This window comes from Hippopotamus amphibius, chromosome 8, assembly GCF_030028045.1.
Source record: "Hippopotamus amphibius kiboko isolate mHipAmp2 chromosome 8, mHipAmp2.hap2, whole genome shotgun sequence".
In the NCBI taxonomy this organism is placed as follows: domain Eukaryota; kingdom Metazoa; phylum Chordata; class Mammalia; order Artiodactyla; family Hippopotamidae; genus Hippopotamus; species Hippopotamus amphibius.
Genome location: NC_080193.1, coordinates 4,112,794 through 4,172,496, shown reverse-complemented (window position 1 = coordinate 4,172,496; position 59,703 = coordinate 4,112,794). Strand labels below are relative to the sequence as shown.

General features: G+C 53.0%; 3 protein-coding genes and 1 long non-coding RNA gene across 7 annotated transcripts; 3 read left to right on the top strand and 1 right to left on the bottom strand.

The window, feature by feature from the left end:
* The first annotated feature begins 5,492 nt into the window (after positions 1-5,492).
* SEC14L2 (SEC14 like lipid binding 2) lies at positions 5,493-23,993 on the top strand. Of its 2 annotated transcripts, XM_057745954.1 has the most exons (12): positions 5,493-5,630; positions 7,791-7,866; positions 12,429-12,472; positions 12,878-12,937; positions 13,167-13,355; positions 14,527-14,622; positions 14,771-14,831; positions 15,158-15,241; positions 18,331-18,437; positions 18,520-18,659; positions 18,808-18,977; positions 23,688-23,993. In XM_057745954.1, exons 1-12 carry the CDS (start codon positions 5,577-5,579, stop codon positions 23,816-23,818), a joined length of 1,212 nt encoding a protein of 403 aa, XP_057601937.1. In that variant the 5' UTR covers positions 5,493-5,576; the 3' UTR covers positions 23,819-23,993. The 2 variants fall into 2 exon arrangements, with proteins under 2 accessions (XP_057601937.1, XP_057601938.1); XM_057745955.1 differs by lacking the exon at positions 7,791-7,866 and having other exon boundaries at positions 5,508-5,630.
* A 2,660-nt stretch (positions 23,994-26,653) lies between these two features.
* On the top strand, positions 26,654-30,299 carry MTFP1 (mitochondrial fission process 1). Of its 2 annotated transcripts, none has more exons than XM_057746256.1 (4): positions 26,654-26,924; positions 27,946-28,073; positions 28,447-28,679; positions 29,668-30,299. In XM_057746256.1, exons 1-4 carry the CDS (start codon positions 26,768-26,770, stop codon positions 29,738-29,740), a joined length of 591 nt encoding a protein of 196 aa, XP_057602239.1. In that variant the 5' UTR covers positions 26,654-26,767; the 3' UTR covers positions 29,741-30,299. The 2 variants fall into 2 exon arrangements, with proteins under 2 accessions (XP_057602239.1, XP_057602240.1); XM_057746257.1 differs by lacking the exon at positions 26,654-26,924 and adding an exon at positions 26,950-27,198.
* Positions 30,300-37,722: 7,423 nt separating this feature from the next.
* On the top strand, positions 37,723-41,290 carry LOC130859028 (uncharacterized). The gene is made up of 3 exons (XR_009055152.1): positions 37,723-39,272; positions 39,545-39,591; positions 40,238-41,290. It is a non-coding gene; the product is annotated as an uncharacterized LOC130859028 (long non-coding RNA).
* A 951-nt stretch (positions 41,291-42,241) lies between these two features.
* On the bottom strand, positions 42,242-59,403 carry LOC130859026 (SEC14-like protein 3). 2 transcript variants are annotated; one of them, XM_057746254.1, is made up of 12 exons: positions 59,280-59,403; positions 51,376-51,451; positions 51,068-51,111; positions 50,869-50,928; positions 49,675-49,863; positions 48,436-48,531; positions 47,723-47,783; positions 46,457-46,540; positions 44,762-44,868; positions 44,233-44,372; positions 43,962-44,131; positions 42,242-43,128 (listed from the first exon to the last, which is right to left on the bottom strand). In XM_057746254.1, the coding sequence occupies exons 1-12, from the start codon at positions 59,361-59,363 to the stop codon at positions 43,007-43,009; spliced, it is 1,233 nt and encodes a 410-aa protein (XP_057602237.1). In that variant the 5' UTR covers positions 59,364-59,403; the 3' UTR covers positions 42,242-43,006. The 2 variants fall into 2 exon arrangements, with proteins under 2 accessions (XP_057602237.1, XP_057602238.1); XM_057746255.1 differs by lacking the exon at positions 59,280-59,403 and adding an exon at positions 52,390-52,529.
* Between the last annotated feature and the right edge of the window lie 300 nt (positions 59,404-59,703).

Here is a 59,703-nt window from a genome sequence, read left to right as displayed (position 1 = left end):
CGGACAGAAGTCCCTGAAGACGCTTGGCCTCCTTATTTGGGGGAGGAGGGGAGGGTCAGTAGGGAAAGCAGGAGGGAGCACAAACCATAAGGGAATAGATGGGTTCCCATCCTGTATTCCGGGCCGCCGGGCAGGGCCGCGGCTGGAACCCGAGAGGCCTGCAAAGAGGGCTCCTTATCCCGCCCCTCCCCTACGTAACCCCCTCCCCCCAAGGGAGATCCTCGTGTGGCCCTCCAGCCTACAAAGGCACTCTCATCCGCGGTCTGAACGTACCCCGGCGGATATTCTACTCTTGTTCCGTACCGAGGATGTCCAGGCCCGAGAAGGAGAGGACACCCCCCCCCCCCCCCCCGAGCTCAAGGATCTCAGAACAGCCCCTCCCCACGGCTCAAAGGTCCTTCCTGACACCTGGCCCTCCTACATCCATGTGCCCCCAAGCCCTGCCTCTATCTGGCCCCCACTCCCCCCTCCCTTCTCCACAGCCTGATCTCAGTCTGGGCATTGCCCCCCCAATACTGTAAACTCCCCGAGGGCATTTTTTTACTCTGTGATTAGCGCAGCGTTCAGGTAAATATATGCCGAACGAATGAATGAAGGCATGAATGAATGAATGAATGGTCTCCAGGGCTCCCGCTCCGTCCAGTCTGGCCGACTCCTGCTTAGCCATCGGGTCTCTGGGGAACCCAGGATGCCCCTGCCCCCTGACTGGACAGGGACCCTCCCCTCTGCACCCCCTGTGGCAGCACTGGCCGCTCCGTACTGGGTGGCCTGTTGCCTTGGCTGTCTCCCTGTGGACTGGGAACTCCTGGAGGGCAGGGCCTGGCCAGCCTCTTCCTCTGAGGTGGCCCCATGCCTGGCCCCATGCCTGCTGCATAAGTGCTGGTGGAGCAAAGGCATGAAAGGTGCTCTGGCTTTGAGCTCCACTCAGGAGTCAAAGCTTGTGCAGCGTGGATTGGGGCGGGGGGGGGGGGGGGGTCGGGCAGGCACAGGTATGAGTCCATCATTACAGCTTCCTCTTTCTGCTGTTGTCACCTCCACTGTCTGGGCCCTGTAGTCCCAGCCGGCGCAGAGTTCTTTATTTCTTCCCCACTTTGTCGGAAAAAGACCTGATGCAGCACGTGGCAGGGCCGGGAGGAGGCTCAGAGTCAGGGCCTTTCTTTACGGCCGCCCACAAGCACAAGGGCTTTCCAGAGAGTTCCAGCTGTCCTGGCCTCCTAGAAGTAGAGTGTTTCACAAATATTTGTTGAAGGGTTTAAAGGACTGCTCTCTCCGACTCTCAAATCCCCGTGCCAGTCTCTGTACCACCCCTTCCCTGTTGGCACCACAGAATCAGAGGGCAGGGCACCCTGGGGCCTCTGACCTCCTGGTCAATGCCTTTGTTTTAGAGAAAAGTCATTCAAGGCCCAGGTCGAGGGCAGATGGCCCCGAGGAGGCCCCCTGCTGAAGAGTCACCACAGCACATTCACTCAAGAATGTGGTCTGAAGCCCAGGCTCTGGACTCCCAGTCCCGTGTTCCTGCCTACGCCCAGAGCCGCCTCCCAGAGGAATCTCAAGCCCCGGGCACTACCTCCCAAGACTAGAACTGTTATCCCACATGCCCCCTAAATCTCTGGGTTCCAGCAGCCTTCTTTCAGCTGTCCACCTGCCATGCCAGGCAGGTATACTCAGAGCAGCACACCCATCACAGAGCTGGCAAATGGCAGGGCCTGGATCTCACCTCAGGCCTGCCTGACCTGCGAGGCTGGGCTCTTTCTGTTGGGCCAGGCTGTTGCCTAACAGTCACCACTACAACACAGAGCAGTCAGTGTCAAGGCCAGGAGAGAGGGGCTACTGGTTGGCAGAGGTCATGCTGGATTCTGTGGATCAGGGAGAGTTCCTGGAAGCAGCACTGGACCAGGTTTTGAAGGCCAGGGAGGATCTGGCAGGAGGAAACCAGAGAGGGAGGCAGTGCTGAAGAGGCAGGAGGACAGATGTGCATCTGAGGAACAGCAGGGAGCTTCTCTGACTGAAATGAAAGTGTGTGGTGGGGAGGAGCAGCGGTCAAGGCCACAGGGATGCCGAGGTGGGCCTTGAATGCAAGTCAGTGAGGTTGGACTGACTCCTGAAGGAACTAGGGAGCCATTGCAGGTTCTTGAGCAGGGGAGCAGCATACCTAGCAGGGAGGGAGAATAGCCAGACGGAGATTAGGGGATAGAGGAAAGGTGGGGTTGTGGAGGAGGGAATCTCTCTTAGTAACCAGCTTGGAGGAGTTTTATTATAGATAATAAATACATATAAATAAAAATAAATAAATAAATAAAATCCACTCTACTCAATGATCTGTAGTGACCTAATGGGAAGGAAATCTAAAAAAGAGTGAATATACGTATGTATAACTGATTCACTGATTCTTGTAGACTACAAAGTACTGAACCAACATCTGCTGTACAGCAGAAACTGACACAACATTGTAAAGCAACTATACTCCAATAAAAATTAATTAAAAAATTAAAAACAAACAAACAAAATATGTAACCTAGATTTTGATTCTAGGATTTATGTGGTCAGATTAGCTGTTGCATAGTGAGCTGGAGATAGGTAAGAAGGACCTGGGAAGGGCAGACTGGAGGAAGGGTACTTCATTTAGGCCTTTATGGTGGGTAAATCCAGATTCCTTGGGAGAAGGGGCCTGGTTGGGACTGGAGACAATTTCCTGCTGGGTGCATGTTTTCCTTGTGCTTTTCTGGGCAGCATCCCCAGGCAGCTCCCAGGCTGGTCTACACCCCATCCTGTGGGCACCTGGGAGCACTTGGCCCAGAAGCCGGAGACCTGGGTTCAAATCACACCTACAGGCACTCTTACGTGACCACCGCTCTCCCTCAGATTCCTCAAGAAGTCACCTGATCTACCTACCTTAGAGGGTCACCATAGGCTTAACTGACAAGCTGGTCTGAAAGAGTCTTGTAGACTACAAAGTACTGAACCAACATCAGCAGTTGTTCTATTTTCCTTTGAGTAGCTCTCACTGAAAAGAACATTTTGCCCATGGAAGGATCTTAAGGAAAGATCTCACCCAGGCCCGCAGCAAGGAAGGCAGCCGTGCTCTGCCCTGAGCCAAAGCCACCGATGGGTCTGTAATGAGGGCAGGACTGCTAGGACTGCCTGCAAACACTTTGCAGGGGTGGGCGTGGGGGCCTCTCAGCCACCAGGCTGGACCCAAGACCCTCACTCTCTGCTCGGCTGCAGACCTCCCCAGCCGAGGCCACGCCAGGTGCAGAGCAAAGTCCTCCCAAGCATCCTTAATGGGCCTGCTGTAGCCTGCCTCTGCCTTGTAACCCAGAGAGCCCGGGCAGCCTGCTTTCTACTCTCCTGGAAACCTGAGTGCCGACGTGGCAGGGGTGCCACTCTGGGAGGTGTGATGCTCACATGCTCCTGGGCCTCGCTTTGCGTGAATTCCAGGCAGCAAGGGGAGGGCGCGACTCAGTGCCTTCCGTGGGCCAGGCAGCAGGCAAAGCTCTCCACATCTGTCATGCCACTAACCACTTTGGGCAGGTCATCGCCTCTTTCGGCCTCAGTTTCCACGGCTGTTAAGTGAGGTGAGCTGCTTGACCCCTGAATGATCTATGTTTAAGTCTCCTTCCCAGAGCTTCCCCAGCACCCAGCTCTGTGCCTACAGGAGTGTTCCTTGCACTCATTCATTCAGCATTCATTTACTGAGCAGCCACTGTGTATGGGATGCTGTGCTGGGAGGAGGGGGCTTGTGGAGATTCAGGGGCGAGTAAAACAGGGTCTGTGCCCAAGGACCTCAAGGTCTAGCAGGGCAAGTGCTCCTAGGCAAGGCCATGTCAAGGTCCTGCAAGTCCTCCCGGCTCACTCCTTCTCTCCCCTCTCCCCTGGTTGCAGCCCCGCTTCCCACCTCCCACCAAAACTTTGCTTGTGCCATTATTCCAGCATGGAATGAATCTCCTTTCCGTTTCCTTCCCAGCCCAGATTTTTAGGGCCCAGTCCAACGCCACTCCCTCCATGAAGCCTTCTAGGATTCTTCCAACCCAAAGCGAATCCTTCCCCCTTTAAGCTCCCAGGCCCTTGCTGGCTCTCTTTGGGACATTTATCTCATCCTTGTATTCTAGTTGATGGTGCCTGTGTCTTACCTTTGGGAGTGCAGGATGGCATCTGACTCATTTCAGGATCCCCAGAACAGCGCCTGGGGCCTGGCATGCAGTAGGAGGAAAGAATGGCCAAGGCATGTGACCAGCTGCTACCCTGGAGGTAGGATTAGAGTTGGGGGAGGGGGGAACCCAGACAGAGGGGGAAGGCAGATGAGCTCGGAAAGTAGGAAATGGCTTCGTTGTATGGGGCAGGGGCACGGCAGGCACGACAGTCAGACAGCATCTGTCCCACAAGCCAGACTTGCAGCTACACGGGAACCCACAGCTCCCGCCCCTGGGTGCGAGCGGGGAAAGCAGATAAGCTGATAGCAGGCCCGCTTTCACTGGGCCACTGCTTTCACTGGGCCACTGCTTTCACTGTGGCTTCCTTCATGTCCACCCTGCATACCCAGCCCGAGGCCGAAGCCTGGGCAGGCAGGCAGCAAAGGGAGGCCGTGCAGAGTGGACTAGGGAGGGGTCACAGAGAGGAGCCCTGTGCGAGGCACTGCCCTGAGTGAATTACGTGCCTTGGCTTGCGTTATCCGCTCAAGCTGACTCAAGGTCCAGATCATCCCAATCCACTTTAGTGAGTGAAGAAGCTTGGATTCAGAGATGTGAATGTGCTCCCCGAAGTCTCATAAAATGAAGGGGAAGATTTAGGATCCAAACCCAGGTCTTCTGATTCCCAGAGAGGAAGCACTCCTCACTGCCCGCTGAGGGTGCCAGCACCCTAGGAGCCTCTCCGAGAGCTGAGAAGGTCAGAAGCAGAGGACATCTCTCCCCTGGGTGGGGAGATGGGGTCTGGGCTTCCTTACCCCCTCAGCCTGTCTGCCCTGCAGGTGGAGGGGAAAGGCTGTGAACACTGAAAGGCCCCAAGCTGGGTTGGCAGCAGTGGTCCAAAATCCATGGCAGAACCGGAGGAGGGCAGGGGCCCCAGAGAGAAAGGGCCAACGTCCCTGTCCTGGAGGCAGGGCGATGGCTAGACTTAGGGGACCTGGCCCCCTACAGAGGCATCAGTCAAGCTCCCACCCGTGTTGGAGGGAGAGGTTCTGCACCGTGGCGACCCGATCTTAGAAGAGCTCATTAGATAGCACCTGGATGGGGACGCTAAGGCCCAGAGAGCTCAGGTGTCTCCTCCAAGGTCACACTGTGAGCTAAGGGTAAATTGGGGACTGGAACCCAGACTTCCTGTCCTCCTGATGTCCACCGACCTCGGCCAGGGGTCGCCTCCTGCCCAGGTCCCCGCTTCAGGAGGGCGGAGAGGGCCCGCGTCAGATGCTCCTGCGCCCAGCGCATCTCTCCCTACTCCGCCCCTTGGGATCCTTTAAGAGGCGGGGCTTCGCTGCCACCCGCGGCCCGGGCAAAAGGCTGGGACTTCACTCCGGCAGCGGAGAACGTGTCGGTGCTCCATCTGCTGCCGCAGCCGCCGCGCCCCGAGCCTGAGCCGCGATGAGCGGCAGAGTCGGAGATCTGAGCCCCAAGCAGAAGGAGGCACTGGCCAAGGTGAGCGCTCATCCCGGCCCGGCCCGGCCCGGCCTCGGGGCGCTGGCCCCCATCCTCCGGCGGCAGCGGGCTGGGCAGGGGCTGGCTGGGGTGCGAGCGCGGGTCCGCGGCGGGCGGCGCAGGCAGCGGCAGCCGCCGCACGGGGCAGCCCGCGGCCGCCCCCTCCCTCTCTCCTTCCGCCTGCCGAGGGGACCCCGGGGGAAGTTCGGCCGCCCCGGCCCCAGCCCCGAGCGAGCCCTTGGCGCTGCCGCCTGGGAAGAAGTGGTTGCTTGGAAGCCCACGGAGGCAGCAGAGGGCACAAAGGCAACGTTCATTCCCGGCACTGGCAGCCGGGCCCTGGGGGCAGAGGCAGGGCCCCAGGCTTCCTCCCATTTCCGGGAGGTTTTCCTCGTGCAGGGGCAGTGGCACGATGCAAAGGGCCGGAGGGTTCCGGGAGACTTGGAGGGCTCCTGCTCTGGCACCAAGTCTCTCTGCGACCTTGGGCAAAATCGGTCCTTCTCTGTTGGCTCTTTGAGGAAAGGAATTGAGGAGGTTGGACCAGATGATGTGGAAGGGAGCACCTTCAAGTGCAAAGCCTAGGATCCTACCGGTGAATGACTGGGTTGGGGTTAGTTTGAGCTGAGACCACCCCCTCCACCCTGTCGTGCAACCCAGGCCCCCCGGGCTGGGGACTTGGGCTGATGCTCTTCAGGAGGCAAGGAGGTAAGCCTGGCTTTGCCTTGGTGCCTGGGCACAGGAAGGGGCAACAGTTCCAGAGCTGGACCCTCTCCCACCAGCTGGATCTCCCCTGGTGCCCTTGGGGAGAGAGGGAAGGTTGGCTGTTCTTGGCCGATTGACTGCATCCAGTCTTAAGGTTTGGAGGCTCCACCGCAGTTTTCCATTGCTGGGAAAGTGGTGGGGGGGGGGCAGTGGCAGGAGTCTTCCACCATGCTAGTGGGCCGGGGCACCAGCCCCATGAAGGCATTGCCCCAGCCTGGGCCTCCCCATCCCAGGGAGGCCGGGTAGGGAGGTTTCAGATTTTACTGCTGACCTGCAGGGGAAGTCAGGCAGAGAAGGGATTAGGTGGTGATTAAACTAGAAATCAGGGGCTGGGTAGGGTCCTTGGTAAGGGGTGGCTTCATGCCAGTTTCCCTGGGGGTCTGGGAGCTGTTTGGGGGATGGGATGGTTTGAGTCCCTGGCTGACCTAGGCAAGGGGCAGGGGTGGCGGGTCCTCATTGGTCCCATCTGTGGTTGCCCCGCAGGTCAGTGACTAGGGAAAGGTGAGTGGCTGGGAGCAGGAGGCTTGGGGACAGCACAGCATGTGGGGGCGTGCTGACCTACAGGGTAGTGAGCAGCTGGAGGCGGGCGTGGCCATCCTTGGGGTCACTGGCCAGCTCTCTCGTGTGGCAATTCCCTGCACTTTCCCCCGTCATGGCTTCTGGCTGGAGCTGTTCCCTCCACCTACATCGCCCTCCTTCCTCCTCCTGCTGCCTTTGGAGTCCTTCAAGCCCAGCTCAAATGCCATTTTTTAATATGAAGTCATGTGAGACCACCCTCTTTCTGGCCCGGGTCATAATCAAACTCTTCCTTCCCTCTGCTCCCCGGGCACATTGCTCACCGTTCCATTACAAAGGGGGCAGACCATGGCGGAGAGAGTGCGTGCTGTGGCCTGGGACAGACCCGGGTCTGCATCCCAGCTCTGCTGATTACTAGCTGTTGACCTTGGGTATGTTGCTTAGCCTCTCTGAGCTCTAATTCCTTCATCTGTAAAATGGGAGCAGTAACACCTCTAGGGACTCTGAGTGAAGAGTGAATAAGTGCCGAGGTCGGTGCTGGGCGCATGAGGAGAGCTTGGCAAACTGACGCTCTTACTGTGGCGCACCCCCGAGTGCCTGCTGTGGCAGTTAGCTGGGGATGTGTCTGCCCGCCCACCACACTGGAGCGTGTGAGTGCACACGGCCAGGCAGGGGCAGCCTCTTACTCCCGTCCCACACCTCCTCCTGCTACCCGGCTCCCACCAGCACGACCAACAGCGCGTCTCACGTCACCCAGGTGCTCAGCCAGTGTCTGCAGAGTTGACCCATGTTGAGCAGGGGTCCAGCAAAAGCCTCTATGGAGAGCCCCGGGCAGAGGGTGGTCAGGGTGGGACCTGCCACTCACCCAGCTGCCTCTCCCTACAGTTTCGGGAGAATGTCCAGGACGTGCTGCCTACCCTGCCGAACCCAGATGACTATTTTGTCCTGCGCTGGCTCCGAGGTGAGGGAAGAGGGGCTGCGGGAGGCTGGGGCAGGGGCTTGTTCTGGGTAACAGAGTGGCACCCTCTGGAAACCCTGCCCCTGGCAATCTCAGAATCTGGAGTATTCAACCTTTACAACCAAAGCGTTCTTGGCAATTATATAACCTCAACCCTCCTATTGGATAAATAACGACACTGAGGCTCAAAGAGGTGACGTGACTTGTCCCAAGTCACACAGTGTTGAGCTGCAGGCAGGGAGGGGACTAGAGCCCAAGTCGACTGACTCCCAGCCCAATGCCCTTTCCATCTGCTCTGCTGATGGATGTGGGGAAGCAGGTTGAGGAAAAGCCGAGAGAGGCCCCAAGCTTGTGGGAAGTTGCAGGCAGAGCCGAGTTTAGAACCAGAGTCCTGGCCCGTGGCAGAGGCTGGCCCCCTCTGTGGCCGCCTGCTGCCCACAGTTCAGGGAGCTTGAAGGAGGGGCAGAGTGAATCGGGAACATGGGGGGTGGGGGAGGGGTTCAGCCCGACCTAGGTTAACAAAACTCCCTTCACGCCACCGTCTGGCTCCAGGGCCCTGAGACCTATTCCAGCTCTGCCCTGGCCTGGCTGTAGTACCTGGTCCAGGGGTCAACGTCTGTCCTAGGCTCCTCTCTGGGAGAGCCTGATGAGACAGGGTGTCCTGCCTGTGGCAAGATGGGACATGACAGTGCTCACAGGCGTAGCATTACATAGCATGTGATGCAATGTATACGTTTCTACTAGCATCAGGGTCAAACTCAACCCCGTGCTCCAACTCCTGAAATCTTTTCTTTCTTCTCCTCTCCTGTGATTCAAGTCATGTTCCGCCCTCTGGTTCTTGTGACACACTTTTTTTTCTTCTTTTTAGAAACTTTATTGCCAGGCATAGAAACAATAGAGAATATTCCTCTGTGTTGGATTAGCAGAGATTAAATCATGATACAGAATCATAGCCCCAAATATTAAAGTGCAAGTCATGGCTGTTACTTATTCATAGACACAGACACACACATACATACCCTGCGAGTCTTGGGACAGGTGAAGGGATGCATTTTCCTTTTCTGTACAGAAACTGAATAGAGCTGGCACGCTCTTGAGAGGCTGCTAGCAGGCCCCCCAGGGCAGGTGCTGCCAGGAGAGCCACGTGGGGCCCTGTGTGCCTCTGAAAGTGCCCCTTGCCCTTTTCCCCGCCAAAAAGCTGTGGACTCTGCCCCCACCCCCCGCCCCACGCCCACTCAGACAGGGTGGAGGGGCAGCGAGGGGGGCGGCTGTGGATTCAGTCCAGAGCCGAGGATATTTTGGCTCAGCTTTTACTGAAGGGCTGTAGCTAGAAGGGGGCGTGTGGGGAGAGTGGGCAGACAGCGCCGCGTTAAAGGGCCAGCTGCGAGATGATCAGACAAACTACCCAGCTACCGTGAGCTGGGGGAAGTGTGGTTTCAGAGAGCTGTTGAGCTGAACAGCATCGCGGCTCTCTTTTTATCTGAGAGAAGGCCGGCCTGGGGCCCTGGTTTCCCAGGCACCCCAACTCCCCAGTCCCGGGATAACCCTTCTGTCTGCAGCAACATAGAAGAGTGCAGTCATCCTCATTTGCCAGATGAGAAAACTGAGGCACAGGGAGGAGAGGGCGCTTACCTGAGGGCACACAGCTAACGCGAAGCAGAATCAGGGCAGAAACCTAGGGCCCCTGATTCCCAGGCCAGCGTCCTCTCCAGGAAGCCACAGCTGCCTCCTGAAGCCAAGCTCTGCCTCTTCAAACCGAAGAAGCACCTCCTCGGCACTTTTGTGCCTCACATTTCCCTGGGCAGGAGCTCAGGCCTGGTCAGACTCTACTGTGAATATCAATTAGGGTTTTTGTCCCCTTGCTCTTCTTTTCTTTTCTTTCTTGGTTTTTTTTTTTTTTTTTGCCCTGACTTGCAGCTTGCAGGATCTTAGTTCCCTGACCAGAGGTCGAACCCAGGCCCTTGGCCGTGAAAGTCCTAACCAGGGAATTCCCCTGTTTTCCTTTTTTTTTTTTTTTTAAACCTTTTCTCTTTCTCCTTTTCATTCTAAAGGAAACATTTGCAAGGCACATGCCAGCCGAATGTCTTTCTCTAACCCTGGTATGAGTGAGCTCTGGGTTCCTGCCTTTCCCCCTTCCCCCAACGTGGGCTTGGTTTTCTGCTGACCCCCCGGGCCTGCCAAGGGTAGGCACACAACTCCCTGCCTCCCCCTGACTGGGCCTGAGCTCTGGGCACCCCAGGGAGGAGGCTCAGATGGCAAGATAAAAAGAGGAGGTGGAGAAAACCTGTGAGCCCGGCAGAGCAGGTCTGAGTTTCTTCGTTTTCCAGGACTCGGAAGTGATGAAAGAAGAACCCAGGATGGCTGCCCCCAGGCCAGCCTCTCTGGCAGTGCCCTGAGCCATGCTTTGAGCTGCCCCTGACCAGGGCGACAGGAGCCCTGGAGAGGCCTGACCCAGCTGGCCTGGGGAGGCATCAGGCCGGTACTGCCAGGGGCTATGGTAACTCGGGGAGGGCCCTGGAAGACCCTGGATGATGGAGCTCAGCAGCTGAGGGTTAACTGGAGAGCCTCCCTGAGATAAGCAGGTCGCAGTTTGTCACAACTCCGGTTCCCTAGGAAGATGACTCTCCTCACAGTTGGGGGTATCCCTCCCATGGAGGATTCCCACTTTCAGGTCCAGCCTGGCTCCCCCATCATGATAGCATGGTGCCTTGCATCTTCCAAGTGTTTCTAGCTCATTGGATGATTCGGCCAGAGTTGTGCAGTATCTTGTCCAAGGTCAAACGCAGAGAAGGTAGAAGGGCTGAGATGCAAACCCAGATTATATTCCTCTGAAAGCTGCCCCCTGCTGCCACGATGGCATGTGAGGGGTGACCATGAGAAGGAACTTCCTAAGAGGGAAGGCTGCTCATTTCTGCAAACATGTGTCTAGCGCACATGACAGGACACGGCATTGGTCAAATCTCTTGTTGCATCCTTTGGGCGCAGGAGGGTGGACTGCATTTCAGGGCAGCAGAACCAGGGAATGTGCTCAGCCACTCCCAGAGAGCAGTGATTAAGGGGCCATGACAGTCCAGAGAGCAGCCTGTCTGGCCCAGGTTCCAGGGCTGTCAGCATATCTGGATGTCAGTCGGACCCACAGAGGACATACAGCTGGGAGGGACAGTTCATAAGTCAGATGGGAAAACTGGTCAGAATCTGGATCTCAGAAACTCTTTAAAAGATGAAATGCAGGGACTTCCTAGGTGGCGCAGTGGTTACGAATCTGCCTGCCAATGCAGGGAACGTGGGTTCGATCCCTGCTCCAGGAAGATCCCACATGCCGCAGAGCAACTAAGGCCGTGCGCCACAACTATTGAGGCTGTGCTCTAGAGCCCGGGAGCCACAACTGCTGAAGCCCATGTGCCTAGAGCCTGTGCTCCGCAACAAGAGAAGCCACCTCAATGAGGAGTCTGCACACCACAATAAAGAGTAGCCCCCACTTGCAGCAACTAGACAAAGGCCGTGTGCAGCAACAAAGACGCAGTGGAGCCAATAAATAAATACATGAATTTATTAAAAAAAAAAGGTGAAATGCAGCTGACCATAACAAGATGAAATATGACAAGGAAAGATCCAGAAAACCACCTCTCAACCTGTAGAGGCTTCACAGCAGCGCAGGTGAAAAGGATTTGGGTGTTTCAGTTGACTGTAAGCTTCACCTGAGTTAAGGGCCTGGTCTGTTGCCAAGAAAGTTCTTAGGCTTGATTGGAGGATAGGCAACACCTGTGCTCTGGACCACACACTTCAAGAGGGGCGCTGGCAAACTGGAAGATATCCAAAGGGAATTTGGTGGACTTGAAAGCAAGCTGTGAAGGATGGCTAAAGGATCCTCGGGTGGGCAGCACGATAGCAGGGGGCACTCAGGGTGGCAGCACAGAATTTGCCAGTATTGGGAAGGCGGTCATGTGGCGGGGGAAGCCCCCCCCGCCCCCCCCGAGTGTAAGGGCCTCTGCTCAGTACAGCACTGAGGGCCGAGTGCAAATGGCAGCTCGGATTGTTTGGGAGCAGGTGGCCCTGGGGGGCAGGCAGGCCTTTGTGTTCGAGCTTGTGCAGAACAGCATGTCGGAGTTTGTGCATGACGTAGAGTTGACCCAGGTGACCTCTAATTCTGAAACTTTCAGGGAACCCTGGGAGAAGGAGGGCCCTCTGCATCCCTCTGGGGGATGGCAAGGTTTTTGAGGACATGGCAAGGTTGACTGGAGGCTCATCACCGCCCCCATCCTACTGGAATGTTCTGCCAGACTGAGAAGAGATAAGACCCTTCACCTGATTGCATCCACTAGGGTGACACTCTTTTGACCTTGAACTTGCAATGTTGCCCCCACCTGCCCTGAACCTTGACCTGCTCTCCCCACAGGCCCAGAGGCCTTGGTGCTCCCAAAACCCTCCGTGAACATCCTCACATTAGCTACTGCAGGTGGGATGATCTAAGAGTCAGCGGGGGCCCCAGTACAGGAGCAGGGAAATCTTCCTGTCCTTGGCACCTAGGCTACTAGCCTAACCCTGACCATATTTCTGTATTCCAGCAAGAAGCTTCGACCTGCAGAAGTCGGAGGCCATGCTCCGGAAGGTGAGATCCATTTGGCTCCAGACCCCACAGTTGCCTCCACTCCTGCCCATCAGAATTACACTATGCTTGGACTTCTGTCCAGCCCCCTCCCGCCCCGATCACAGCCTGTGGCTTATGTGACATATCTGAGTATTAGCCGATCCGTACTGCCTTATCCTCTGGGACAAAGTGCATTCCCTTCCCTGGAAACAGAGCTTTCACAGTTCTGGGCCAGCCAGGAATTATCACCTGTTCTGCTGAGACCTCTGAAACGGGCACTTCCTTCTTTTCCATTCCTGCCGGCTGCCTTCTCGTGACTTACCTGCGGTCTGGTGGTCTGTTCATGCTGTCACCCATTGCTAGATGCCTTTTAAGGACCACCTCCTCCCCTGCCCCACTTTTTTAAAGCCCTCATTGTGTTTGCAGCACGTGGAGTTCCGAAAACAAAAGGACATTGACAACATCACAAGCTGGCAGCCTCCAGAGGTGAGGACGGATTATCCCCTCACCCCTATGTGAGGTCTGTAAGAGCCACGGTCTGTATCCTGGGTCTATGGGACTGGGACCCTCAAAGGAAAGGTCTGGCAATGCCAAGTCACTGAATGAGTATCCATGGGAACCTGGGGGCAGATGAACCCAGAAGAAGGCCCTGGACACAGGGAAGGTGTAGCCGCCCTGCTGACCAGCTCCCCACCCCACCCCCATCTTGGCCCAGGTGGTCCAACAGTATCTCTCAGGGGGCATGTGTGGCTACGACCTGGATGGCTGCCCCATCTGGTACGACATCATTGGACCTCTGGATGCCAAGGGTCTGCTCCTCTCAGCCACCAAACAGGACTTGCTCAAGACCAAGATGAGGGACTGCGAGCTGCTTCTGCGGGAGTGTGCCCACCAGACTGAAAAGGTGAGAGGACCTGAAGAGGAGTCACTCATGGTGGAGGCACGGATGTCACACGCTGCTTTAAGCGCGGCTTTAGGGCTGACGCCCCGAGGTTTGGATTTCATAGACCAGTGCAGTTGCAAAGTTTTAGGGACTGACCTGTGTTGCCAAATTTTTATTTTTCCAAGTAAGGACCTAGAAAACACTTACTAGCTATGATTGCCATAATTAACCCCCAAACTATAAGGAGGGTATTATTTCAGAATAAAGGGCAGTCTTTTAGGACTTCCCTGGCGGTCTAGCGGTTAAGACTCCGTGCTTCCACTGCAGGGGGCCTGGGTTTGATCCCTGTTCAGGGAAGTTCTGCATGCCGTGCCGCGCAGCCACCAAAAAAAAAAGGGCAGTCCTTTAAGTTGAGTAAAGTTTAACTTCATAAAAAACATACCATATTATCGTTACTTTTCTCCTGTTCTGGGCACCAGTGGTTTCTTTGTCAGGGACCTATCATTTGACAGGCATTCAGGTGCTGCTGGAGGCAATGAACTCAGACTCTGTGCTTCTCTAACTCTGAACTCAGACACAGCTAAGGACAGCAAGAGCAAGGCGGAGATGCCACGGCCTCTCTCCTTCCCTCCTCCTCACCAGTCGTAAAGATCCAGTGAAACGATGCAGTACTTTTGAGGACATTTCAACAGTGTCATCCACATTCACAGAGAACCCAGTGTGTGTAGAGGCCCTCCTGCAGGGCTGGGGATGCACCTTAAGGGCTTCAGTCGGACAGAGAGCATCCGTGCCTGCGAGATGAGTGGCCACACGGGGTGCAGTGGATGAGGGCGGCTACCAGGTCAAACTGCAGAACAGAAGGGACCTCAGATGCAGTCTGGGTCCACCCAGTTGTTTACTGGATGAGAACGAGGAGATCTAGACGGGAAGGGTGACTTGTCTAGGCCATAATTCCGGCCTGGGGTAATTATCTCGATTTGGAAAACCTTAGATACGGCCCTGCCCAGATCTGGTTGCAGTATGGGCGCAAGGTGCAATCAGCATTTCCCCTGAACCAGAGTGGGCTTCTGTGTGTGTGTGTGTGTGTGTGTGTGTGTGTGTGTGTGTGTGTGTGTGTGTGTGTGCGCGCGCACGCTGGGGTGGTGGTGGTGGGGCAGCCTGATGTGACTTTCCGCTCCTCTGTCCCCTGCAGACAGGGAAGAAGATAGAGACCATCACCTTGATTTATGACTGCGAGGGGCTTGGTCTCAAGCATCTCTGGAAGCCAGCTGTGGAGGCCTATGGAGAGGTGAGGGCCAGGGCGGGGGGTGGGGGTGGATGGAGGGGTTGGAGGGGTGGAGGTCCCTCTGCTAGAGGCCCTGTGGGGTGGGGAAAGCTGGCGGAAGCAGGGCCTCTCTCCCTGGCCCTGTTTTGAGCCCGCTTGATTCTTTCCACAGTTTCTCTGCATGTTTGAGGAAAATTATCCCGAGACACTAAAGCGTCTTTTTGTTGTTAAAGGTAAGTTGGGAGCTACCTGTGATGAAGCCACATGGGAAGGAGGGGCCAAAAATATCACTGGGATAGATTCAGGAGAGTAAAATAGAGTGAGGCAAAGCGGAGAGGGGTCTTAGGACACGTTCGCTTTATAACTCACAAAGCTTTTACTATTCGTTACCGCCTGGTGAGAGAGGAAGACCACTCCCCCCCACTCCCCGCCGCAGGAAAGCCGAGCCTCACACAGGGCTGCCTGTGCAGGCTCCTCGGCACCAGGGGGCTGTGGCAGACACTGTCAGGGACAGAATGGGCACGGCTCCCAGCCTCACATGGCCTGGTCTCTGTTCCAGCCCCCAAGCTGTTTCCTGTGGCCTATAACCTCATCAAACCCTTCCTGAGCGAGGACACACGTAAGAAGATCATGGTCCTGGGGGGTAAGTAGCCCACATTCTCCTCCACTCCACGCATGGCTGCGGCCCCTGGGGGTGGGTGGCATTAGAGGTACGGCCAGAGCCTCCAGGGTGCAGGCTGCCTCTGCTGGTTTGGGAGCAGTGGGACCCAGGAGCAGGAGCACGCTGGGCCCCAGCGAGGGGCTTCCTGTCTATTTTCGTAAGAACTCTTTCTCTCAGACACTCTGGAGAAATTCAAAGATGAATGGAATGCCAATCCTTGTCCTTAATAAGCTTGCAGTGAAACAGGAGAGAGACCTTTAAGAGAAAGCTAGGACACAAGCTAGAAAAGGCAGTAGATGTGGCAGAGAAGGGAGGTCGCAGGAGCAGAGGTTGCTTTCGGCTGGGGGCAAGTACACGTGGCTTCACTGAACAGGCACCTGCTGTGTGCCAGGCCCTGGGCTAGGTAGTGTCAAGGCCACAAAGGTAAGACAGAATCCCTTGAAGAGCTGGGGAAGCTCGGGGAAGGAAGACACAAACAGAGGTATATCAGCGTGAGATGTTACATGTAAAAGAGAGAAGTTGAAAAGGCCGTGGGAACCCTGACCAGGGGCGCTCACCCCTCCCGGCCTGGGGAGGAATGAGTAGGGCAGCTGGGTGAAGCAAGGCAGGAGGCTGTCGGGCAGAAAAAGAGCACTGAGCAAAGACCTTACACACCGTGGCAAAGGCGGCTGTAGAGCTCACAGCAGGGTGTGGCAAGAGATGACATGGAGTGGGAGCCGGGTGCCAGGCGCTGGGTCACAGAGAATCCAGAGCACCGTGTTTGGGAAGCTGGGACATGACGCTACAGGCCACTGGGCACCAGAGAGGAGTTCCTGAGCCGGGGGTGGGGTACCAGGATCTGATTCTCAGTTGATTGTGAGGGACGGATACCAGTTTGCACTCCACGGCCACAGTCCACGCACCAGGTGTTGCAAGCCTGAGCTGGGGTGGGGGCAGTAGGGATGGGGAGGAGAGGGTGGATTTCAGACTTCTGTAGGAAGTGGAACAGCAGAGCTCAACTGACTGGATGTAGGAAGGGAGGAAGAGAAATCTAGAATGGCTCCCTGGTGTCTGGCATGAGTGACAGCATTGCAGTCACTCTGCAGCAGTTAGTTCCACTGGGGAATAATACAACCGGAAGGAAACGCTTGAAGCTGAGTTCGAGGAGTCCGTGAGATGTACAGATGCTGGGGAGGCCTGGGCCGGAAGCTGAGGGGCAAACTCCAGCCTGGAGATTTGGGAGTTATCAGGTAGAGGCAGTGGCTAAAACACTGTGAGAGGGTAAGACTGCCCACAGAACAGAGGCTGAAGCCCAGGGAGTATCCAGGCTCAAGGGCAAGCAGAGAAAGAGGAGCCCATCAGGGAGAAGTGACTGGCGAGGCTGGCGGGGAAGCAGGTGGACGGGGACTGGATAGGCAGGGAAGCAGGAGAACATCAGGGGACCAGGGGAAGCCCACAAGGAAGACCCATGGGAACCATGCCAGCCAGGGACAGGCAGGAGTTGAGTCTGGCTGGCGCGTGACATGAATGTGGGGGAGAAAAGCCAAGAAAGGTAGATTGGGACTGACTCATGGGTGGCTTAATGCCACCTGTGGAGTTGAACTGGGGGTAGGGAATTCTGAAGGTTTCTCAGTGTTCCCCTTCAGGTGCCACATTGAAAGTGGAGGTTTTCCAAATGTGTGCTGAGCCCTGGGTGTGGCGGGAAGCAGTCTGGAAAGCACAGGACTTCTGGGTGCTGGTCCCGGCTCTGGCACAAGTTCTGCCCTTGTAGCCTCAGTTCCTCTCTGTGAGATGGGAATAATCTTGCTGGCCTTATTCCAACCCTCCAGCTGAGCTGGGGGAAGAAAAAGTCTGAGCAAAAGGCTCTCATGCTTTTTGGCTTTCCTGTGGCTGCCACCCACCACACGCAGGAGCCAGTTTGGTTTCCTGGCAGCGGGGCTGCAGGGGAGGTTCAGTCTGTTCCCCCACCCACACCTGAAACCCTTTCAACCAAACCCTCCTCGGGCTGGGAAGGTACGGGATCTTCAACGTGGCGAGGGGGTGGGGATTCACCCTGGGCCGGTCCCTGGCACTCAGCACAGATTAAAGCACCCCTGGTGTTGCATGGTCTTAGGTCCCTGGGAATCTGAAGGCTGGGAGACCCTGGACCATCCCTGTGGGTTTCCAGGCAGCACCAGCCACGGAGGATGCTAGGGGGTACCCTGTGACTTGGAGCTGCTGCCTATATCTGGTCTCTGTAGTCAGCACGGCAAGGAGGTTTCCAGTATCAAAATATTGTCCTTGGCTGATACTTGGCTGAAATGGCAGAGAAGTGCATCTCAGCCTTGGTTGCATTTGAGGCAAACTCTCCTAGTCAGGAAAGCGCTTCGTTATTAAAAAAAAAAAAAAAAAAAAGCTGAATCGCAGCCAAACACTAAAAAGTCAGAGCGGAAGTGAAACTGTGGGTGGGGTACAGCCAGGGGAACTCATTTAAGGGGTCAGTCTACAGAGCTGCATTCATTCCGTAAGTCATGAGTGACCACAGGAGGTGGCAGGGGTCGTGCCCTCACTCTCAGTCTAATGGGCAGATCACGTTGTCTCAGGCCCTCCTGCCTGCTGCACGTGCTGTTCCCCTCTGCGGCAGGCAGAGGGATGCCCTTCCCTCCTTTCTTTGTTCCCTCCTGCTTGCACTTCAGATATCTGTATCCCCTTCCTGGGAGTGATAACACACTCTCATACGGGTAGGGCACTTTACAGTTTACAGCAAGCACCCTCTCAAGTACTTAGTTCACTTCACTCCCACCATAACCTTTCAGGGCAAGAGGAACTAGGCTCAGAATGCAGTGATTTGCCTCAGGTCGCTTGGCTGGCCAGAGGCAATGGGCACCAGGACCCTGGTCTCTGCTTCCTGGTCCAGAACCAGCCAGTCCTCTGGGTGACGGCTCCTCTCCAGCCCCCTGAAGAGCTGTGTGTGTGTCCTGTGCTCCCAAAGCCTGTGTTTTGTGTGCGGGGGCGGACGGGTTTTTCCTGCCTCTTTTTGTAGACTGCCAGGGCTGTGATGAAATCCTGTCTAGTGGTGATCCTTTTTTCTCCTTCCCTCCCTCTCCTGCCAGCAAACTGGAAGGAGGTTTTACTGAAATATATCAGCCCTGACCAGCTGCCTGTGGAGTATGGGGGCACCATGACGGACCCTGATGGAGACCCCAAGTGTAAATCCAAGGTATGGGCTGCCAGGGGCCGGAGGTGACCAGGGACACCTGGCTCAAATGCACATTCCAGCTCACTCCGTGCTCTGCTTCTAGATCAACTACGGGGGCGACATCCCCAAGAAGTACTACGTGCGAGACCAGGTGAAACAGCAGTACGAGCACAGTGTGCAGATCTCCCGGGGCTCCTCCCACCAAGTGGAGTATGAAATTCTCTTCCCGGGCTGTGTCCTCAGGTAGCGTTCTAGACCCTTCCAGGAGACCTGAGCCTTCCAGCTGTAGGTGCCGGTGGGTGGCCTGGGGTGGGAGAAGCCCTGGTGGCAGGACCCCAGAGAGGGCACACGCAGATGGAATCGTGTCTAAATGGGTGGGTGTCCCCTGCAGGTGGCAGTTTATGTCGGATGGTTCGGACATCGGTTTTGGGATTTTCCTGAAGACCAAGGTGGGGGAGCGGCAGCGGGCCGGGGAGATGACAGAGGTGCTGGCCAGCCAGAGGTACAATGCCCATCTGGTCCCTGAGGATGGGACCCTCACCTGCAGCGATCCTGGCATCTGTAAGTCTCTCTGTCTTGGCTCGAAGCCCCTGCCCTAGCTGTCTGCCTGGGAGGTCCCTCTTTCTCCATGGATTTACGCCCTCAGACTGTTAGAACTAGCAGTGGAGCTCCATGAGTTCCACCTTCTCTTGCATAGGTGAGGAAACCCAGGCCTGGGGAGGTGAGATGACAGGCTCAAGGTGAGCTGGTCCAGCTGTAACTGGGGCTGTGAAGTCAGACATTTCCCGGGGACGCCCCTGCCCCAGACATCAGAGAGGCAGCAATCATTAGGTAGGTGTAGGGATCACAGGGGGAGCAGAGCGCTGACAAGCCCTGCTTTGACTCTGCTGAACTCCACTCCTCTCCAGGTTGATCCAAAAATGGCCACAGAACAGGAACAGGAAGTTTACCCAAAAGGAATAAGAATGGCAGATAGGCATTTGAAAAGGTGTTTAACCTCACTTAGCTTTGCAATATCGATTAAGTTCCCTTTGACTCAGCAATTCTACCTCTGAAAATTTATCCTACAGAAGTATTTACACAAAGACACAAAGATATAGGTACACGGATGTTCCTGGCAGTTTGGGAAACTGACAATAAACTAGATGGCCTTAAGAAGGTCTTGCTAAATAAATTATGGTCCATCCATATAATGGAATACAATATACCCATTAAAGAGAATAAACTGACATATAGGATGTCTGATACATGTTAAAAAAAAAAAAAAGCATGAGACACAGCATACATGGTATATGCTCACTTTGGCTACAAAAAGTCAGAAGAATTCTGGGGACTCTATGCTAATGCTAATGGTTTATCTCTTGGGTGGTAGGAAACTTATAGAGGGCTTTTGTTTTTTTATACCGGCCCTGCAAATACAGTTTATGTTACAAAGAACACGTACGACATTTATAAGCAGAAAAATCACATACACATGCACAAACCCCCCACCAAATCTCGTTTCCTCTTTGTATGAGTCAAGGGGCCAGGCATGGAAAATCAGTGACAGCAAGGGCTTTGTCATCAAGCTGAGATGGACTTGACCACTGCTAGTCCTTAGGCAAGTGGCTTGGCCTCCCTGAGCTTCAGCTTCCTGATTGCTACAGTGCGCATCAAATTCTCTACCTCACAAGGACACTTGATGATGAAATGTGATCAGGTCTGTGCAGCACGTAGTGTAATGCCTGCCATACAGCACTCAGCGCACGGTGGCCACCATTATTATTATTAAGGCAAAACTTGGAGGAGGAGGGCCATCGGGGAGATAGTGCCAGAGATGGGAGAAGCCCTGCGCCCTGTTTCCACGGCAGCACCACCAGGAGGTCTGAACTAGTCCCACAGATATCTTGGCTTCTGTACGTGTCCACACTGTCACCCCAACCTCGGATCCTGTGTCCTCCCCCACAGTCCAGGCAACCTTCAGTCTCTACCGCCCCCTCCTCACAGATGCTCTGTGGTCTGGCTCCCCGGGGAGAAGTATTCTTGTTAGCGAGCTGCCAGGTCCTGAGGGAGAAGGCGGTGTACTGTGTGCTTCATCAAGAACAAGGCTTAGCACCAGCCCAGACACTGTCATCCTCAGAGCATAAAGCTTTTCATACATATAAGCTTGAATTTATTTTTTAAAGGACAGGGAAGCTGAGGTATAGAGAGGGGATGTCATCTCTCCCACATGTAGTGTGCAGAGACACCAAGAGACAGACACAAGAGAACCCTGGGGTCCTGGTGCAGGATCTCGTGACCACAGACTACCCCTAGAGATGATCTTGGGACAGAGGAGAAAGCAGGGTCCCAGACACAGGAAGTAATTTACCCAAGTTCAGTAGCAGAGCCCAACCCGTTTTCCAGCACTGCCCACTATCTCTCTGTAGTACCATGTAGGACCATTAACCCTTTAACGTAATCAGGCTTAGGTGTGCAAATCCCAAATTTTAGTTCCTCTTGGATACATTCCCAGATGGAATGTTTATCTGCCTGCCGGGCCTTGACTGGGAGCTGTTTATTGTCCATTCTCAGGAGGCGCAGAGGCCTCAGCATCCGTGCCCCCTGCCCAGGTGTAAAGATGAGGAGGTGGGGCTGGCTGTTGCCTGGGCCATGGTTCAGGTTAGAGCTGAGCCCAGTGGGAACCCAGCATTAGGTTACAAGCTCACCTGTGGGAGGGTGATGCCCTTGGAGAACCAGGCAACCCCCTGCAAAGTGGAGCCTAATCACCCAGTCCAGAAATTAAAACTCTGTGCCAGCCTGCGATGGTGAGGGCACATTAACCCTCCCTGGGCTGCTCTGGTCCTTTCCCAAGTGTACTCAGTTACTGAGAACCAAAGTTTGAACTGATTCCACTTTTTTTTCCTCCCAACTAATATTTCCTGAGGTCCTGAGTATAGAGTACTCATCTAGGAAAGAAAAAGATTCAGAAAAAAAGCTCTAGACTGTGTCTGCTAGGACAGTGCAGTGTGGTATAGAAGAGCTGAAGCACTGTAGGAAGGTTTAACAGCCCAGCCCGCCACAAGGAGACCTGGTTCCTGAGTCCAGCTTTGCCAGTAACTCTGAGTGTTTTGAGCAAGTGTCTCTAATTAGATTTTGCTCTCTTTTTCCTTAAAATAAGGGGAGTAGGCTAGAGCAGGGGATCTTAATCTGGGGTCTATGACTCCCCAGAGCAGTGATTCTAAATCTTTAAAGACCAGACACCTCCCATTTATAATAAATGGTGTCTAATGTCCCCTTTACTATCCTGAAATGAAATTGATAGATATTATAACCCACCTACACACATAACTAAAAAAGACAATATACTCTCCTATCTGGGATATAAAAGAGAAATAAAAGGACACTAAGAATATATGTTTTCTCAATACATAAATGAGAGGGCAGTTACCCCCAGCTCCTCCTCTCTTCAGAATAGTAACTTGCCCATGGGAACCACTGTCCCAGAGGGTCCATGATGGGCTCCATGGGATCTGAAATTCTGCTTTCATCAGATTCCCGAGGGGGTCGGTTCCCCAACAAAAGTGAAGGAGCCCTACCCTGGAGGATCTCTGGGGCCCTACGAGTCTGTGAGTACACGATTAGTGTCAAAATGAACCACTGCACTTCGTGAACTCCTCTCCCCTCAGGCCTGGACCTCAGAACAGCTCCTTCCTTGTTTCTGAGGGCAGAATGTCATGCCAGGCAGAGTCATCTCAAACCTGGTGCTTGGTCCAAGGAGCTCAAAGACTTCTCCTCTAGCATGACTGACTCTGGTTGCTAAGGCTCTGTCATCCAGGGCAGAGAGGAAGCTTCCCTCTTTCCAGAGGCACCATTGGTCCTGAAAGACCTCTGGTGCAGAGAGAAAATCGATGACTATTACTCATTTCACACCATGAAGAAAAGGGTGGGTGGTGTGTCTACCCTCGGTCTAAACTATGCATTTTATCCAGGGGCAGAAAAGGGGAAAGATTAAGTCTCAGAATTAAATACACAAGACTTTTTTGGCTGCGAAAAGTGAGAGACCAGATAGGGAAGGGGCAGAGCTAGTGTTTTTGTTGTCCTACTATTTTTTTTTGGAAGGGGTGTTTGACCGAAATGGAACAACCTCTCAAAAAAAGAAGGGTTAGATTAAAAGCAGTCTGTTCCTTGGCCAAGGCTCAGAAGCCTTTTCTGCCAACTACATCCCCATTTTCTCTCCCCAGAGGAAACCACTAACAGGTCTTGTGTATTAGCCTACCAAATATTTTCCATCCCTTTAGAAGCATTACACCTTACAATGAGATAAAAGACATGGCCCACACATATACATTCATAGGAATTATATGTTATTCAGTGTATATTTAAGGGAATTTTGAAATTGTAAAACCTGTCAATGTAGGTAGACCAAGTAACAAAGCCAAATTTTTTTTTTACATATATTAATGAAAATGTTAGATATGGTTTACAAATTGTTCTGCAACTTGCTTTTTCTGGCCTAAGGATATATTGTTACCGGTTTCCCCAATCACTTCTCATGAAGCTCACCTCTTTCTTTTTATACAGAATAGTATTTCAATAAAACCTTTTAAAGTAATTATCTTTTGAAACATTTTAGTTTTCCTCATCTTTTATTATTACAAATAGGGGTGCACTGAGCATCTTTGTCCATTTATGTTTCTGTGGGATAAATTTCTGGTTCAAAAAGTTTGCATATTTTACCTTTTGTCAGCAACTGAACAGGATAGGGCTTTCCAGGGCCCAGATCAGGCAGCAATGCAGACCAGAGGGAAATTCCAGCTCCATCCCTTACTCACTTCCTTTTTATATAAATCAAGACTAATGCTGAACTCAAGTCATTGTGAATAATATTCAATATATAGATTGCCAACCCAGTACGGAGACACATAGTCACTGTCACCATTACTACCATTATTATTATAACAACTACTACTGCTACTACTTCTACTCTCCCCTTTCAAGACCCAGTTCAAGCTCTAACTCCTTTAAAAAGCCTTTCATGTGATTTCAGTCTATAAGGCCCCCTCCTTCCAAGCTGTTACAGATGTGACTGTGTCTGGTGCTCATCTGGCGCTTGGCATGTTCTGATAGTATTTTCTCTTCATGGAACGTCTTGTAACCCACCTAGACTAGGTTTCAGAAGGTGAAGGACCATTGCTTATGCCACCTTCATCCTCATTACCTACCACACTGCCTTGCCCAACCAGAATCGCTGTCTCTAAGCTCTTTGTCAGAATGGCCTGAATGTCTTTTTTTTTTTTTGCCTCCCCACAGATGTCCTGCGGTTTGACAACACCTACAGCTTTATACATGCAAAGAAGGTCAGTTTCACTGTGGAGGTCCTGCTTCCAGACAAAGCCTCAGAAGAGAAGATGAAACAGCTGGGGGCAGTCACCCCAAAATAACGTCTCCTCCCACAGCAGGCCTGGCTCCCTCAGTGTCTCCCTGTCAGTTTCTATCCGTTGTAGCAGTCATTTCCCCAGCTCTCTGATGCCCAAAGAAACTGGGCTGGAAGAAAGACCTCGGGGCTAGATCTGGGGAGCCTTCATTTCAGAATTAGGAAGAGGGAGAGTAGCTGGAGTGGGTCTCCTTGCCTCTCAAATTACTAAGGAGTCCCCAGGGGCTGGGCACCATGACAGGATGTCTTGAAAGCTGTGCCAACTTTACCTGTCCAGTGACACCTGAGACAGGAAGAGGGGTACGTACCACAGGGCGGCTGGGAAGAAATTAGGGAAAGGGGGAGAGACTGAGACCTAACACTTCAGGGAAGCCAGCTGCAGGGGAGGAACTTGCTTCCAAATGAACATGTCAGTCTAGATCATAATGAGGAATAGCAAGGTAGCCGGTTGCTAGAGTTATGGTGGGGGTCTGAGGCTCTCCTGAACTTTCTATGACCGAGACTGGGATCTTTCAGCTTTTCCCAGGTCTTGGGAGGTGGCCCGAGTCAGCACAGATCTTCCCTTTCAAGGGTAGACAGGCAGGCCTCTCCCTCACCCCGAGGAATTCAGTAACTCCTGGGTCCCACTGGCTGCCTCTTTAATTACTAATGATTGCCAGTGATTCAGAGCTTCCTGGGACAGTGAGCTTTGGTACCCAGCCGCTGTCCTCCAATGCAAACAAAGCACAGGGAAGCTACCTCCAGGGATCCCAGCTCCGTGAAGGGACTGGGAGGCTGGCGATGGGTGTGAGTCCTGAAGCTTCCACCCGTTTTCAGTGCTGCCAGCCTCTCATCAAGTAACTCTCCATCTGAGCACCCTACGCGAAAGTGGCAAGAAGGATCATGACAGTAGATGTCAGTAAGGGCATTTCCCAGCCTGAGTCTCCGAGGGTGCCCGACAACCCGCTTCCTGACCGACTTGAGCAAGGCCTTGGCAATCCCATCCCCGGCAGGCGTATGGTGGGAGCAGCAGATTCCTGGGCCCTGTCGTGGAGGCTCCCCAGGCAGGAGGCCAAAGGCCGGGCCAGCATCTGGCAGAGCCAGGGGCCGGAGGCAGCGCAGATAGCCTCGCAGGCCCCCAGCCCCTCCATCCACGATGGCAAACAGGGATGGCAAACAGGGATGGCCGTGGGGGGCCCTCGGCGAACCGGGGCTGGAGGGCACGGCCCCTGCGGGCAACCACAGCTCTGAACCCAGTCCCACAGGCTGCAAACGAACACCAGGCCCTGGGCTGCGCAGAACCCGGGAAGGCGCCCTGCCTGGGCCCTCACGAGCATCCCTCCCCTTCAGAAACCCGCGCCTGGGCCAGTGTGAGGTCCAGCCAAGCTGAGGGAGCAGGAGTAGGGGCAAGGCTGACGCGGACAGGAGGCCCCGAGGCCGCACAGGCCCCAGCCAGACCCCTCAGGAGGACATCCTGACCTCGGTTTACAACGCTCTGCTAGGAAAGTAACCAATGAATAAAGAAAGTTCAGAGCGCAGGGCGTGGAAGTCAGTGCCTCCGCCTCGCTCCTCACAGTTCCTCACGCTGCCAAACTTCCGCTTCAGGACCCTAGCGTCTACCCGCCGAGGAGCGGGGCGCATGCGCAGAGACCACCGGCTAGTCCCCTCGCGTGCGCTTTCTCGCGGCGCCCTGAGGGCCAGCTCGCCCCCTGATTGGCCCAGCTGGCGGGCTGTCTTCCGCCATCTTTGCTAAGGGCACTGAGGGTGCTCCTGACTGCCTTCACGGTCAGGGCGGAGATCCCGCCCGACTCGGGCTTCCCAGCGCGCTTGCGAGTGCGGATCTGGCGAGCGCGCACAGCGCCTGCGGTGAGCCTGGGTTGGGAGGGTGGCGGAGGAGCGGCGATCACGTGGCGTTAGGGACCGTCTCCTAATTCCGCGCAGGCACTGCCAGTGTTTCCGGGGTTGGGGATCGCCTTGGGTCCCGAGCCCAGCTTCCTGCGAGATCACCAACGTCCTGGCTGCCCTACACGATTCTACAATGACGAAGACTCCCAGCGCTGAAAACAGGGCCCTCGATAGGGACGCTGCGATCTTTATTTGATGATAATAAAGCTAATTCTTTAATGAGCACCGCCTGGGTACCAGGCTACAGCCCTGTGCTTTTCGCCTTGGGTTATGCAAGGATTCAAGGAAATAATACAGGCAGAGCGCTTGGAGAGCCTGGTACAAGTGTACGCGCAGTGAATGTTGGCTACTTTTATTTCTTACAGACGTGGCTGACAGTTAATAGGCGGCACAACTGGCATTTGAACCCAGGACTGCCTGTCTTTAAAGGCTGTGCCTTTGCTCGCTGATACCCCCAAAGGATTCACAGAGCTTTAGTGAAGTGCACTTATTCCCACATGGGTGAACTGAGGTCCAGCAGGGGAAGAGTTTCCTCCTCAGTAATCAATAACCACCCGTCCTCTCAACGTCCTCTCATTCTTTCCCGTCTTTTCCCTGAAGTCTTGTACCCCAACCCTGTTTCCCTGGCCTCATTCCTTTATTTGTCCATTCAAGGTCCTGCCTCAAAGAGGCTCGGTCCAGTTAGACCCCAGTGCTTGATAGATGAGCATGGCACCTGCGGGGCAGGGACTCTAAGAGTCCAGCATCCACCTCACCAGGGTTCTCACCATTCACTTAGCATGGGAGCTGGAGCTGCACTGCCTGGAGTCAACTGCTGGCTTCACTACTCAGCAGTTGCATGTCCTGAGAAAGTGACCTATTAATATTTTCCCTGTGTCTCTATTCCTCAACTGTAAAATGGGGGGGGGGGGGGGGGGTTGGATGTCAGGCTGGTGGGAGGGTTTAAAGAAGTGATCCGTCTAGAGTCTGTAGCGAATGGTCTGGCCGGTAGTAAACTCAGGAAATGATGACTGTATAATTAATCCTCGAAACCGTCCCAGGAGTGAACCTGTCCTGTTCCCCCATTTAACAAATGAATAAAGTGAGGCGCAGAGAAGTTACAGGATCTTGCCCGAGGTCACACAGCCGTGAAACGCAGAATCCCGTGCTTGAACCTCCGTCTCTTTGGCTCCAACACTACAGTCAGTGCTGGAAGAGGATCGCGCCACCCGCTCGACTCCAGAGAAAACGTGAATAAAATTAATCTGTAAAACTCAAGCCTGGGAGAGGGGCTTTGGTGCTCTGGGGAATTTGCAGACGCTCCCTGCTGGCGGGGATAGCGCGACCTGTCCTTTAGTCGCGGACCTTCGGCCGGTCCCGCCGCCGAGAACGGAAGCGCTGGTGGAAGCCGACGCGTTAGGACCCGCTGCAACTGCTGAGGCCGAGGCGGAAGCGCCATGTCTGAGCTGCCCCCGCGAGGGGCCGAGCGTGACCTTTTCCGGGACACGTGGGTGCGGTACCTGGGTGAGCGCGGGGCGAGGGGCACAGCGACCCGCACACCATGTGGCTGGGGAAGCAGCGGTTGCCAGACGCGGGTCAGGGACCTGGAGAAGGTGGGAGGGTCTTAATTCTCATTCAGCCGGGGCAGAGACTGGCTCAGAGAGGGTTCTGAACTTGCTCAAGGTCACACAGCTCTGGTCTGCCCAGCCCTGCCCGCGGGGTTTCTGCTGGTTAGTCTCCCAGGTGGAAGCTGCAAACCAGCTAGGAGGAACCGGGAGATCGGATCGCCCTCTCTGGCATGCCTGGGCACTGGCTGTAGAGTCAGGGCATCTTGGAATCCCAGTCTTGGCCCCTCACTGGCTCTATCTGAGCCTGCTTTCCTCCTCAGCAGAAAGGGACGGACACAGGGTCTTTCTCATTGGGTGGTAATTGTAAGGGGAGAATGAGTTAAGTACAGAAAGGCCTGGCAAATGGTGAGTGCCCAGTCAGTGGGGCTACACTTAGTCTCTCTCACTGCCTGTTTGCCCATCAGCTCAGATGATTCTATAACCCAGGCTGTGAAGGAACGTGAGTGATGAAAAAGGTGTCTGTAACTCAGCTGTTCCACAAGGGGAGTGTTGGGGTGGGCCATTTTATAGGCCAGGAAACTGAGACTCAGAGGTGCAAAATCACTTGTCTGAGGTCACCCAGCTACTGCTCAGCAGGCTTGCTCCAGTGCCCCCTTGTGGAACAACCCAAGGGCTTGGGAATTAAATATCCTCTCCCCACCAGGCTACGCCAATGAGGTGGGGGAGGCCTTCCGCTCCCTGGTGCCTGCAGCTGTCGTGTGGCTGAGCTATGGTGTGTCCAGCTCCTACGTGCTGGCAGATGCCATTGACAAGGGCAAGAAAGCGAGAGACGTGAGTGTTCACCTGCCCCTCAGTGCCGCACCCTGGTCCATTCCCCTTGCGGTCAGTCCACAGCCTTGCATGTGGTTAAGTGCCTTGTGGGACAGTCCAGTCCCCACAACCTGGCCTGGTACACTCCATACCCCAGTCCCATTCACAGGATAGTGCACCCCGCCCCCAGCCCTGTAGGTGACATAGTCTGTACCCCACTCCTGGATGGGAGTCCACCATCAGCCCTGAATTGATAGAATCCAGAACCCAACACTAGTGTGGCTCTATCCCCACCCATCTTCACTTGCTTCTCCCTGGTCCAGCCTCATGCCCCTCGTCCACAGGGTTTCCTGCCTCTGCCCGTGCTGGATTAAGTGTCTCTTGTACCTACCAGGCACCGAGCCCTGAGGCAGGCCGCAGCACCAGGGTGACCGTGGCTGTGGTGGACACCTTTGTGTGGCAGGCTCTGGCCTCTGTAGCCATCCCAGGCTTCACCATCAACCGTGTGTGTGCTGCCTCTCTCTACATCCTGGGCACTACTACCCGCTGGCCTCTGGCTGTCCGCAAGTGGACCACCACCGCCCTGGGGCTACTGGCCATCCCCATCATCATCCACCCCATTGACAGGTGGGTGCTCCTCCCAGCCCTGGGCATCATCCACTCTCAGGTGGAGATAAGCTTTGAGAGGTGTGGGAAGTACCCACCTTTTGCAGAACAGTTGCAGCAGAGGCAGGGCTGGCGCTTGGGGCTCCTGAGGTAGAAAGGGCAGTCTAGGCCCTTGTCATATGATCTGGCAGGTACTTTGGCAGTAAAGGTAGGAGGTGCCTTGAGAGTATGGGACACAGGACAAGTAAATTCCCAGAAAGAAAACCCAGTGTTAGAAAACAAGCAGAAGTAGACAGGAACAGGTGCACCCTGGAAGGGATGGGTTTCGAGAAGTTTTGGTGACAGAAGCCCAACTCAGAGTGGATTAAGTACAGTAGGAATTGATTGTGTCATGAAACTGACAAGTCCAGAGTTATGCTACTTTGAGGCACGGCTGGATCCAAGTACCCAACTGATGTTATTAGGGGTCTGGGTCTCTCTGCTGGCCTTCTCCCCACCCCACCCCACCCCACCCCATGTTGGCATTAGTCGCTTTCCCTTCATGGGAGCAGAGATGGCTCCCCGCAGCTCTGAGCTCCTCTCCCACCAGCTTAGCAAACTCCATAGGAAGCTTCTTAATAGTGACAGCAAAAATCCCAGGGAAGACTGTCATTGGTCCATCCTGGACTGGGTGCCCACCCCCGAGCCAGTTTCCCTTTTCTGACTGGCCAGGCTTAGGTCATGTGTCTGCCCTTGGAATCAGAGATGGGGCCAACCCAACCAGACCAACATAAAGTGGGAGGAGGAGTCTTTCCCCTCAGGAACATAGCTGAACCTGAGGCCCTGTGTGAGTCTTTTACCCTCTCTGTGCCTCAGTTTTCCCAACCAAATAAAGAAGAGGGTGTTGGCTGCCACCAGATGGCACTTGTGTCCTGCATCCAGGAGTCCTTTCGTAGCCCTGACCTCCTGCCTACCATTCCCCTGTTAGCATCCCTTGGTCACCTGCTCATGACCCTCCACTGCCCCACAGGTCGGTGGACTTCCTCCTGGACTCCAGCCTGCGCAAGCTCTACCCCTCAGTGGAGAAGCCCAGCTCCTCCTGACCCCACCCTGGTACCTGGCCTGAAGGTTGGCCCACTCCCTGCTCTGTTCCAACTCCTTCCTCCTGCCAGGGGATAGAGATGCCTGGCTCCCTGGGGTCCGAGGCCCTGGCATCTGAATGCGTTTAAGCTGAATGAAAATTGAGAGTCAAAGACCTTAGAACAGCAGCTGCAGTGACTCACAGACAGGACCTGAATTCCGTCTGCTTCCATGGAATCTGTGATACTGAGCCAAACTGGACTCTTGAGTGGGTCCAGCCCTGTCTCTGACAGGATAATAACATCCTCCCATGGAGGGTAAGGAGACTGAGGCCCAGACAAGGCCAGGAACATGGCCAAGATCACTTGGCAAGCTGGGGACCCAGGACTCCCAACAGCTCAGCCCGGTCACCCCACGGCAGCCTGGCTGACGGAGGAGCACAGGCACTCGGAGAAATGCAGCAGTACACTAGTGGGAACCCTGAGGACTGATTCTCTGCCAGCCCCTTCCTGGTGCAGGGGCTGCTGGGGCCTGGCTGGAAGGCAGGACAGCCCCCAGTCCAATAAATCCTTAAGAAGTTGAGTGTTCTCCTTTTCTATTGGGGATGAGCAGGGATGTGGTGATGGGGAGCGGGGCTGGGGGCCCTCAGGTGGAGGCTGAAGTCTCTGGCAACACATCACTCACAGTGGCCAACACTGGGCCTGTCTGGTACCTTCCTGCCCACCAGTGTTCCCTTGCAGATGCCTGGAGTTCCACCTTGGTGCTGCCAGTCTCCTTTGGGGTAGGCATTGCCCTCTTTCTGCAAGCCTCCTAAAATACACCACTGGGAAGGGAGCCTGTCGGGCAGATACCACCTGAGCCTGCCTATAGCCCACTCTTCCCTTAGTTCACCCCGTCAAGGTAGCCTCTGACTCCCTAGGGCTGGCTTGGGAGCCTCCTCCGGGCTCCCTCCATCGCTGTGCTGATAGCCTGTAGCGATCTTGGCCTCCCGCTCCGTGAGACCCTGTGGCCAGGGCCTGCATCTGTCCTGGAAGCTGCAGCCCCAACTTTCCCCTAGGTCCCTGCACACACCAGCTGTGTGGCTTTGAGCTAGCAGGAGTTTCATTGGCCTCTTAGTGAAGCAGGGCTAAAACAAACTCCCGCTACTAGCTTGTGAGAGCTGAAGTGGGAGGTCCAAAGCGCCTGGCACAGAATGGGTAATTCCCCTTCCCAGGCAGCCCAGTCCTGCTTCTGCACTGAACCCTCCAGGGTAGGGTTGCTGGATATAGCAAATAAAATAATAGGATGCATGATTAAATTTTGTTTGATTTAAACAATAATAATTTAGTATAAGTATGTCCCTAGTATTGCATGGAACATATATGCACTGAAAAGTTCATTGTCTGAAATTCAAATTTAACTGGGCATCCTGTATTTTATCTGCAGCTTTACTCTGGGGGGGCCTTCCATGGAGCTGGAACGCCTCCCCCAAACACCCCAGCCCTGTAGAGGTGGGAAACTCTCTCCAGCCTGCCTCCTTCCTACGCAGGGGACGGGGGCCAGTTCTTAGTGATGGGTGGGAAAACAGGTGCAAGAGGGGTGAACGGACTGGAGGTGGCTGATGCCAGGTGTTATAGGAAATTGTTTTCCTGGGGCCTGAGAGGATAAGGCACATCCCTGCTGGGATTGGGTGGGGGGAAGTGTCTTTTCCCACCCCCAGGGCCTGGTGGCCTTTGGCCTGGGTCATGTTGGGAGTTGGGGCCCCCATTGGCCAGCCTCATGCAATGCTCAGGACCACCACAAGGAGGCAGCACCTCCCAACACACCCACCTTGGCTGGTTCAAACCACCTCCAGAGTTATTGAGAAGAATATCTGTATTGACCCTCCTAGGGGGCCAGGTTTCATGCTAAGCGCTTCGTGTGATGTGGCTCATTTACTCTTTACAACCACATTGTGGTTGGGCCCCTGTTTCCTGGAGCTGGAGTCACTCCAACCCTGCACCTCCCCAGTTCCCCCAAGCCCAGCGCTGCTTCCTTGCCTTCCAGCCCATGGCTCTCTGCAGAGTCAGAGGCAGAGCTGACTGACAGGCTGTGTGACCTTGGGCAAGTTACCGGACCTCTCTGAACCTTGGTTTCCTCGCTGTACAGTTCTCTGTAATGACCCTCTGAAGCTGCTGCGAGGGTTACAGGAGAAAGGGCTTGCAAAGCAGTCAGCCAGAGTGAGGCTCAGAGAGAGAGTTATTTAATCACTGTTGTGATTGTGGTAAGAGACATCCACTTCAAGGGCAAATAATTGGTACTTGTGCCATCGGATGACTAATCTAGAGAGAAAGTATGCCAATTACACGGTTCAGGGATTCCAATCCTAAGAATTTATTCAGGGGAAATAATTGGATGACGATTCGAAGATGTGCATCTAAGGGTAATCGTCATGGTTTTATTTTTATAAGTGAAAGTCTTGGGTTCTCCTCAAAGGCCCAGGAACATTCTTCTGACCCGATCCTGCTGGTGGCTAAATCTCCCCAAGTCCCTCCTCTGTTCTGATACCTTCCATGACTCCTGACAGCCCCCAGGTTCCAGTCCGAACACTCGCCTGGCTTTCAGAGCCTCCGGGCCTAGGCAGTCTCATCTCTCACTGTGATACATCCTGCACCTCTGTTCTTGCCTCCCCTGACTTCTTACTCTGCACATCCAGTCTCTGTGCCTTTGCTCAGGCCATGCCACCTGCCAGGAATGCCTGCCCCACCCCCATTTCTCTCTGTGTTCAGCCTTCAAGGTCCATCTCTAGTGGTACCTGCTCCTTGAACTCTTCCTGGCTCCTTCCCCCAAGACAGAATCATCATCATGCCCCTCCCTCCCCTTGGACAAGAATCATCAAATGATACCCACGGAGAACACGGATGGAGCTCTTACTACGTGCCAGGCACTGTGCGGAGCACTGTGTTACAGTACGGTATGTGCCATGTTATCATCCTACAGATGAGAAGGTTAGGTCCACTGTACGGTCAGTCCTGTGTCAGCAGTAACTCTTACCAGCCTTATTAAATCCCACGTGAGTAAGGGGGGCTTCAGAGCCTTTTCTAAAATCAGAAGGCATTGCAGGCAGGTGGGGGGCCCTAATGGGGGAACGTGGAAGTGCTCAGCCTGGCCCAGCTCAGCCGTGCCCTAGGCTCACATGTGAGCGCCAGGTGAGGCTTGTTCCTTCCTCAGCCTCCTCTGGGCCAATGTAAGGAGGCTTGTGGGGGGTGGGCAATGTTTCTTCTCATTATGGCTGTCCTCAGGGGGCTTCTGCAGGTTGCTCCGGTCTTGCTTCTCAGTAAGGTCTGGGCAATGGGTCTCCCTGGGGGTCTGGGGTGGTAGGTGGGGGCCCTCCTCCTACCCTCCCCACCCCTGAGCTGAGCTGAGCCCCCCTCTGCCAGCTGTGCACCTGGTGATCCCCTGTGAGGATAACCGCCAGCCTAGGCCACTGCAGGAGCTGGACTTGGTATCCTGGGGATACTGGGAGGAGAGGACTTCCTTCCTGATGGCCTGTGAGTCACTCTGTCGGATGCCCTCCAACACTTGGCCCCATCTTCCAATGCCCGCTGACCCGGGAGTCCCTTGCTGCCTCCCCCACTGAGAGCCCAGGACACCAGGGCCCTGGGTCACTTCTTCCTCCTCCCTGACTATGTCTGGGGAGCCTTTCAGCCTTGTCCCAGGCTGAGCAGGAACCTCCCAGAGTCCAGAGTCCTACTTCTTAAGGTTTGAGCTCAGAGGTAGGGCCCCCACCCCCACCCCCGTGCACCCCTGGCCTCTAGGGCAGAGCCTGGCATGCTGTAGATGCTCAGCAAACACTACACAACTGCCTTAAATTCTCTTTTAAAGAACACTCCAACTCCTTTCTGGTCCTTGGTCTGCCCTAAGCGCCTTGGGTCAAGATAATCCTTAGAGGCAGCATGGTAAGGTGGTCAGGAGCCCAAATGGTAAAAAGAATTAACTGGAGACCATGCAGGGATGAGTCTGCTTTCACACAGGCCAGCTGCTCACACAGACACAAAGCAGTTACTGGTAGGGACGGGGTAAAGGTAAACTTAGCTTTTACTTTAATACCACTGCTATCATCTGAATCTTTCCATATGACAACTCCAATCTTTAAATAGTTCTGGACGAGCCCTTTGCTGGGAGTTTGAATCTAAGTTCTGCAGCTGATAGCTGCATGTAACCATGGGCAGATGGTAGCAGGACTTCCCAGCCTCAGTTTCCACATCTGTAAAATAGAGGCAGTCATGCAGTTCACATGGGGGTATGTGGAATAGCCCCTAATGGCAGCTAGGAGATGCTCAGTGCTGGTCAAGCTTATCTGCGCGTTTCCCTTCGGTCCTCCCATGCCCATTCCCTCCCCCTAAGGGAACTTGCTCAGGGCTTCCCCTCCAGTCTGACTGAGGGGACCCACTGGACCCCCTCGACCTGTGATGCCTCTTCGTTGGCAGCCCCCCAGCCCAGGCTGCTCCTTGGGTGGCAGGCCAACAGCTCGGCTGCAGCCGGCTCATTGTGGGCCCTGCCTGGCCCCCTGAAGAACCCCTCTAAGGAGTCCTTAGCCCTCAACACACAGCTCCTGCCGGTGGTCCTCCAGGTACTGCATGGTGTCTTGGCCTGGTGTATATGGAGGAGATGGAGAGTGAACCCCTGAGGGCTGCCTAAGGAGGGCAGAAAGTGGGCTGTGTGTACCATCCTTTACCTGGCCTCAGTCTTCCACCCCTGGTGGGATTAGTGTGCACCCATTTGGTAGATGAGGCTGCGGTAGAGAACCAAAGTTCTCTCTGAGCCTCCATCATGCCATCTGCAAAATGGGCATAACACTTACAGGACCATTCAGGAAAGAATGGGGGACTTCTGTGGTGGCACAGTAGTTAAGAATCCGCATGCCAATGCAGAGACACAGGTTTGATCCCTGGTCTGGGAAGATCCCACATGCCGCGGAGCAACTAAGCCCGTGTGCCACAACGACTGAGCTTGCATGCTACAACTACTGAAGCCCGTCTGCCTAGAGCCCATGCTTCACCACAAGAGAAGCCACTGCAATGAGAAGCCCATGCACCGCAATGAAGAGTAGCCCTGGCTTGCCACAACTAGAGAAAGCCCGTGCATAGCAGTGAAGACATAACGCAGCAAAAAAAAAAAAAAAAAAAGAATGGAATAACGGCTGTGATCTACCAGGCATGCAGTAGATGCTTGTTAGAGCATGGGCATGACTACATACTAGGAATAACCCTCTTCCCTCAGGTGCCTCCCTCACCACCTCCCTATGTGGAAAGCTTGTGGCTGACCCTAGAAGCCCTTACCCCCTTACCCAGCCAGTGCTAAACTGGGCCATGAAGTTCTATGTGGATGAGGGTGTAAGCCCAGAGCCAGTACCTGAACTGCTCCCAGGGGATATACAGGGGGGGTCTGTGGGGCTTTGAGGAGATGGGGGCAGAGAGCTCATCCTTATCCTGGGGTCTTGCTTAGCTGGGCCACTGGCGTAATCATATGTAGACGTCTGTCTTTTGCACTTGGTCGTTGGTAAGCAACCTTTTTTGGTGCCTGGCCTGAACTTGCTGGGGTCTGAAGCTGCCCACCTGGGCTGTGAGAAGCTTGGCAGAGGACAGGCTGTCCTCAGGCGGGGGCAGGCTGTCGAGTGGTTGCAGGGGCCTTAGGGTCTTGTCACTCGTGGCTGACTTCGTAACTTCTGCCCTTTGCTCAGGCTAAACACCTGTGTCCCCAGACTCTAGGCATGGGGTGGACCTTCTTTAACGTGGCCGTAGGCAACAAGAAGGTCCCACAGAGTAAGCTTCTCTGAGGCTCCCCAGGTAATTTGTGCCAGCCAGTCTCTGAAGTGATGGTCCCTCGGGCCTCCGTGTCTGTCCCCCGGGTGCCTTTCAATAGGCCCCAGTTCTGGCCCTGGGTCCTGGCAGAATAATGAGACGTTGCAGTTCGACGTGGCGGCCTTCATGCTCAACGATGACGTGGAAGAGGATGAGGTGAGGGCGATGCCCTAGGCCCAGCTGGAGGTCTGGGGATTCTCTTCCTGTTACTCTGCTTCCCTTCTCAGGGCTATTTTGGGTAGAGTTGGGGGTCAGCCCAGGAAAGGAGTACTGGGTCCCCTGATAGGTTTTCCAGATTTAGCAAATAAAAATTTAGGCGTTCCAGTTAAACATGAATTTCAGATAAACAGTGAATTTCTTAGTTTAAATATGTCCCCTATATTACATGGGATATATTTATAGTAAATTTTTAAAGAATTATCTGAGCATCCTGAATTATCTGACAACCCTGACCCCTGAGAATGGCAGTGGGATAGGCATTGAGCTGGGACTTGGAACCCACAGCCCTGGATTCAGCTGAACTCTGACCAAAAGGCAAGGCCCTTGGGGTCTCGCATTTCCATGTGCAGGATCAAGTCTGGGAACAAGCCTGGCCCAAGGATCGCACAGGGGGGCTGGGAAGGCACACTCACCCTGGAGAGATTTTGATAGATGTGATTAGGGATAGAGGAACCTGGGCACTGTGGCCTCTGTCTCAATGGATGCTGGTGGCGTGGGGCAACTTGAAGCTTTCTTTCTTTACAGTAAGATACTGCCATCACGGAAGATACAGATGCACAAAGGACAACTAACGCTGCTTGGAGATTATCCCAAGATGGCACTAGAATTTCCTGTCTGTATGTCATTTTATAAGAGTCATACTCTACACCGACTTTTTGCTTCCTTTTAAAAGCTGCTCTCAGTGTTACCTGTTAAATCATATGCAGAACGGAAAATGAAAATCCTGAAACCCTGAGAATCGCCCATCCTTAGGCATATGCTAAGTTAGTGTTTGATAAAATAGGGCTGCATGTGCCACGACAGAATCTGTTTTCCTCCCATTGAATATTCCATCTCTGCACAGGAGAATACTTTTTTTTTTTTTTTTGGCCATGCTGTGTGCCTTGCAGGATCTTAGTTCCCCGACCAGGGATTGAACCCGTGCCCTCTGCAGTGGAAGTGTGGCGTTCTAACCACTGGACAACCAGGGAATTCCCAGAAGAATACATTTTTGTATTCTCCTATGAATGTTAACAGCTACGTAGAACCCCACTGTCTGGTCAAGCTGTAACTTAACCAGGGCCCCACGGCAGAAACTACCCAAGGGTTCCAATCTGCCCCTGTTCTAAACCAGGGTTGCAGTGAGGAAATGCCCATGGGTAAGGGAAAATCAAGAGCAGAATTTGCTCTCCAAGGACCTCTTATGGGCTGGGGCTGTGATAGTCACAGGCTGACCTGGCTTCTCCCTGCAGTGCCCAGTTGGATAAATGAGGCATAACGTAGTTCAACACAGGTGGTTGTGCTGGGGGCCATGGGAGCCCAGGAGGAGCCCTCTCACTTGGGGCTGGGGTCCTAGGTTCTTCCTTAGTCCTTTTTTCCAGGTATATGTCATCTGCTGGGTGAGCATCTGAAGTTGGAAGAGACCCTTTGAGCCTGGCTGGAAATCTTGTTTTTACACCACCACCTCCTACAGGTGAGTACTTCCTGTTTCAAGCTGTGGGACCGTGGGAAAACTCCTCCCCATTTCTCTGAAATGAAAGTGTTGGCTGCCATAATGTGCAGAGCTTGGGTTCTGGAAGCCAGGTAATTGGGAGAGATGAAAGGCCTCAGCTTGCTCCGCACCAGATGCTTCACCCACATCATGGGAAGTCTTTATCCTGGAAATGTAGGTGGCCTCTCCTTGGTACTGGGAAGCCAGGAAAAGGAAGGTCTAGAGAGGGCAACTCACTGTCCAGTGTCACATGGCTAATATGGCCATTCTGGGGTTGGGATTTGGGGCAGGCCCTCTCCCCGGGGCAGGCTGTGGTCCTCCTGCGCTCTTGACTGGGCATGTCTTTCTGTCTGGACTATTGGCAGCTGGCAGCTGATAAGTGGGGAAGCTCAGTGTGTAACTGCTGTGACTTTGTAAGAGGGTAAGGGGGACGGGACCAAGAGAGAGGGCTGCTGGGGCTTTTGTTTTGTGTGAGTGGATGAGTGTCACTGAATCTACCATGGGTGTGGGCTCTGGGCTGGGGGTGGACTCTGGATGCTGAGTCAGGGGGTGGGGGGTCATAAAAAGATCATGGCTTGGGTGGGGTAAGCTGTGGGCTGGCCTGTGACCTGCAGCTGCCTCTTCTGTCCTATGGGTGCTTTGAGGGGAAAGCTCACCTGTGAAGGTGCACTGATAGCTTCTTCCCCTGCCTGCTTTACCAAGCAGGTATAATAAGCAAACACATAACCACCCTAGAAAATCCAGATATTTCATAAAGATATTTTCCTACAATTCAAATCATTATTAACTAACATCTTGATATACATATATAACAAAAGCCACCGGATATAGCTACACTAATACAATGGTCCAATTTTTGTAATACGCTGTAACATGCTTCTATAAGGGTCTACAGGATGCTCCGTTGGTCAAATACCTCTCTTATATTTATGATGGTATAATAATCCGTGGACTGAAGGGAGGTATTAGAATTGAACCAGTACCATATGAATGGGTATTTGTGTCCTTCAGTCATTTTCTCTTAAATCCTGATAGGCGACACCTCACTGCCCCCAGCCCCCATTTAGCAGATGAACACACACCTACTTAGGGTCATAAACCAGCTCTGAGCCTCTGCCAGGGGCCGAGAGGGGACGAAGATCCTGGGGCTGACAGCTACCCCTTTACAGAGTTGCGGAGAGAAGGGGACACCTATGTTGTGATTGCAGGGCCCCTTAAAGTCTAGAAGCCTCCCATGTCATGGTTTAAAGGTAGGTGCAGGGCTGGAAGGCAGCCTAGACCCTGAAAGGACTGGTCCCCCCACCACCATCCAGGTTCACAGACACTTGTTGTTGGTCTTGTCCCCTCTGCCCTGTCCTGTCCCCATCTTCCTTGCCTGCTCCTGGCTTTTCTTCCAACCTTGATGAGTAACTGTGGGCTCAGGGTCACTTCTAGATGCCCCGCACGGCCTGCCTGACATCACCAGGCAGCCCTGTGGTGCTCCCCTGCCCCGTCCTCTCCAGCCTCCTGTTAAGACGCTGCAGGACTTGCTGGTGGTGGTCCTGGCTGTCAGCTGCGTCACTCTGCTGCTGGTCCTGCTCCTGCTGACCCTGAGGATGGTATTGGAGGCCTCCCAGCTGAGCTGACTTCTAGGCTGGCTGGGGAACATGCTGAGGTGGGTCAGGGCCAGGCCGGACACCGAGGAGAGGCAGCCGGTGGCCAGGGCAATGGAGAGACCATCTGAGGAGGAGACTGATGGAGGGTCCCAGACAACCACTGAGGAAAGCGGGGAGGCAAGGGGCTCTTCAGGAGACCACTAAATCACCCTTTATATCCACAGAATAAAGCTTTCTACTTCTCTAGTGCTCTGGTCTTGCCTTAACACCCTCTGGCACTTGTGTGTATTGGTACCACGTGTTGGGAACAAAGCTGACCTGAACTGTGTGATGTGAAAGTGAATTCTCTGGAGAAGCTGTGGCAGCACTGGGTTCCTGGAGAAGAAGATGGGGTCTGGTGCCTAATTAGCAGCAGCCCAGAAGGTTGCCCTGGCCGGGGGTCTGCACGGTAAGTGGCCCAGACTTTCGGCAGCAAAATTCGACCCCCCTCTTTTAAGGGAAACAGCCTGCAGTCACCATCATTGCTTCCAAGGGCAGCTGAGGCCTCTCCTTTTCCGTCTCTTCCCTGGCCTTTCTGGGCTGTGGAAACCGAACTTCCCTTCGCACACAGTGGGGAGCCTGTGGGCCTCGATCTTCCTGCCTTTATACTGCTTGCTGACTGCTGCTGGAATGGGGGGGGCCCATCGGCCAAGGCTAAGTGGGGTCTCCTTTCCTTTCTAGGACACCTCCTGCACACTCAGAACTGGAGCAAAGGATCTTGCCCCTGGGTGAGGCTAGAGACCTGGAGGCTGGGAGCAGGAGGGCTGCTTCCCACCGACTGTGGCTACAGAGTGGGAGTGGGTTTGCTGTGTCTGAGCATCAGCGGATACTGAGGGGTAGTTTCTGGCTCTTGGCTCCAGCCCTAGCCTAGGCTCTCTGCACGTTCCCTGCCTGCTGGTAGCAAGTCCCTGCTCTGTTCAAAATGGGGTCTGTGAGCTGCAGCAGAGGAGTCTGGACAAACGCAGATAATCCAATAGCACTACTCACAGCAGCCTCAGCCTCAAGGGTGCAAAGGGTCCACCCCTTCATCCTCTGCCCCTGCTGCAGCCTGGGGATGGGGCCTTTCCCTCAGGGGGCAAGGGTGAGACCCCCTGTCCCTCCACACTGTATCCCCAATGCTGAGCCATTCTCCCCCATGACATCCTTGCTCCAACTACAGGCGCTGCCACCACCTTCCACGAGCATGAACCCATCCACCTCTTCTCTGCCTCCCATCCCATCCCTTATTTGCAGGGTGGCCAGATAAAAACATAGGATGCACACTTAAATTTTAGTTTCAGATAAACAATACTTTTTAAGTATGTCCCAAGTATTGCCTTTTTTCTTCTTCTAAATCTGACAACCCTTTCTTCTTTTCCTCCTTCTTATCCGCAGCCCCCGTCCGCAGCCCCCAGCTCAGAGAGTTGGCCGTCTTGTCCTGTTCTGACAAGTTGCTGCAGTAACGTGAATTAGTGGTGGGAGTGAGCAGGTGGGAGGAGGGGGGCTTTAGCTCCAGTCCTATTTCTGCCACCCATGAGCTGAAGGAAACAAGGCCAGTGCATTTTTGGAGCTGTTTTTCATTTATAAAATGTGTGCATTTGTGGAGCTGGACTAGCAGCTGCTGAACATTAGCTTGAATGGTCTCAGAGTCAGGACTCCTATTCTGCCCATGGGTGGGCTCACACCAGTGGGCTCGGCCCTCAGCTCATTCCCAAGGAAACTCAAGTCCTTGGTTCCCATCCAGCCACACATTCTCTCTGTAATTCAGCTCCTCCTGTCGAGAGATGTGTCCAGACCTGGGGCTCGGGCCAGCAGCTCCATGTCTCTGACTTGGAGCAGGAACATGCTGGGGCCCTGGTGTCTCCCCTAGTCACCCAGGGTTGTGGTGGGTGTCAAGGGTCACGCTTCTCGGAGGCCATATGAGCAGTGGACCGGATGCTGGGCTTTGAAGCACAAGCCCTGCCTGCTCTGCTGAGCAAAGTTTCCTTGGATGAGGATGAACTGCTTGATTAGCACTGTGGGTCTCCATTGTTCCAGCGGCATAACACGTCCTCTGCCCACAAACTGGGATTGGAGAGGGTGACGTCCAAGACCCTTCCCCTTGACAACCTAGAACAAACAACTCATTCCTTCTCTCCTTCTCTGTAAAAGTGGGGTCTTAGGAGGTGCTATTATGGGGCAATTAAGAGCAATGCCTTTGGAATTAAAAAAAAAACAAAACGTGTTTGTTAGCCATCTGCGTGTCTTCTTTGGGGAAATGTCTATTTAGGTCTTCTGCACATCTGTGGATTGGGTTATTTGCTTTTTTGGTATTAAGCTGCATGAGCTGCTTGTGTATTTTAGAGTGTAATCCTTTGTCAGTTGCTTCGTTGGCAAATATTTTCTCCCATTCTGAGGGCTGTCTTCCAGTCTTGTTTATGGTTTCTTTTGCTGTGCAAAAGTTTTTGTTTCATTAGGTCCCATTTGTTTATTTTTTGTTTTATTTCCATCATTCTAGGAGGTGGGTCAAAAAGGATCTTGCTTTGATTTATGTCATAGAGTGTTCTGCCTATGTTTTCCTCTAAGAGTTTTATAGTGTCTGGCCTTACATTTAGGTCTGTAATCCATTTTGAGTTTATTTTTGTGTATGGTGTTAGGAAGTGTTCTAATTTCATTCTTTTACATGTAGCTATCCAGTTTTCCCAGCACCACTTATTGAAGAGGCTTTTTTCCATTGTATATTCTTGCCTCCTTTGTCAAAGATAAGGTGCCCATATGTGCGTGGGTTTATCTCTGGGCTCTCTATTCTGTTCCATTGATCTATATTTCTGTTTTTGTGCCAGTACAGTGACAGGGCAAGAATAAAGATGCAGATGTAGAGAACAGACTTGAGGACACGGGGTGGGAGTGGGGGACAAAGGGGAAGCTGGGACGAAGTGAGAGAGTAGCACTGACATATATACACTACCAAATGTAAAATAGATAGCTTGTGGGAAGTTGCTGCATAACACAGGGAGGTCAACTTGATGATGGGTGATGACTTAGAGGGCTGGGTTAGGGAGTATGGGAGGAAGTCACAGGAGGGAGGGGATATGGGGATATATGTATAAATACAGCTGATTCACTTTGGTGTACCTCAAAAACTGGCACAACAGTGTAAAGCAATTATATTCCAATAAAGAGCTTAAAAAATAAAATAAAACAAAAACAAAACCAAAAACAAATGACAACAATCCTGGGTCTTGGATCTGCCACTTAAGAGCTGTACAATGTTGGGTGAGTGACTTCACCTCTCTGAGCCTAGTTTCCTTATGCATAGGTGGCCATGATACGTGGCCTCATGGCAGGCGTGAGAGTGAAATGAGCTAAACTCATAAAGCACTTGGCACTGTGTGTGGTACATAGAGAACACTCACCGAATGACAGCTGTGATTTTTTTTTTTTATTATCGCCAGTCAGCAGCTAGAGCCAAATGTGACTTCCATTGCTTCTAGGAATGTGCCTTTAATTGCTTGAAACATAAGCTGTGAGTTCCAAGGGAAGGCAGTAAGGGTGGGAGTGATGGGTTAGGGAAGCTGTGTGCCCTGAGTCAGACAATGCCTTCTGTAAGGCAGCTCCTACCCACCCTAGGGGGCAGCCACTGCCAGAAATCTGGGGGCTGGGTCACCTGGGTCTCCAAGACAGTCCTGTCTGAGGTGCTGAAATTTCCGCTAGTAGACTCCTTCTTATCTTTCATACCCATGAATCACTTGCTTCCTACCTCCATTCAACTTCACAAGTATATATTGAGCATCTACTATATAAGGAGTAGAAGTCAAAAGAATTTAGATACATCTCCAACCCAAATTGCTGATAATTCATGGGGAAGAAATTCAAGCACACAAATCCCTCAGGAGAAGTGAGGACAAAGGCTAGGACATTCATTTTCCTATTTCTTGGGTTTCAGGGACATCCCCCTCTTGTTTTTACCCTTGCTTCTTCCTCTTCTGCAACCTCGACACCCTCCAAAGCTGTGCCTCTCTTACCTTTCCTGATCTGACTGCGTATGCATTTTCCCAAGGCAGCCCTTTCTTTACTCATTAAAGTCACAGAGTCAAGAGGACTACCGAGCAATTTCTGGGAGGAGAGTAGGATATGTAGACAGAAAGCAGAGGGTCAGGGGTCTCTGGGAAGTGAGGGAGCTGTCTAGACAGGGGTGAGCTCCTTGTCGTATTTCTGCATGCCCTCATCTGGGAGCAGAACCTCCACCGTGAAGCTGACCTTTTTGGCGTGGACAAAGCTATAGGTGTTGTCGAAGCGCAGGACATCTGGGGGGACAGATAGAAAGATGGGTAGTTGGGCCCGGCTTCACATTCCTTGCGCCCTGCCCAGGCCGTGGGGGAGAACAGGCTGTGTTCCCACCTGTTGTGTTTGCCAGGCCGGGCCAAGCTCCCCCCACTCCTGTTCCCTTCCCCATGGGAACTGCCCATCCTGAGCAGGGCCTGTAAACAGACACTGACCTCCTCCTGGCACGTGACCAGCCTGGCTTTAGTTGCACCAACTGGCAATGAGAACAATGGCCACTGCTTCCCATTGTCTCCGCACCTGGACAGTCACACGACGGGTGTGCCCCGGGGGACAGCTGGGAATGTCAGAGGCCTCCCAGCCCCCTTAGATGAAGTGAGGTGCAGGTCGAGGCCCGTGCATGCCTTCTGCCTTCAAACAAGCACCCGCGGGGTAGGAGTTGTGACCTCTGCTTCACAGGTGAGCAAACCAAGGATCCAGATAGGTAAGACTTTTGCCCAGTGTTGTGCAGCTACCATAAGGCTGAGGTGGGACGCTGGTACCACACTCACCTGTGTGGCTCTGGACAAGTTAATTTACCTCTCAGAGCCCCGGTTTCCTGCTGGGGAAGGTCACCTGCCCTATTGTCCCTTGCCTGTGTCCTGTGTGCTCTCAAGCCCTCCTGGCTCTGGCCCTTGGCACACCATAGGTGATCTCAAGTGTGGACCGAATGAGCGACTGTATGGACAAATGGCACTGACCTAGACTGTATGTCCTTGGGTTGGGGCAGGGGCCCTACCTCTCTGTTCCTTCCTCTGAACCATGAGACAGGTGGCTCCAACATTCTAGAGATGGGGCCCAGCCAGGGCAGACTTACAGACGCCGGCTTCTGCGCAGGTGAGGCTCCCGTCCTCGGGCACCATGTGGGCGTTGTAGCGCTGGCTGGGCAGCACCTCCGTCATCTCCCCGGCCCGCTGTCGCTCCCCCATCTTGGTCTTCAGGAAAACCCCGAAGCCAATGTCTGCACCATCAGATAAGAACTGCCACCTGTGTTGGGGGAATGGGTAGGGGGACATGTTGCTGCTCAGTCTGAAGGATCCCCGAGGGGCTAGGGCCCAGCCAGGGGTGGTTGGTGGCCTGTTCCTAACCTGAGGACACAGCCTGGGAACAGGATCTCGTACTCCACCTGGTGCGAGGAGCCGCGGCTGATATGCACCGAGTGCTCGTACTTAGTCTTCACCTGGTCCCGCACGTACATGGACTTGGGGATCTCCCCACCATAGTTGATCTGTGGACACAGAGCAGCATGGACTTGCTCCCCTCTCCAGCCATAGCATCGTTCATGCTGTTTCTCCTGCCTGAGATGTCTCCCCATCTCCTGGAAGTATCCTGCTCATCCTGTCCTCCCCCACCCCCTGGGAAGCCTCCTGTGTCCCTCCAGCCTTGATCAGGGCCCCCTCTGGGAACTTCCCCTTCCAGCTCATCCCTTTGGGTCAAAATTTCCTCATTTCTCGTTTGCCTGCACAGCTTCTGAGAGCTCTGTTAGGGTGACGCTGGGACTAACTCAATACCTGGCTCACAGGGGTTTCTCCACAGACATTTGTGGAAGGAATGAGTGGGTGAGAAAGGAACCCAGCTCTATTCCTCTACCCTCCCCTGTTCTGGAGCTCTTCATACCTTAGTTAAGCATTTGGGGTTCCCATCTGGGTCTGTCAGGGTCCCCCCAAACTGGGCAGGCAGTTCCTCAGGACTGATGAGTTTTAGCAAACCTTCCTTCCAGTTGTCTGTGGACAGAGGGGTTGAAGGGTGACTACTGAGCATGGAGGGGACCCATCAGCTCCCGCCCCCCATTCCCACCAGGGGGACCTGAACCTGGGGAGAAGCCCTACAGGAGCTAGGCTGCCAAGGCTGATTCCCCAGCCCTCGGGGCCTCGGACTGTAGAAGGTATCTTCCAGCATTGTGTTGCTATGGAAACCTGTTTCCCCTGGCTGATGGGTTTGCACATTTTCGAGGGTCTCCCAGTCATGAGTAGTCAAGATTAGAGTCGTCTAATTGTCTCAAGGAGACTTTAAAGCCCAGTGTGGTCAAGGACCATGTCGGGGGCCACACTATATACAAGTGGCATACCCAAGTCAGACCTCTGGGTGGAAAAGGGACAGCCCTAGGTCTTTGAAAGGACCTCCCCCTCTCTGCTGCTTCGTCACCACAATCATAATGCCCATTACTGTTTTTCATTCCCTATGGAAAGCTCTGGATCCTCAGGTGTCACCATGGCCCCCGCCCTATAACCAATCCAAGTTGTCCCCTGCTGTGGCCACGAGAGATTCTTTGCTACCAGTGGGATGAGAGGAAAGACCACAATGGCTGGCACCCCAGGGCCAAATGCACAGAGCCCTGTGCACCACAAGTGGGGCAGAGGCCTGAACTTGCGTCTGGAGTGTGGCAGTTACCCACACTGCTACAGGATTTGGGGACTACCTTGTGATCTACCCAGGTCCCTACCCCAGTGGAACGAGGCAGAGGCAGAAACTCATGTATCAGGAAGGGAAAGAAAACAGGGATTTGTAAGATTCCCTTCCCCCTACCTCCACACCCCAGATCCTCAGATCTCTTGATTTAATGATCTGACAATTCTGCTTGCGAGAAGTTATCCTCCAAGCTCAGGGTCCCAGGTTGAGTTTAAGAACTGCTTATATTTCTCTTTTCTCTATTTTTCCCTTTCCCTATCATTAAAATTTTTTTTTCTGCTTACTTATAAAGGTAATACATATAATTCTAAGTTTGGAAAGTACAGAAATATAAAAAAGAAAATAAAAAACCGCCTGATTTCTTGCTAAACAAATCATTTTGTTGTATTTCCTTCTAGAAATATGTTTCTATTTTTACGAAAATAACACTCTACTATCCACACCACTTTATAAGTGACTTTTCTTTTACCTTAATGACATTTCCCACGACAGCAAATCATTTTTCACCAAACGCATTCACTGTCATTTACTTACCCAGCCCCTTCCTCCTCTGAATCACATCTCCTCTTCCTGCTCTTCGTCCCCATCCTCCTCAGCCCAAACTGCCTTTAGAAGGCCTGAGGTGATGAGTGTTGAAAAGAAACTGAGGCACATAGGCGAGAGGTTGATTAGCAACCCAATTGAAAACAAAACAAAGATGTGGAGGCCTTAGGCACCAAAGAGGTAAGGCAGCGAGTAAGATAGCAGTAACTGGATAGACTCTATAGTGTAAGACCCACTTCACCTTTGAGAAGGAGGAGCCTCTGACTCTAGGTGATGTGTGGATCTCTGGATGGGGTGATGGACCAAGCTTACTCCAAAGTTCATTCATAGAGTTCAGGGGATGGAGCTGGAACAACTTACTTCCCAACACTACAATTTTCCTGCGAGTGTCCTCGCTCAAGAAAGGCTTCATGAGGTTGTATCCCACAGGGAACAGTTTGGTGGCTGGAGAGATATAAGCAAGTATAATGGAGAAAAAATAATTCCATTGGGCCACTCTCTTCGTAACAGTCACAGCCAGCAACATGGAGGAATTATGAATTACCTTGGCAAGTTCCAATGCCCCGCACCTGACAAACCGGCCAACCAACTGGTCAAGTAAAACAACAAGCAGCCAACTGACCAACCAATCAATCATCCAATGTATCAAACAGCCAACAAACCAGCCAACAGATAACCAGTCAATTCACCTTCTTATCAACCCATCAGTCAGCCTACCAACCAACCAGCCAACCTACCAAATAGTCAAACAACCAATCAACATGTAAACCAGTCAATTAAACAGCCAGCTAATTGCCCAACCAACTGCCCTTTCCAGCCAGTCAACCATTCAAATAACCAACCAGCCAACCACTCAAACAACCAGCAGTCAACCATCCAAGATCCAGCCAAACAACAAACCAGCCAACCAACTAACCAATCTGCCAACCAGCCACTCACCCACACAGCCAATCAAAATGCTAAGCAGTTACTCAATCAGTCTCCCTAGCTAACAACTATCCAACCAGCCAACCAGATATCCAACCAACCACCAGGCAGTCAACTAGCTAGCTAACCAACTGGCCAGTCAAATAGACAACCAACTAAGCAATGAATCAATCAGTCAGCCATCAAACATATATCCATCTTTGCATCTGCCCACCCACCCAAACAACAACCACCCAAGTACCTACTGAGTTTCCACCTGGCCCTAGGTATGTGACGGATACAACAGAAGTGGAGAATTAGAGGCCCTACCTTTGAGGAGCAGACAACCCAAGGAAAACAGGATGAATACACACAAGACAACTGGAGGCCCCAGAAGGTAGTAGACAGGAAAGACCAGACTGGGCTGTACCAGCTGCCTGGGCCAGAGGCAGTTGGGGAGGGAGAGATCAACATGGGTGGGAGAGGTGAGGGGGGATTACTAGAAGAGCTGAGGTTGGAGCTGCCTCTTCTTGCAGTAAAACCAACCATAGATGTTACCATTTATGGAGCAGTTACTCTGTTCCAGGCAGTTTGAATGATTTGCATGCAGCCAAGCAACCAACCTGCCTCACTGCTACCCAGGGAGGAAGGGACTGTTATTGTCCCCAGGGTACAGATAAGGAACTGGAGGCCAGGGGAGTGAAGTCACCTGCCACACACCTTTCACAATGAGCATGAACTTCAGGGTCTCTGGGTAATTCTCTTCAAGGAGACCAAAGAACTGCGGAACCAAGAAAGAACCCATGAGAGCCCACACCTCTTCTTCTCCTACCCCCATCCCTTTGCAGCCTCCCCTCTGGAGGAGTCAGAGGGCTGTGGAGTGTTTCCCTTCTTTCCATCACCTCCATGGCCCTTGGAGGAAACCTCATCACAGACTATTGCAACCACACCCTAGTAACAATTACATAATAATCAATTTTAGAGTAAATGTCATAGCAACAGTAACATAGTAGTAATAATGACTACTGTTTACTCAGTGTTCACTATTTGCCAAGTACTGTGTACATACTTGACATAACAACTCACAGAAATACCCCTACATCCTTTTGAAGTGCAATCAGTATCCCCATTTTGTAGGTGAGTAAAATGAAGCATGAAGGGATAACGGGACTTGCCTGAGTCACAGAGCTAGGGATGATAGGGCTGGGAAGGGTTTGTCAGAAATTGGCCCCTGTGGTCTCAGTACAGTGTTGTCCCTGAGGCCTGTTCTGTGGGATCTTCCAGGGAACATATCTTTGGGTCTCGATCTGCAGTGATGGGGCCCAGGAAGGCCACCACCTTTTACCAGGTCATGGCTCTGAGTGAGGAGCAAGATCACGGCAGGCCAAGCTGGTGGTTAACGCAAGCAGGGGTGCCCAGGGGCCTCTCCTCACCTCCTGGTACACTTCCACGAGGGGTTTCCAGAAGTGCTTCAGCCCCAGGCCTTCACAGTCAAATATCATCACGATGGTCTCAATCTTCTTCCCCAGCTGCAAGGATGAGAGCAAGGATCAAGGTGCAGGCTCAGAACTTGGGAGATGGTGACCCCAGCACAAGACCGCTCAGGGCTTCTCCCAGCTTCCTACTCTGTCCTCAGAGGAATGAGTGCACAAAACAGTGAACGCATTTTCCACCCATCCATCCATCATCCCTCACCCATTCATCATCCATGCACCCATCCATCCATTTATTAGCTCACCCACCCACTCATCAATTCACCCATCCATCCCTTCATACTGCTGTTCACGCAACCACTCATCCCTCCATTTGTCCAACGAATATTTATTAAGCACCTATTTTGAGCCAGACACTGAAAGTACAGCATATAGCTCAGTAATCCACAGTTCTTGTCCTTAGAGAGTTCACAGTCTGGTTGGGGAGACTGAAAAGAAACCAGGTCGCCATGGTCCTGAGGTGACAGCTGTGACTAGACAGCACAGGAGCTGTGGGAACACACATTAACCCAGACGGGGGCCTCAGAGAAGTGACAGCTTGAGACCTGAAAGGTTGGGACTTCCCTGGTCGTCCAGTGGTTAAGACTCCGCGCTCCCATGGCAAGGGGCACAGGTTTGATCTTTGGTCAGGGAGCTAGATCCCGCATGTCACAACTAAGAGCCTGCGTGCTGTAACTAAGACCTCGTGCAGCCAAAATAAATAAATAGATAGATAGATAGATAGATAGATAGATAGATAGATAGACGATAGATAGATAGATAGATAGATAGATAAATATTAAAAAGAAAGGAAGGAAGGAAGGAAGGAAGGAAGGAAGGAAGGAAGGAAGGAAGGAAGGAAGGAAGATGATAGATATAGACAGGAGAGGTGTGTGTGTGTGGAGGGGTGGGGCGATCCCGACGGAGGAAGAGCAGGGACAAGGACTCAGAGGGAGTAACAGCAGCTAGCACTGCTGAGATACATGCCTTAGGCCCTGTGTGCCGGCCACAGACTAGTACTATCTAATTTAATCTTTCCAATTATTACTGTTGTCCCCGTTTTGTAGGTAAGGCAACAGGCTCAGAGAGGTGAGGTGACTTTCCAAGGCGGCGCAGCTGGGAAGCGGCAGAGCTGGTGTTTGACCCCAGAGCCCTCTGATGTGACAGCAGTGAGCACAGGTGTGTTCCTGGCAGGCTCACCCGCTCTGTCTGCAGGTCACACTCGTGCAGGATTCGCTCACAGTCCCTCATCTTGGTCTTGAGCAGGTCCTGCTTGGTGACTGAGAAGAGCAGGCCCTTGGGGTCAAGCGGCCCGATGATGTCATACCACACGGGGCAGCCGTCACGGTCATAGCCACACAGGCCCCCAGGCATGTACTTCTGGATCACCTGGGCACAGACGGACACACGAAACTTAGCATTACGCACCTCCCGGGGACACCCAGATCAGGCTGCTCTGGGTGGCCCGAGCCTACACACACCATGGTAGAAGCACGGTCCCTCCCCTGGAGGGCGGCCCTACTGTCCAGGTGAGAAAACTGAGGGGCTTGCAGGGGAGGGCCTTGCTCACAGCAGGTACATGGCAAAGGCAGGTCACAGCTGGACCTGCCTGAGGCCTCTGGGCTCCTCAGTTCTGCCCCCAGTGTCTCCCCTGTCCCTTTCCATGGAGGGGAGTTGGGCTTAGTGATGAAGAACATGGATTCTGAAGGTCACAGACCTGTTCAAAGACACTACTGTTTCCCTGCTGTGCACCCTTGAGCAAGTGATGCCACCTCTCTGAGTCCCATTCCACCTCCGCTGTTGGGGAAAGTCCTCAAGATCATGTTGGCAAAACACAGTGCCTGACTCAGAGCTTGTGCTCCACAAATAAAACTAGGACCGTTGCTTTACTAAGACGCCAGTGGTGGGACTGTTCTCCCCAGCTCCTTGCTGGGTTAAGTTTCTTTCCCATCTAGACAGGATGCTTTGAGCAAGGCCCTAGGGGTGAGGGCTCAGAGCCATGAGCTAATTGTGGTGGTGAAGAGCCTGGAGTTGGAGGACACACAGGCCTGAGCTCAAATCCCAGCTCCACCTTGGGGCTGCAGGACTTTGGGTGGGCTGCTTAACCATTGCTGGGCCTCAGTGCTCTCACGTGTACAATGGGGACAACGGTACCCACTTCACGGGGTTGTGTGAGGATTAAATGAGATCATGCAGATAAAGTCTTAAGTCAGGCCTGGACCTCATAAGCCCCCAGGAAATATTCATAATTATTACAGGAGAGGTGCCTGCATACCCGGGGGGTTCCACAGACCTCTCAGCTTGCTGCCCTCCACTCATGGTCCCCAGTGACCCAGAGGCTGCTCGGGTGGTAAGTCTATCAGAGACTGGGGGTGTGTGGGGGTGTTGGCTCACCTCGGGGGGCTGCCAGTCAAGGATGTGGTCAATGTCCATGGCCTTCCGGAACTCCATGTACTGAAAGGGAGATGAGTGGTAAGGCCCCACTGGGCTTCCAGCACCCCTGAGGAGAGGATGGAGGTAGGGACTGGGGCACGGATTGCCCCCCCTGCCCCAAAGCCCTCCACCAAATTTCCAGGGTGGGGACTGGTCTCACCTTGCGGAGCATGGCCTCTGATTTCTGCAGGTCAAAATTCCGAGCTGTGGGAAGATGGAAGGGAGGTGTGGGGTGGGAAAGAGTCTGCTTTGCAGTCTTCTTGTCCTGGTCCTGGGCAGTGGGAAGCTATGGAGGGCACTGGGGGCCTGGGTGAGACCTTCCTTTTCTGTACCCTGCCCTCTCCTGGACCTGAACATGTGAAGCAAGATGGTGTGGTTGGGACCTGAGAGCCATGGGTCCTTCTGGAGCTGCTGGGACCAGGCCCCTCTTTCTGCCCCCTCACCCTGACCTCCCACCTCTGTGCTCACCCCGGAGCCAGCGCAGGAGGAAATAGTCATCCGGATTGGGCAGGGCAGGCAACACATCCTGGACATTTTCTCGGAACTGGAAAGAGAGTTGTTGGTTGAAGAGGTTTTCACACTGAGCCTTGGCCCCAGTCTCAGTGACTGCTTTCATCTTCCCTCCTTCTTTTCCAGTGAAGCCTGGCCCACAGTGATGGAGATGGGTAGGCAGATGGATGGGTGGGTGAATGAAGGAAGGGTACATGGGTGAATAAACAGGATGGATGGATGGATGGATGGATGGATGGATGGATGGATGGATGGTTGGATGGTTGGATGGATGGATGGGAAAAAAAGGAAGAAGAAATCAATGAATGGTGGATGGACAGAAGGAGAAATGGGTGGGTGAGCAGAAGAGAGATTGGTGGGTGAATGGATAGAGAAGGGATAGGTGGACAGGTGGGTGGAGTGGGAGGATGGATGGAAGAAAAGATAAATGAGTGGGTGGGTGGGTAGACAGATTGGAGTGTGAATGTATTCTTAGTTCTTTTCATGTGTCAGCCCACCAAGGCTTTTTTTTTTCCATCCCATTCTCTACAAAAACAAGGTTCGTGATTATGCAACCTCTTCCCCATTGACCATGGGGACGACAACGCACCCTGCCCCGACTCTTAGCTCTTACAGACAGGTCATCTTTCAGGGTGCTGGGGAGGGAAGGGGACAGAGTCAGAGGGCAGACCATCAGCATCTTCAGCTCCCACCTAAGGGGAGGTAGGGAGGGACATGCTAGATAAAGGTCTCTGGGTCTGGCTCCTGGATGAGAAGTCAGGCTTGATCTGACACCTGCTCTACTGCCCAGAAGGGGTGCTATTCCCTCAACCCTTCCCCTAGACAGGGATGATGCCACTGAGCACTGTGAGACCTGACCCTGGGTGAGGTGACAGCAAAGACAATGTCAAGGACATGCTGAGCCAACAGAATGGGGCAGAGTTCCAGCCACCGCCCTCCCTCTGCCCCTCAGCGCTTTTCCCCGCCTCTCACCTTGGCCAGGGTCTCCGCCTGCTTGGGGGACAGGTCTCCCACTCGGCCGCTCATGGTGCTAGGTGACGCTGGAGGAGTGGGGTCTACTGCAGACAGAGGTCAAGCCTGGTCTGTGGCTCTGACCAAGCGGGGACTTTTGCCCCCATTCCTGGGCGTGGCTACAGGCACCTCCTCCTTGGCCAACTGTTGGGTTGCATGTTACATAATTGGGATTAAGTGAAGTCCCGTGCTTGGCTCTGGGATGCTTGCGGCGGGAGGGGCGGTGTGCAGGCATGTATGGGAGAGCGTGCCAGAGGTCCCCTGCCAGGTGGAGGAGGCTGGGAGGGAATGAGGCTGGCCTCCCATGGTGTGGAAGTCCAGGCTAAGTGCCTGTAGAACCCCTCTTGGTGCTCCCAAGTTTCCAGGGAAGGGGGTTTTGGGGGGGGCTGAGGACTGCTCCCTGCAGGCACCCCTTCTCTCCAACCCTCAGTCTCCCCATCTCTTATGGTTCTGCAAAGGTCACCCTCACCCAGTTCTGATGGCTGGGAGCCAGCGACTTAGTCTAATAAACAGTTCATTCACTTTGTCAGAGTGGGAGGTTCATGTCTTTTTGCAACAAATTTCCATATTCAAGAGGAGACAGGCTGGGTCAGAAAAATGGGACTCCTTGCTTGGTGTCCTTGCTAAAGGTTTTTTTTTTCCATAGGGCTGATGGTACTTTTCCTGTCTTTCAAATTCTATCCTGTGATGCTGGCCCTGCACCTTCAATACGGGGAAGGGCTGAGCTCTGCCAGCCTTGTTGCCCTCCCTTCTCATCACTGAGCTCATGGGGACACAGGGGCCTTGTCCAGGATTCCACGTCCCCTGGGTGCTAAGGGAGAGGTGGGGCATGTTGATGTCCTTGGGACGGTAAGGGTGCTTCTTGGGATTTTAAACATCTGATCAGTGAGGGGCGTCCACCACTTATGCCAGGTGATGAGGGAAGCCCAGAAGGTTCCCTTGTCCTTTGATTGAGATATATAGACTGTCAAGGGTTGTACACATTTAAGGGATTATTCTCCAGCTGTCAGGAGCTCTGAGAGGGCAGAGGCCACACTGTCAATGACTGTGTATAAGGAAACCGGGAGCACATCTGCTTGAGACCACAGTACAGCCACATGGCCACATCTTCCAGGCCTTGAGGGGGTCCACATGGGCTGAAACTTTCCCCTGGTCTAGCCTCAGACCCAATAGCTGGGCTAGCCCAAGCCCTTCTTCCCAGGGCTCTCCCAGGTCTCCTATTCCCAGGGCATCCCGGGTCCCCACACCTGGGCTGTCTTGGGACCTCTTTAGGCTGATGTGGGTTAGCAGTGATACCTCCTTGCTCTGGCCCCTGATAGAGCTGGGTCCAGAAGAAGAAGGGGGGCCATCTCTGGCGATCTCCCTCCTTCCAGGGCGCCTGCCAAGTGCACTCACGAGAAGTTAGGTAACTCTCCACACCCCGGTCCTGCCCCACTTCACATTCCAGCCTCTTTCTGCAAAGCCCCCAGCTGCTACCCACACCCACTTCCTGCCAGGCGGGCAGCATGCAGAGATTGGGTTCCTCTGCTGCCCTCTCATTAGCCCCTAATCCTGCCCACTTCTCACCAGTCTCCTGTCTCGCCCTAATCCCTCTAACGTGAGGGGCCCCGGTTACCTGTGTGGACATCACAGGCTGGCAGGGAGGGCCAGGAGGAGGCGTTGGGGTCTTCCCAGGAGCTGTGAGCCTTCAGAAACACCCCCTAAGCACTCTTTCTAACCCAGACCACAAACAGACAGAGAGCACTTACTGTGTGCCCACAGCAACCTCCTCACCACCATCACCATCAATAGCACCATCTGATGGAACTTTCTGGGGTGACAGAAATATTCTGTATCTGGGCTGTGTCCTACTGGACATCACTGGTAGCCAGCTGTCACATGTGAAATGTGGTTAGTGAGACTGAGGAACCCAAGTTTTAAATAAATTAAATTTTGATTAATTTTATTTTAGATTGCCCCATGAGGCTTGTGGCTACCATATTAGCGCAGATCTACAGCGTTTACTGAAGTCTTATTACACACCAGGCCCCACCCTAACTGCATCACCTCATAGGACTTCCCTGGCCATCCAGTGGTTAAGACTCCGTGCTCCCAGTGCAGGGGGCACAGGTTCAATCCCTGGCTGGGGAACTAAGATCCCACAGGCCGCATGGGGAGGCCAAAAAGAAAAAAAGTACATCACCACATTTAAACCTCAGAGCCCGTGGGGGTGAGGGGAAGCTACCATTATCAAGCCCATTTTACAGACAAGCAAACTGAGGTAGAGAGAAGTATCTTATCCAGAGCTAAGCCCATGCAATTAACCACTCTGCTGTCACACTGGAGGCCATCCCACAGTCTCGGCTCTGGGAGCCCCCGCTCTAATCAGGGAGAGAACCTAGGTACAGAAATCACCCCAATGGGATGTAAGCAGCATTGAGCCAGACCTTGAAGAAAGGGAGTATGTTGATTAGTGCAGATTGCGGTAGAGGAAAAGGCATCCCAAGTGGCGGGGATAGCATGGGCCAAGGTGTGGAGTTGGGCAAGTGAGATGCACACGGAGGACAGAGCTGAGGATATTACGGTAAACAAGATGGATTGGGTCCCTGCCTGGAGGGAACTCACAGTCTCCTGTTTGTTGAGCATTTCCTCTGTGCTTAGAACATTACATCATTATCAAACCATTTGGAAACAGATGGGGATATCCCCATTTTACAGTCAAAGATATGAAAGGTCATGGAGATTAAGAAACTTTTCTGAAGTCACACAGCCAGGAAATAGGAAGCTAGGATTTGAACCCAAGCCTGTCTGACTCTGGAACTCATATCAGAGCCACTGCCCAGGTGAGCCTTCCCCCAGAGGGCTTAACGCTGTGTCAAGAACACAGTAACTGCTTGATAAAAGATCTAAATCATCATCAAGTGTGTTAGGAAGCCTGGATCCACCCACCCTGGGCTGCAGGGTATTTTGAGGCCAGGAGAGCTAGCATTTGGGATGCATTTTCCTTTCTTGAAACAAAGGCAAAGGAGAACCAGCCCCCACTCCCACCCACAGTACACATCTTCTCCAAGTCCTAGTTTGTCAAGCTCTCAGGGGACCATGGCAACAACCAGGACACAAACAACTGCAGGGCGATAGGGCCACCCACTCCACACCCTGGAACCCCCTTCTTCCAGGGGGTTGGTTACTAGGAAACATGAAATGCCATCCTACCAGAACCAGCTGGGTGAGTACAGAGGGGGCCCACGGGGTGTGGGAGCCTCACCATGAGGCAAGCAGGGGTGGGGTTCAGAGCATAGTGAGGTGAGGTGGGGGTGGTCTAAAAAGGAGAGATGAAAGGAGAATTGTGGGGGTGGGAGGTGGGGAAGGGGTGCCTTGCCAGAGTCCCAGTGGTGCTCTGGGTAGCACCCTGGGACAGTCTACTTTCCCTCTTTTACTCTTGGGCAGTTTCATCTCCTTTTGTCATTAAAGTGTGATATAATTCACATACCGTAAGTTCACCATTCTTTTTTTTTTTTTTTTTTTTAAGATCTAATAAGCACACATTTTCTTTGCTATCAGTTTTAATATTTGGTCAGTTCACCATTCTTAAAGTGTACAATTCAGTGATTTTTTTTTAGTATACTCACAAGGTTGTACAACCATTGTCTAATTGCAGAGCATTGTCATTAGCCCCACCGAAAACCGCTGCACCCTTTAGCAGTCATTCCCCATTTACTGCACCTCTGCTCCTGCCTCCGGCAACTACTAATCTACTTTCCATCTCTATAGATTTTCCTCTTCTGGGTATTTCATATACAGCAAATCATACAGTATGCGATCTTTTGTGAGTGGCTTCTTTAACTTAGCATAATGTATACAAGGTTCATCCATGTTGTAGCAGGTATCACTATGTCATTCCCTTTCATGGTTGAATAATATTCCTTTGCACAAACTTACCACATTTTGTTTTCCCACTCATCAGTTGATGGACATTTGGATTATTTCCACTTTTTTTGGCTATTATGAATAATGCTGCTATGCATATTTTTTGTACAAGTTTTTGGGAAGACAGGTTTTCACTTCTCTTGGGTGTATCTTTAGGAGTGGAGTTGCTGGCTTATATAGTAATTCTATGTTCAACCTTTTGAGAAACTGGCAAATTGTTTTCCACAGTGGCTGCATCATTTTATATAGCCCTAACAGCATGTGAGGGTTCCTTTTCTGTTTTTTTATTTTGCTATTATAGCCATCCCTAGTGGGTGTCAAGTGTTATCTCATTGTGGGCTTGGTTTGGTTTTGTTTCGCTTTTTGGCCCTGCCAGGCAGCACATGGGATCTTAGTTCCCCAACTGGGGATCGAACTCTCGCCCCTCTTCTGTGGAAGTGCAGAGTCTTAACCACTGAACCACCAGGGAAGTCCCTCATTGTGGTTTTGAATTGCTTTTCTCTAATGACTAAAGATCTTGAGCATCTCTTCATGTGCTTATTGGGAGAATAAGCACATTTCTTCTAGGGAGAAACATCTATTCAAATTTTTTAAATGTCTACCTAATTTTAAATTGGATTGTCTTTTTATTGTTGACCTATAAGAATTCTTTATGGGGACTTCCCTGGGGGCACAGTGGTTAAGAATCCGCCTGCCAGGGCTTCCTAGGTGGCGCAGTGGTTAAGAATCCGCCTGCCAATGCAGGAGACACGGGTTTGATCCCTGCTCCCGGAAGATCCCACATGCCATGGAGCAAGTAAGCCCATGCGCCACAACTATTGGGCCTGCGCTTTAGAGCCCGTGAGCGACAACTACTGAGCCCACTTGCTGCAACTGCTGAAGCCCACGCGCCTAGAGCCCGTGCTCCGCAACAAGAGAGGCCACGACAATGAGGAGCCCGCGCACTGCAACTAAAAGAAAGCCCGCGCACAGCAAAAAAGACCCAACACAGCCAATAAAATAAATAAATAAACAAATTTATAAAAAAAAAAGAATCCGCCTGCCAACGCAGGGGACACGGGTTCGAGCCCTGGTCCAGGAAAATCCCACATGCCGTGGAGCAGCTAAGCCCGTGAGCCACAACTACTGAAGCCCACGCTCCTAGAACCTGTGCTCTGCAACAAGAGAAGCCACAGCAATGAGAAATCCACATGCCGCAACGAAGAGTAACCCCTGCTCACCACAGAGAAAGCCAACGCGCAGCAACAAAGACCAAATACAGCCAAAAAGTCAATCTTTTTTTTAAAAAAAGTATTCTTTACATATCCTGGATTTTAATCCCTTATCAGATATATACTTTGAAAATATCTTCTTGCATTCTGCAGGTTGTCTTTTCACTTTCTTCAGTGTCCTGTGATACACAAAAGTTCTAAATTTTGATGAAGTTTGACTTATCTACTTTTTCTTTTATTGTTTATGCCTTTGGTGTCCTATCTAAGAAAGCATTGCCAAATCTAAGGTCGTGTAGATTTGAAACCTCACACCTGGTCTCAGATTGGCCGAAACAGCACAGCTCAGATCAGACTGGGACTTGAACTCAATCGCACCTCGGATGGAATTCAAACCCAGCCAAAACTCAGATTGGGACTCGAACCCACGGGCTGGGACTCGAACCCACGGGCTGGGACTCGAACCCACCTGTCTTTTAAATTGAAATCGCACACCTGGTCTTAGGACTTAATGAAGCTCAGGTTCTTCTTATCTCAGTGCAGAAGGAGTTCAGTGAGAGGTAAAGCCATAGGTAAGAAGTAGATTCATTGAGAGACATACACACTCCACACAGAGTGTGGGCCCTCTCAGAAGGTGAGAGGCCCTGGGAGATAAACATTCCAAGGACAGAAAGGCTTGAGAGTGGCCCCAAAATATGTGGTGGTTAGTTGTCATGGGCTGGGTAATTTCATAGGCTAATGAGTGGGAGGATCATTCTGACGATTTTGGAAAGGGGGCGGAGACTTCCAGGAATTGGGCCACCACCCACTTTTTGGCCTTTGATGGTGGGCCTGGGAACGGTGACGGGTGCCTGTGGGCGTGTCGTTTAGCCTATGCTAATATATTACAATGAGCATATAATGAGGCTCAAGGTTTCCTGGAAGTCAGACCTCCTGCCCTCTTGGGCCTAGTCAGTTCTAACCAGTTTATGTTGTTTATCCACAATGGCCACATCATTCTTTTAAAGGTTGTGCCCCGCTCCCTTCCTTCCTGTTTCAGATTTACCTCCATGTTTTCTTCTGAGAGGTGTTAACAGTATTAGCTTGTACATGTAGGTCTTTGGGGATTTTTTGAACTTTTGTTTTCTTTTGTGGTAAAATATGCCTAACATAAAACTTGCCTTTTTTTTTTTTTTTTTTAAACTTGCCTTTTTTGAGAGTTCGGTTCAGTGGCATTAAGTACATTTACACTGTTGTGCAACCATCACCAGCATCCACCCCCAGAATTTCTTCATCTTCCCAAACTGAAACTCTGTAGCCGCGAAACAGTACCTTTCTCCTTTCCCCCTCCCCCCAAGCCCATGGTGTCACCAGCAAAGCCTATGAACAACTCTCCGGAATAAAAATAGAATCTGCGTAATAAAGTCTAACCTTCGTTTTCCTTTTCCTCTGTGCTGAGTCTAGTCTCCCTCGCTCACCGGGGGCCGCGTGCAGAGGCCACGCACCCCCGCCCTTCACGTCAGAGCTCCTGGTTCAACATGGCGGCGCGGATGGCGGCGCGGAGGCCTCGGCTCGGCGGGCCGTGTGCAGAAGCGCGGCAGGCGACACTCATTCAAGATGGCGGCAGCGGGCCGTGTGCAGAGACGCTGCGCCCGGCACTGCGATCCGAAGCCCGCGTGTGACGACCCCGCCCCCTCCCGGCTGAGGAGAGCCCTGTGAAGCAGCCCCACTGAGGGTCTCCTGGGGAAGCGTGTGTACCCGAGAGCGAGCTCGCACCTCCTCTGCATTCTTTTGACCAGCGAATAAAGCTTTCCTTTGCTTCTGAACCCAACTCAGTCTCATTCTTTTGCCTCAAATGACACCAGGTAGAGGGGCCCTTTTTGGGGCCCGACTGGAAAGGGTCTGTGACACTCGCAACCACTGTCCTACTTTCTGTCTCTATGAATTTGACCACTCCAGGCACGCCTTGTACGAAGAATCATACATGTGTCCATTTGTGTCTGGCTTACTTTGCTTAGTTTCATATCTGAAGGTTCATTCCTGTTGCAGCACATGTCAGAACTTCCTGCCACTACAGACGGGCCCCAACCAGCCTGGGCCTGGTGAGCTTGGCTTCTTGGGCGTGGACCCAGGCTGCATTCATGAGCAGAATGCTGAAGGGCCCTGTTCCTGCTTCCTCGAG

Coding starts and splice junctions, on each gene's coding strand:
- SEC14L2 (XM_057745954.1), top strand. CDS start 5,577: ATGAGCGGCAGAGTCGGAGATCTGAGCCCCAAGCAGAAGGAGGCACTG. Junction 13,356..14,526: donor GTGCCCACCAGACTGAAAAG/GTGAGAGGACCT, acceptor TGTCCCCTGCAG/ACAGGGAAGAAGATAGAGAC. Junction 18,438..18,519: donor ACCCCAAGTGTAAATCCAAG/GTATGGGCTGCC, acceptor CTCTGCTTCTAG/ATCAACTACGGGGGCGACAT.
- MTFP1 (XM_057746256.1), top strand. CDS start 26,768: ATGAATAAAGTGAGGCGCAGAGAAGTTACAGGATCTTGCCCGAGGTCA. Junction 26,925..27,945: donor CGCTCGACTCCAGAGAAAAC/GTGAATAAAATT, acceptor TCTCCCCACCAG/GCTACGCCAATGAGGTGGGG. Junction 28,680..29,667: donor ATCATCCACCCCATTGACAG/GTGGGTGCTCCT, acceptor ACTGCCCCACAG/GTCGGTGGACTTCCTCCTGG.
- LOC130859026 (XM_057746254.1), bottom strand. CDS start 59,363: ATGAGACTGAGTTGGGTTCAGAAGCAAAGGAAAGCTTTATTCGCTGGT. Junction 49,864..50,868: donor TTGACTGGCAGCCCCCCGAG/GTGAGCCAACAC, acceptor GTCTGTGCCCAG/GTGATCCAGAAGTACATGCC. Junction 47,784..48,435: donor TCGTGGAAGTGTACCAGGAG/GTGAGGAGAGGC, acceptor TTGGTTCCGCAG/TTCTTTGGTCTCCTTGAAGA.